The sequence below is a fragment of the Petromyzon marinus genome, unplaced genomic scaffold, assembly GCF_048934315.1.
Source record: "Petromyzon marinus isolate PM22_M1 ecotype Great Lakes invasive population unplaced genomic scaffold, UKy_Petmar_22M1.pri1.0 PM_Scaffold_443, whole genome shotgun sequence".
NCBI classification, from domain to species: domain Eukaryota; kingdom Metazoa; phylum Chordata; class Hyperoartia; order Petromyzontiformes; family Petromyzontidae; genus Petromyzon; species Petromyzon marinus.
The window spans coordinates 17,168-79,442 of NW_027423439.1; the positions used below are offsets into that span (position 1 = coordinate 17,168).

Below are 62,275 nucleotides of genomic sequence, written 5' to 3' on the forward strand. Positions count from 1 at the left end.
GGAAATTGCTCTGCCGGCTTCGGAAGTTGTCTACCGTCCTATGCTGTGTACAGGGGAATAAAACGCGGTGCCCCAGCCACGAGACGAGAGAGCGGAAGGGAGAGGGGGGGGAGAGACAGGAGAGAGATAAGGGAGAGACAAGGGAGAGATAAGGGAGAGAGACAGGAGCCATTACTCGGGTAAGACACTCAGACACACACAGACACTCAGACACACACAGACACTCAGACACACACAGACACTCAGACATACACACAGACACTCAGACACACACTCAGACACACACTCAGACACACACAGAGACACACAGACACACACATAAGACACACACAGACACATAAGACACACACAGACACAGACACACACACAGACACACACACAGACACACACACAGACACACACAGACAGACACACAGACATATACAGACACACACAGACACACACACACACAGCCACACATAGACACTCACACACACACACAGACACACATAGACACTCACAGACACACACACAGACACACAGACACGCAGACACACACACAGACACACACACAGACACACACAGACACACACACACAGACACACACACACAGACACACACAGTGACACACTTAGACACACACACATAGACACTCACACACACAGAGACACACACACACACACAGACACACACAAAGACACACACACACAGACACACACACACAGACACACACACACAGACAGACACACACACACAGAAACACACACACAGACACACACACACAGACACACACACTCACACAGACACACACACAGACACACACACAGACACACACAGACACACACACAGACACATACACACACACACAGACACACACACAGACACACACACACAGACACACACACACAGACAGACACACAGACACACACACACAGACACACACACACAGACACACACACTCACACAGACACACACACAGACACACACACAGACACACACACACACACAGACACACACACAGACACACACACACACAGACACACACACAGACACACACACACAGACACACACACACAGACACACACACACACAGACACACACACACACACAGACACACACACAGACACACACAGACCCACACAGACACACACACAGACACACACACAGACACACACACACACAGACACACACACACACACAGACACACACACACAGACACACACACACAGACACACACACACAGACACACACACACAGACACACACACAGACACACACAGACACACACACACAGACACACACACACACAGACACACACACACAGACACACACACACACACAGACACACACACACAGACACACACACACACAGACACACACACACAGACACACACAGACACAGACACACACACACAGACACACACACACACACACAGACACACACACACAGACACACACACACAGACACACACACACACAGACACACACACACACAGACACAGACACACACACACACACAGACACACACACACACACAGACACAGACACACACACACACAGACACACACACAGACACACACAGACACAGACACACACACACACACAGACACACACACACAGACACAGACACACACACACACAGACACACACACACACACACAGACACACACACAGACACACACAGACACACACACACAGACACACACACACAGACACACACACAGACACACACACAGACACACACACACAGACACACACACAGACACACACACAGACACACACACAGACACACACTCACAGTGTTTGTGTAGTGTACAGTGCGGTGTACCGCTCCACCATATGCCACGTACTCCACTGTACTCTACTGTACTCCACTGCCCAGACCAGCGCGGTACAGTGCGACATACAGTGTGTGTACTGTACGAGTCTATCACTGAGAGTCGACCGGTCCTGGGCCTCCCCTAGGTTGACTCAGCCTCAAATGAGTACCAGGTGTAGCGATGATGATGGGGCAGTAAACACCGCCACTGGGGAGACAAAGGCGGCCGGGCGTGGTGGTGCTGGCCACCCACCCCCTCTGTGTGTAGCCACAGTGCCGGTAGCCTTCATAGGTGCTCGCTCACAGCACTTGCCCCTACAGCACGCTAGAGGCTACCTGGGGGAGCTTTGTCTGTGTAACAGCACTTGCCCCTACAGCCCTGCTAGAGGCTACCTGAGGGAGCTTTGTCTGTGTGTGGTGTGTGTAGTACATAGACACAGCTGCTGCTACTCGCTAGCTAACAGCACTTGCCCCTGCAGCCCTGCTAGAGGCTACCTGGGGGAGTTTTGTCTGTGTAACAGCACTTGCCCCTACAGCCTGCTAGAGGCTACCTGGGGGAGCTTTGTCTGTGTAACAGCACTTGTCCCTACAGCCCTGCTAGAGGCTACCTGGGGGAGCTTTGTCTGTGTAACAGCACTTGTCCCTACAGCCCTGCTAGAGGCTACCTGGGGGAGCTTTGTCTGTGTAACAGCACTTGCCCCTACAGCCTGTTAGAGGCTACCTGGGGGAGCTTTGTCTGTGTAACAGCACTTGCCCCTACAGCATGCTAGAGGCTACCTGGGGGAGCTTTGTGTAACAGCACTTGCCCCTACAGCCTGCTAGAGGCTACCTGGGGGAGCTTTGTGTAACAGCACTTGCCCCTACAGCCTGCTAGAGGCTACCTGAGGGAGCTTTGTCTGTGTGTGGTGTGTGTAGTACATAGACACAGCTGCTGCTACTCGCTAGCTAACAGCACTTGCCCCTACAGCCTGCTAGAGGCTACCTGAGGGAGCTTTGTCTGTATAACAGCACTTGCCCCTACAGCCTGCTAGAGGCTACCTGGGGAAGCTTTGTCTGTGTAACAGCACTTGTCCCAACAGCCCTGCTAGAGGCTACCTGGGGGAACTTTGTCTGTGTCACGGCACTTGCCCCTACAGCCTGCTAGAGGCTACCTGGGGGAGCTTTGTCTGTGTAACAGCACTTGCCCCTACAGCCTGCTAGAGGCTACCTGGGGGAGCTTTGTGTAACAGCACTTGCCCTTACAGCCTGCTAGAGGCTACCTGGGGGAGCTTTGTCTGTGTAACAGCACTTGTCCCTACAGCCCTGCTAGAGGCTACCTGGGGGAACTTTGTCTGTGTCACGGCACTTGCCCCTACAGCCTGCTAGAGGCTACCTGGGGGAGCTTTGTCTGTGTGTGGGAGGGAGGGGGTGGAGCTGCTGAGTTGGCACTTCCTGTTTGTCAGCGCTGTTTGGTGTGCGGGTGAGTGGGTGGGTGAGTGGATGGGTGAGTGGGTGAGTGAGTGGGTGGGTGAGTGGGTGGGTGGGTGAGTGGGTGGGTGAGTGAGTGGGTGAGTGAGTGGGTGAGTGGGTGGGTGGGTGAGTGAGTGGGTGAGTGGGTGGGTGAGTGAGTGGGTGGGTGGGTGAGTGAGTGGGTGGGTGAGTGGGTGGGTGGGTGAGTGAGTGAGTAGGTGAGTGAGTGGGTGAGTGGGTGGGCGAATGGGTGAGTGAGTGGGTGAGTGGGTGGGTGAGTGGGTGAGTGGGTAGGTGGGTGAGTGAGTGGGTGGGTGAATGCGTGGGTTTATGTGTGTGAGTTTGTGAGTGTGTATGTGTGTATGTATGAGTGTGTATGTGAGTGGCCTCAAGGTGCACATGGCCTGGCACAAGCGTCGTGGTGACGTCACCGCCACTTAGTGGCAAATGGCGGTCGTTGTTGTTGTATGTGAGTGTGGTAGTGTGTATGTCTGTGTGTACGTGTGTACCATCGGACACTCCACCCCCACAACTCCCTATTGGTGACGGGGCAGTTGTGGAGAGAGTGGAGAGTTTCCCATACCTGGGCAGTGTGCTTATGACCGGCTCCGGTTTAACAGCAGAGGTCTCACTCCGAATCAGTCGAGCGGCAATATCTTTTCATCGGTTGTGTGGAAGCTACCTGGTCTGTCGCCCCGCACTAAGCTTCAGGTCTTCTCGGCCACGGTCATTCCCTCCCTTCTCTACGCTTGCGAAACGTGGACCCCCCTAATGGAACATCTTCGCCGGTTAGAAACATTTAGGCTGGCCTGCCTACGATCCATCCTAGGTTTAACCAGACTGGATTGTGTGAGGAGCTCACAAATCCTTGAAAGATCTGGGCAAGGTCCCATGGGTGAGCTCCTCCGGTGGGCAAGGCTGCGATGGCTGGGTCATGTAGCCCGCATGCCCAGCCACCGCATGCCGAAACAGCTTTTGTTCGGCCGGATCGATGGGGCTAAGCGGGCGCGGCACGGGCTAGAGAAGAGATGGAGTGATGTGGTACAGGAGGACGTGGAGCTGAGTGGACTTGCCGATGACCGGTACCAGCAGTGTCAAGATCGGCCTCTGTGGAGGAGGCTCGTGAAGGACGCCGCTACTGGGCAGTTGGAGGCAGTCGCCCTCCAACAACAACGGAGGGCGTCACCGCCACTTAGTGGCGAATGGCGGTGGTTGTTGTTGTTGTTGTGTAGTGGGGAGTGGTGGTGCAGCGGTTAGCGCTACGCTGCGCTACAAACCCAGCGACCCGGGTTCGATTCCCGCTCACGGCCAACACCGCCAGTGACGATTATCTGAACCGGTCCTGTGCCTCCCCTAGGTCGACTCGGCCTCAAATGAGTACCTGGTGCAGCTGTGTGCACCCACCCCCTCGTGTGCCGTGCCAGCCTTCAGAGGTGCTGCTCACTAACAGCACTTGCCCCTACAGTCTGTTACGGGCTACACGGGGGATCTTTGTCTTTGTGTGCGAGTTCAAACTCACAGTGGCCTGGTCTCAGCCAGCTGATGAAAGTTGCAAGCGAGGATTTCATCATCGCTTGCGGCTGGGGTTGGCATCGTCCCCCACTCCTGATGTCGAGGGTAAATGGGCGAGGTTTAGGACTGTGACTCATGCAGCTGCAATGGCTGCTTTGGGTACGCGGTCCAGACCTCCCCAGACACCCTGGATGACAGAGGAGTTGTTCAGGATGGTTGAGAAAAAGCGACAGGCCCACTGTCATCGGCTACAGAATCCCACGTCGGAGAATGAGGAGGCTTACCGCAGCCTTCGCTCGGAGGTTCGGAGAGCCGTGAGGCGCTGCAAGGATGGGTGGTGGTCGCGGGTTGCTGAGGAGATGGAGTCTGCCTCAGTGGCCCGCGATCACAAATCTCTATTTAACTCCATCAAAAAGTAACCTGCAGCGCCACACCTATTACCATCATTAGGTGAAAAAACGGTGATCCAATCTCTGACCCCCAGGAACAGGTTTGCAGATTGGCTGAGCATTTCTGTGAGGTCCTGGGGGAGGGAAAATCCCTCAGCCTGGAAAACATCGTGGCACAAAGTGAGGATGACCCTGCTGAGGCTGCGGTGCCTCAAATATTGGAAGAAGAAGTCACCCCCTGTGAGTGGCTGGCTGAGGTGCCATCTGTTGAAGAAGTACTGAAGGCGATTCAGAGCCTGAGACCAGGAAAGGTACCGGGCAGTGATGATCTCCCAAGCGAAATGCTGAGGGAGGGTGGCATTTGTGCAGACTGCCCTATATGACATCATAACAACAGTCTGGACCACTGGACGGGTTCCGCAGAATTGGAAGGATGCCCTGGTGGTCCCCCTCTTTAAGTAGGGTGACTGCACAGACTGTAACAACTACAGGGGCATCTCACTCCTCAGTGTGCCGGGAAAGGTCCTGGCAAGGATTATTCAACATCGCCTTGACAGGCATGCTGAGGAGAGGCTTGCGGAGCCCCAATGCGGTTTCAGGAAAGGGCGGTCCTGCACAGATGCCATATTTTCTGTCCGTCTGCTACAGCAGAGGTGTAGGGAATTCCAATAAGACCTACATCTCTGCTTTATTGACCTGGTCAAGGCCTATGATACCATCAGTAGGCCCTGGCTCTGGGTGGTTCTTCGTGCTTTTGGAGTACCTGACCCTCTGCTCACGATCATTAAGGACCTTCATGATGGTGAGCGGGCCCGGGTAAAACTACGTGGCCGGGAGTCAGAGCCATTCCCTGTTCACCTTGGGGTGCGACAGGGATGTCCTCTGGCTCCCACATTATTTAACATTTTTTGACCACGTAGTTCGTGTGCATTTGATGGCTGTATCGGAGGAATTCCCATCAAAACTAAGCACCTGCCTGGGTATTTTGCACCATCGGACACTCCACTTCCACAACTCCCGATTGGTGATGGGGCAGTTGTGGAGAGTGGAGCGTTTCCCATACCTGGGCAGTGTGCTTATGACTGGCTCCGGTTGACAGCAGAGGTCTCACTCCGAATCAGTCGAGCGGCAATATCTTTTCATCGGTTGCGTAACGCTGTGTGGAAGCTACCTGGTCTGTCGCTCCGCACTAAGCTTCAGGTCTTCTCGGCCACGGCCATTCCCTCCCTTCTCTACGCTTGCAAAACGTGGACCCCCCTAATAGAACATCTTCGCCGGTTGCAAACATTTAGGCTGGCCTGCCTACTATCCATCCTGGGTTTAACCAGACTGGATTGTGTGAGGAGCTCACAAATCCTTGAAAGATCTGGGCAAGGTCCCATCGGTGAGCTCCTCCGGCGGGCAAGGCTGCGATGGCTGGGTCATGTAGCCCGCATGCCCATCCACCGCATGCCGAAACAGCTTTTGTTCGGCCGGATTGAGGGGGCTAAGCGGGCGCGGCACGGGCTAGAGAAGAGATGGAGTGACGTGGTACAGGAGGACGTGGAGCTGAGTGGACTTGCCGATGACTGGTACCAGCGGTGTCAAGATTGGCCTCTGTGGAGGAGGCTTGTGAAGGACGCTACTGGGCAATTGGAGGCAGTCGCCCTCCAACAACAACGGAGGGCGGAGGAGCGATGCTCACAACAATGAGCGGAGTGCCGGGTGGCTAAAGCACAGCAGGTTGGCACAGTAGGGGGCACAGGTGGTGCACCAGCCAGTCATCCCAGTCAGTCGACCCGTGGCACCTGGGTCTGCCCCGTGACCTCCTGCCAGCGGGCGTTCGACACTTCACGTGGCCTCAGGGTGCACCTAGCCTGGCACAAGCGTCGTGGTGACGTCACCGCCACTTAGTGGTGAATGGCGGTTGTTGTTGTGTGTATGTGTGTGTGTCTCTGTGTGTGTGAGTGTGTGTGTCTGTGTGTGTGTGTTTGTCTCTGTGTGTGTCTGTGTGTGTATCTGTGTGTGTGTCTCTGTGTGTGTGTCTGTGTGTGTGTGTCTCTGTGTGTGTCTCTGTCTGTGTGTGTGTCTCTGTGTGTGTGTCTGTGTGTGTGTGTCTCTGTGTGTGTGTCTGTGTGTGTGTGTCTCTGTGTGTCTGTGTGTCTCTGTGTGTGTCTGTGTGTGTGTGTCTGTGTGTGTGTCTCTGTCTGTGTGTGTGTGTCTCTGTGTGTGTCTGTGAGTGTGTGTGTCTGTGTCTGTGTGTCTGTGTGTGTGTGTCTGTGTGTGTGTGTGTCTGTGTGTGTGTCTGTGTGTGAGTGTGTGTGTGTATCTGTGTGTGTGTCTGTGTGTGTGTCTGTGTGTCTCTGTGTGTGTGTGTCTGTGTGTGTGTGTGTCTGTGTGTGTGTCTGTGTCTGTGTGGGTGTCTGTGTGTCTGTGTCTGTGTGTGTGTCTGTGTGTTTGTGTGTGTATCTGTGTGTCTGTGTCTCTGTGTGTGTGTGTGTCTGTGTGTGTGTGTCTGTGTGTGAGTGTGTGTGTGTCTGTGTGTGTGTGTCTGTGTGTGTGTCTGTGTGTGTGTCTGTGTGTGTGTCTGTGTGTCTGTGTGTGTGTGTGTATCTGTGTGTCTGTGTCTGTGTGTGTCTGTGTGTCTGTGTGTGTGTCTGTGTGTGTGTGTCTGTGTGTGTGTCTGTGTGTGTGTATCTGTGTGTCTGTGTCTGTGTGTGTCTGTGTGTCTGTGTGTGTGTCTGTGTGTGTCTGTGTGTCTCTCACCCTCTCCATCTCGCCCTCCCCCTCCCCCCACAGCGGCTGTCTTTCTGCTCACGCCGCTAAGCGCCTCACCTGCTGCACCGCACAGCGACCCTCCTGACGACCACCCCCCCCCGGGACGAGGGGAGCAGCAGGAGCAGCAGCAGGAGCAGCAGCAGGAGCAGCAGCAGCAGGAGCAGCAGCAGCAGGAGCAGCAGCAGCAGCAGCAGGAGGGTGTCAGCATGGGAGCGGCGAGGCTGACGCTGTGGGGAGTGGCGCTCTTCCTCGTCTGGAACTTTCTCCTGCTGCTCTTCCTGCTCGGGAAGAGTTCCCCACCAGCACAGCTCACGGCACAGGTGGGGGAGGGGAGGCTACCCGGGGGACCTTTGCCTGTGTCTGTGTCTGTGCACCACCGCCACTACAAGCCACTCACTGCACTTGCCCCTGCTTCTCGTTAAGGCTACCCGGGGGACCTTTGCCTGTGTCTGTGTCTGTGCACCGCCGCCGCTACAAGCCACTCACTGCACTTGCCCCTGCTTCCCCTTAAGGCTACCCGGGGGACCTTTGCCTGTGTCTGTGTGGGCACCTCCGCCGCTACAAGCCACTCACTGCACTTGCCCCTGCTTCCCCTTAAGGCTACCCGGGGGACCTTTGCCTGTGTCTGTGTGGGCACCACCGCCGCTACAAGCCACTCGCTGCACTTGCCCCTGCTTATCGTTAAGGCTACCCGGGGGACCTTTGCCTGTGTCTGTGTGTGCACCTCCGCCGCTACAAGCCACTCGCTGCACTTGCCCCTGCTTATCGTTAAGGCTACCCGGGGGACCTTTGCCTGTGTCTGTGTGTGCACCACCGCCGCTACAAGCCACTCACTGCACTTGCCCCTGCTTCTCGTTAAGGCTACCCGGGGGACCTTTGCCTGTGTCTGTGTGGGCACCTCCGCCGCTACAAGCCACTCACTGCACTTGCCCCTGCTTATCGTTAAGGCTACCCGGGGGACCTTTGCCTGTGTCTGTGTGTGCACCACCGCCGCTACAAGCCACTCGCTGCACTTGCCCCTGCTTCTCGTTAAGGCTACACGGGGGACCTTTGCCTGTGTCTGTGTCTGTGCACCGCCGCCGCTACAAGCCACTCGCTGCACTTGCCCCTGCTTATCGTTAAGGCTACCCGGGGGACCTTTGCCTGTGTCTGTGTCTGCACCTCCGCCGCTACGAGCCACTCACTGCACTTGCCCCTGCTTCCCCTTAAGGCTACCCGGGGGACCTTTGCCTGTGTCTGTGTGTCCGCCGCTACAAGCCACTCGCTGCACTTGCCCCTGCTTCCCCTTAAGGCTACCCGGGGGACCTTTGCCTGTGTCTGTGTGGGCACCTCTGCCGCTACAAGCCACTCACTGCACTTGCCCCTGCTTCCCCTTAAGGCTACCCGGGGGACCTTTGCCTGTGTCTGTGTGTGCACCTCCGCCGCTACAAGCCACTCACTGCACTTGCCCCTGCTTCTCGTTAAGGCTACCCGGGGGACCTTTGCCTGTGTCTGTGTGTCCGCCGCTACAAGCCACTCACTGCACTTGCCCCTGCTTCTCGTTAAGGCTACCCGGGGGACCTTTGCCTGTGTCTGTGTGGGCACCTCCGCCGCTACGCGCCACTCAGTGCACTTGCCCCTGCTTCCCCTTAAGGCTACCCGGGGGACCTTTGCCTGTGGCTGTGCAGGTGAGTGGCCTCGTGCGGGACGTGGAGGTGCAGCTGGAGGAACAGAAGTCTCTGCTCCAGGAGATCCAGAGGCTCCGGAGGGCTCCGCTAGGCCCCGGCCTGGCTCAGCACGAAGCTCGGACCAACGACTCCGTTATACCCATCCTGGTCATCGCCTGTGACAGGTGAGGCGCGGAGAGACACCCAGGGATTGAACCCAGACCCTCAGTGTCTCTGTGGGCCTCCTGAGAGAGACCTTGACCCAGGGATTGAACCCAGACCCTCAGTGTCTCTGTGGTCCTCCTGAGAGAGACCTTGACCCAGGGATTGAACCCAGACCCTCAGTGTCTCTGTGGTCCTCCTGAGAGACCTTGACCCAGGGATTGAACCCAGACTCTCAGTGTCTCTGTGGTCCTCCTGAGAGAACTTGACCCAGGGATTGAACCCAGACCCTCAGTGTCTCTGTGGTCCTCCTGAGAGAGACCTTGACCCAGGGATTGAACCCAGACCCTCAGTGTCTCTGTGATCCTCCTGAGAGACCTTGACCCAGGGATTGAACCCAGACCCTCAGTGTCTCTGTGGTCCTCCTGAGAGAGACCTTGACCCAGGGATTGAACCCAGACCCTCAGTGTCTTTGTGGTCCTCCTGAGAGAGACCTTGACCCAGGGATTGAACCCAGACCCTCAGTGTCTCTGTGATCCTCCTGAGAGAGACTCTGACCCAGGGATTGAACCCAGACTCAGTGTCTCTGTGGCCCTCCTGAGAGACCTTGACCCAGGGATTGAACCCAGACTCTCCGTGTCTATGGCCTCCTGAGAGACCTTGACCCAGGGATTGAACCCAGACTCAGTGTCTCTGTGGCCCTCCTGAGAGACCTTGACCCAGGGATTGAACCCAGACCCTCAGTGTCTCTGTGGTTCTCCTGAGAGACTCTGACCCAGGGATTGAACCCAGACTCAGTGTCTCTGTGGCCCTCCTGAGAGACCTTGACCCAGGGATTGAACCCAGACCCTCAGTGTCTCTGTGGTTCTCCTGAGAGACTCTGACCCAGGGATTGAACCCAGACTCTCAGTGTCTCTGTGATCCTCCTGAGAGAGACCTTGACCCAGGGATTGAACCCAGACTCTCCGTGTCTATGGCCTCCTGAGAGACCTTGACCCAGGGATTGAACCCAGACCCTCAGTGTCTCTGTGGTCCTCCTGAGAGACTCTGACCCAGGGATTGAACCCAGACCCTCAGTGTCTCTGTGATCCTCCTGAGAGACTCTGACCCAGGGATTGAACCCAGACTCTCAGTGTCTCTGTGGTCCTCCTGAGAGACTCTGACCCAGGGATTGAACCCAGACCCTCAGTGTCTCTGTGGTCCTCCTGAGAGACCTTGACCCAGGGATTGAACCCAGACCCTCAGTGTCTCTGTGGCCCTCCTGAGAGAGAGACCTTGACCCAGGGATTGAACCCAGACCCTCAGTGTCTCTGTGGTCCTCCTGAGAGACCTTGACCCAGGGATTGAACCCAGACTCTCAGTGTCTCTGTGGTCCTCCTGAGAGACCTTGACCCAGGGATTGAACCCAGACCCTCAGTGTCTCTGGTCCTCCTGAGAGACTCTGACCCAGGGATTGAACCCAGACCCTCAGTGTCTCTGTGGTTCTCCTGAGAGACTCTGACCCAGGGATTGAACCCAGACCCTCTGTTTCTCTGTGGTCCTCCTGAGAGACCTTGACCCAGGGATTGAACCCAGACTCTCAGTGTCTCTGTGGTCCTCCTGAGAGACCTTGACCCAGGGATTGAACCCAGACCCTCAGTGTCTCTGTGGTCCTCCTGAGAGACCTTGACCCAGGGATTGAACCCAGACCCTCAGTGTCTCTGTGATCTTCCTGAGAGACCTTGACCCAGGGATTGAACCCAGGCCCTCAGTGTCTCTGTGGTCCTCCTGAGAGACTCTGACCCAGGGATTGAACCCAGACCCTCAGTGTCTCTGTGGTTCTCCTGAGAGACTCTGACCCAGGGATTGAACCCAGACCCTCAGTGTCTCTGTGGCCCTCCTGAGAGACCTTGACCCAGGGATTGAACCCAGACCCTCAGTGTCTCTGTGGTTCTCCTGAGAGAGAGACCTTGACCCAGGGATTGAACCCAGACCCTCAGTGTCTCTGTGGTCCTCCTGAGAGACCTTGACCCAGGGATTGAACCCAGACTCTCAGTGTCTCTGTGGTCCTCCTGAGAGACTCTGACCCAGGGATTGAACCCAGACCCTCCGTGTCTCTGTGGGCATCCTGAGAGACTCTGACCCAGGGATTGAACCCAGACCCTCAGTGTCTCTGTGGTCCTCCTGAGAGACCTTGACCCAGGGATTGAACCCAGACCCTCAGTGTCTCTGTGGCCCTCCTGAGAGAGACCTTGACCCAGGGATTGAACCCAGACCCTCTGTCTCTGTGGTCCTCCTGAGAGACCTTGACCCAGGGATTGAACCCAGACTCTCAGTGTCTCTGTGGTCCTCCTGAGAGACCTTGACCCAGGGATTGAACCCAGACCCTCAGTGTCTCTGTGGGCCTCCTGAGAGAGACCTTGACCCAGGGATTGAACCCAGACCCTCAGTGTCTCTGTGGTCCTCCCTGAGAGACCTTGACCCACGGATTGAACCCAGACCCTCAGTGTCTCTGTGGTCCTCCTGAGAGACCTTGACCCAGGGATTGAACCCAGACCCTCAGTGTCTCTGTGGTCCACCTGAGAGATTCTGACCCAGGGATTGAACCCAGACCCTCAGTGTCTCTGTGATCCTCCTGAGAGAGACCTTGACCCAGGGATTGAACCCAGACCCTCAGTGTCTCTGTGGTCCTCCTGAGAGACCTTGATCCAGGGATTGAACCCAGACCCTCAGTGTCTCTGTGGTGTCCTTGAGAGACTCTGACCCAGGGATTGAACCCAGACCCTCAGTGTCTCTGTGGTCCTCCTGAGAGACCTTGACCCAGGGATTGAACCCAGACCCTCAGTGTCTCTGTGGTCCTCCCTGAGAGACCTTGACCCAGGGATTGAACCCAGACCCTCAGTGTCTCTGTGGTCCTCCCTGAGAGACCTTGACCCACGGATTGAACCCAGACCCTCAGTGTCTCTGTGGTCCTCCTGAGAGAACTTGACCCAGGGATTGAACCCAGACCCTCTGTCTCTGTGGTCCTCCTGAGAGCCTCTGACCCAGGGATTGAACCCAGACCCTCAGTGTCTCTGTGGTCCTCCTGAGAGAGACGCTGACCCAGGGATTGAACCCAGACCCTCAGTGTCTCTGGTCCTCCTGAGAGACGCTGACCCAGGGATTGAACCCAGACCCTCAGTGTCTCTGTGGCCCTCCTGAGAGAGACGCTGACCCAGGGATTGAACCCAGACTCTCAGTGTCTCTGTGGTCCTCCCTGAGAGAGACCTTCACCCAGGGATTGAACCCAGACCCTCAGTGTCTCTGTGGTCCTCCTGAGAGAGACCTTGACCCAGGGATTGAACCCAGACCCTCAGTGTCTCTGTGGTCCTCCTGAGAGACCTTGACCCAGGGATTGAACCCAGACCCTCAGTGTCTCTGTGGTCCTCCTGAGAGACCTTGACCCAGGGATTGAACCCAGACCCTCAGTGTCTCTGTGGTCCTCCTGAGAGAGACCTTGACCCAGGGATTGAACCCAGACCCTCAGTGTCTCTGTGGTCCTCCTGAGAGAGACCTTGACCCAGGGATTGAACCCAGACTCTCAGTGTCTCTGTGGTCCTCCTGAGAGACCTTGACCCAGGGATTGAACCCAGACCCTCAGTGTCTCTGTGGTCCTCCTGAGAGAGAGACCTTGACCCAGGGATTGAACCCAGACCCTCAGTGTCTCTGTGGTCCTCCTGAGAGACCTTGACCCAGGGATTGAACCCAGACTCTCCGTGTCTATGGCCTCCTGAGAGACCTTGACCCAGGGATTGAACCCAGACTCTCAGTGTCTCTGTGGCCCTGCTGAGAGACTCTGACCCAGGGATTGAACCCAGACTCTCTGTGTCTCTGTGGTCCTCCTGAGAGACTCTGACCCAGGGATTGAACCCAGACCCTCAGTGTCTCTGTGGTTCTCCTGAGAGACCTTGACCCAGGGATTGAACCCAGACTCTCAGTGTCTCTGTGGTCCTCCTGAGAGACCTTGACCCAGGGATTGAACCCAGACACTCAGTGTCTCTGTGGCCCTGCTGAGAGACTCTGACCCAGGGATTGAACCCAGACTCTCTGTGTCTCTGTGGTCCTCCTGAGAGACTCTGACCCAGGGATTGAACCCAGACCCTCTGTCTCTGTGGTCCTCCTGAGAGACCTTGACCCAGGGATTGAACCCAGACCCTCAGTGTCTCTGTGGTTCTCCTGAGACACCCTGACCCAGGGATTGAACCCAGACCCTCCGTGTCTATGGCCTCCTGTCTCCGCAGGCCCACGGTGAGCCGTTGTCTGGACCGGCTGCTCCGGTTTCGGCCCTCGGCCTCCCAATTCCCCATCGTGGTGAGCCAGGATTGTGGGCACGCAGAGACAGCACGGATCATTCAGAGCTACGGAAAACAGGTGGGAGTCACTCACTCAGTCACTCAGTCAGTCAGTCACTCAGTCAGTCACTCAGTCAGTCAGTCAGTCAGTCACTCACTAAGTCACTCAGTCACTCACTCACTCAGTCAGTCACTCACTCACTCAGTCACTCACTCAGTCAGTCACTCACTCACTCAGTCACTCACTCAGTCACTCAGTCACTCACTCACTCAGTCAGTCAGTCACTCAGTCAGTCACTCAGTCAGTCACTCACTCAGTCAGTCACTCACTCAGTCACTCAGTCAGTCAGTCACTCAGTCACTCAGTCAGTCACTCAGTCAGTCACTCAGTCAGTCAGTCAGTCACTCAGTCAGTCAGTCACTCACTCAGTCAGTCACTCAGTCAGTCACTCAGTCACTCAGTCACTCAGTCAGTCACTCAGTCACTCAGTCAGTCACTCACTCAGTCACTCAGTCACTCACTCAGTCAGTCACTCAGTCAGTCACTCAGTCAGTCACTCACTCAGTCACTCACTTAGTCACGCACTCACACACTCACTCAGTCACTCAGTCAGTCAGTCACTCACTCACTCAGTCACTCAGTCAGTCACTCAGTCAGTCAGTCACTCAGTCAGTCACTCAGTCAGTCACTCAGTCACTCAGTCAGTCACTCAGTCACTCACTCACTCAATCACTCAGTCACTCACTCAGTCACTCAGTCACTCACTCAGTCACTCTCACTCACTCAGTCACTCACTCAGTCACTCACTCACTCAGTCAGTCACTCACTCACGCACCCACTCACCCTCCACTCACCCTCCACTCACCCCCTACCCACCCACTCACCCTCCACTCACCCTCCACTCACCCCCTACCCACCCCCCACCCCCCCCCCACCCACCCCCCCCCCCGCCCCCCCAGGTGACCCACCTCCGCCAGCCCGATCTGAGCGACGTCCCCAGCCCCCCGGGCCACCGTCGCTTCCAGGGCTACTACCGCATAGCGCGTCACTACGCCTGGGCCCTGGGCCAGCTGTTCGACGTGCTGGGCCACGCGGCGGCCGTGGTGGTGGAGGACGACCTGGACGTGGCCTCCGACTTCTTCTCCTACTTCTCGGCGGCGCTGCCGCTGCTGCGCTCCGACCCCTCGCTGTGGTGCGCCTCGGCCTGGAACGACAACGGGAAGCCGGGCCTGGTGGACGCCCGGAGGCCCCAGCTGCTGCACCGCACCGACTTCTTCCCGGGCCTCGGCTGGCTCCTGCTGGCCGAGCTGTGGCGGGAGCTGGCGCCGCCCCGGTGGCCCGCGGCCTTCTGGGACGACTGGATGAGGGACGGGGAGCGCCGTCGCGGCCGCCAGTGCGTGCGGCCGGAGGTGCCGCGCGCGGTGACCTTCGGCCGCGGCGGCGTCAGCCAGGGCCAGTTCTACGAGCGCCACCTGCGGCACATGCGGCTCAACGCCGAGGCGGCGGCCGTGGACTTCGCCGCGCCCGGCGGGGCCGGCGCCGAGGCCCTGCGGGCGCTGGCGCCGGCCGAGGACTACGCCCGCCGGTTCCTGCGCCGGGTCTACAACGGCTCGGACGAGGAGACGCTGGCGCGGGTGCTGGAGGCCGGGCGGCTGTCCGGGGCCGGCGGGGCCGAAGGAGGGGGAGGCCGTCCGAGGCCGGCCAGGGTGACGTACCGCAGCGCCGACGAGTTCAAGGCGGCCGCCAGGTCGCTGGGGCTCATGGACGACCTGAAGGCCGGAGTGCCGAGGGGCGCCTACCGGGGAGTGGTGTCTGTCATGCACGCCGGCAGACGGGTGCACCTGGCACCGCCGCCCGGCTGGACGGGGTACGACCCCAGTTGGACGTGAGGGGAGTGGCGGGGGTGGGCGGGTCGGTGGGTGAAAGGGTGAGCGAGTGAGCGAGTTAGTGAACGAGTTAGTCAGTCAGTGAGTGAGTGAGCGAGTGAGTTAGTGAGCGAGTTAGTGAGTTAGTGAGTGAGCGAGTGAGCGAGTGAGTGAGTCAGTGAGTGAGCGAGTGAGCGAGTTAGTGAACGAGTGAGTCAGTCAGTGAGTGAGCGAGCGAGTCAGTGAGCGAGTTAGTGAGTTAGTGAATCAGTGAGCGAGTTAGTGAACGAGTGAGTCAGTCAGTGAGTCAGTGAGTGAGTGAGCGAGTCAGTGAGTGAGTTAGTGAGTTAGTGAGTCAGTGAGCGAGTTAGTGAACGAGTTAGTGAACGAGTTAGTGAGTGAGTCAGTCAGTGAGTGAGCGAGTGAGTGAGTCAGTGAGTGAGCGAGTGAGTGAGTCAGTCAGCGAGTGAGTGAGCGAGTGAGTCAGTGAGCGAGTGAGTGAGTCAGTGAGTCAGTGAGTGAGCGAGTGAGTGAGTCAGTGAGTCAGTGAGTGAGTCAGTGAGTCAGTGAGTGAGCGAGTGAGTGAGTCAGTGAGTCAGTGAGTGAGCAAGTTAGTGAGTTAGTGAGCGAGTCTGAGTGAGTTAGTGAGCGAGTGAGTTAGTGAGTGAGTCAGTGAGTGAGTGAGTGAGTTAGTGAGTGAGTTAATGAGGGAGTCAGTGAGTGAGCGAGGGAGTCAGTGAGTGAGCGAGTGAGTCAGTGAGCGAGTTAGTGAGTCAGTGAGCGAGTGAGTGAGTCAGTGAGCGAGTTAGTGAGCGAGTGAGTGAGCGAGCGAGTGAGTGAGTGAACGAGTTAGTGAGCGAGTGAGTCAGTGAGTGAGTGCGTTAGTGAGGGAGTGAGCGAGTGAGTGAGTTAGTGAGCAAGTGACCCAGTGAGTTAATGAGCGAGTCAGTGAGTGAGTTAATGAGCGAGCGAGTAAGTTAGTGAGCGAGTGAGGGAGTGAGTGAGTTAGTGAGGGAGTCAGTGAGTTAGTGAGGGAGTCAGTGAGTGAGATAATGAGCGAGTGAGTGAGTGAGTGAGCGAGTGACCGAGTGAGTTAGTGAGGGAGTCAGTGAGTGAGATAATGAGTGAGTGAGTGAGTGAGATCATTAGTGAGTGAGTGAGTGAGGGAGTCAGTGAGTGAGTGAGTTAACGAGTCAGTTAGCGAGCGATCCAGCTAGTGAGTCAGTTAGCGAGCCAGTTAGCGAGCGAGTCAGTTAGCTAGCTAGTTAGTGAGTCAGTTCACGAGTCAGTTAGGTAGCGAGTCAGTGAGTCAGTTAGCGAGCGAGTCGGTTAGCGAGTCGGTTAGCGAGTCAGTTGGCGAGTCAGTTAGATAGCTAGTTAGCGAGTCAGTTAGCTAGTTAGCTAGTCAGTTAGCAAGTCGGTTAGCGAGTCAGTTAGATAGCTAGTTAGCGAGTCAGTTAGCTAGCGAGTCAGTTAGCTAGCGAGTCAGCTAGCTAGCTAGTTAGCGAGCCAGCTAGCGAGTCAGCTAGCTAGCTAGTTAGCGAGTCAGCTAGCTAGTTAGTTAGCGAGTCAGTTGGTGAGTCAGCTAGCTAGCTAGTTAGCGAGTCAGCTAGCTAGTTAGTTAGCGAGTCAGTTGGCGAGTCAGCTAGCTAGCTAACTAGCGAGTCAGTTGGCGAGTCAGCTAGCTAGCTAACTAGCGGGTCAGTTGGCGAGTCAGTTAGCTAGCTAGTTAGTGAGTCAGTTAGCTAGCGAGTCAGTTGGCGAGTCAGCTAGCTAGTTAGTGAGTCAGTTAGCTAGCGAGTCAGTTGGCGAGTCAGCTAGTTAGCTAGTTAGTGAGTCAGTTAGCTAGCTAGTTAGCGAGTCAGTTAGCTAGCTAGTTAGCGAGTCAGTTAGCTAGCTAGCTAGCGAGTCAGTTAGCGAGTCAGTTAGCTAGCTAGCGAGTCAGTTGGCGAGTCAGCTAGCGAGTCAGTTAGCTAGCTAGTTAGCGAGCCAGCTAGCGAGTTAGTTAGCTAGCTAGCTAGCGAGTCAGTTAGCTGGCTAGCTAGCGAGTCAGTTAGCTAGCTAGCTAGTTAGCGAGTCAGTTAGCTAGCTAGTTAGCGAGCCAGCTAGCGAGTCAGTTAGCTAGCTAGCGAGTCAGTTAGCTAACTAGCTAGCGAGTCAGTTGTCTAACTAGCTAGCGAGTCAGTTGGCGAGTCAGCTAGCTGCTAACTAGCGGGTCAGTTGGCGAGGCAGTTAGCGAGTCAGTTATCTAGCTAGCTAGCGAGTGAGTGACTGAGTGAGTGAGTGGCTGAGTGGCTGAGTGAGTGACTGAGTGGCTGAGTGACTGAATGAGTGACTGAGTGACTGAGTGAGTTAGTGGCTGAGTGACTGAGTGACTGAGTGAGTGGCTGAGTGACTGAGTGACTGAGTGAGTGGCTGACTGAGTGACTGAGTGAGTGAGTGGCTGAGTGACTGAGTGACTGAGTGAGTGAGTGGCTGAGTGACTGAGTGACTGACTGAGTGGCTGAGTGAGTGACTGAGTGAGTGACTGAGTGAGTGGCTGAGTGACTGAGTGAGTGGCTGAGTGACTGACTGAGTGGCTGAGTGAGTGAGTGACTGAGTGAGTGGCTGAGTGACTGAGTGAGTGCTATCTGTGCCTGTGTCACGACTGCCAATGCAGCAGCAGAGAGAGAGAGTCCCACATTCCGAGATTCCACTTTGTACAGAAAAATTCTTCTCTCATCTCCCCTACTACGAACTGCCAGCTGCCACTGGGGGTGCCCCTAGGCCAGACCACAGCAGCCACAACCATCGCTACCCCTCCTACTACTGACAACACTCACACAGAGACAGCTGCCACTGGGGGTGCCCCTAGGCCAGACCACAGCAGCCACAACCATCGCTACCCCTCCTACTACTGACAACACTCACTCACACACAGAGACAGCTGCCACTGGGGGTGCCCCTAGGCCAGACCACGCAGCAGCAACAACAACAATAACTCACCCCTCCTACTACTGGCAGATGAACGTTCATCAGGGTTTGGGTGCGGATTTGGTGATGGGTATGGTGATGGGTATGGTGACATTATGGTGATGGTTTTGGTGATGTTTGGTGCTGCACGGGCGGTGACCAATTAAACTTGTAAAGAATTCGCATTCACGGTGTCCGCTGTCGCGCCTTTGACGATGCAATCGGAATCACCAAATGGCATTTCTCCTGAATCACAGCGACACTGCCCCTACCAACATGGTGTGCACAGTGACATCACATACCCCTACCAACATGGTGTGCGCAGTGACATCACATACCCTTACCAACATGGTGTGCGCAGTGACATCACATACCCCTACCAACATGGTGTGCACAGTGACATCACATACCCCTACCAACATGGTGTGCGCAGTGACATCACATACCCTTACCAACATGGTGTGCACAGTGATATCACATACCCCTACCAACATGGTGTGCACAGTGACATCACATACCCCTACCAACATGGTGTGCACAGTGACATCACATACCCTTACCAACATGGTGTGCGCAGTGACATCACATACCCCTACCAACATGGTGTGCACAGTGACATCACAAACCCTTACCAACATGGCGTTCGCACTTACATTACCTACCCTTACCAACATGGTGTGCACAGTGCCATCACATACCCTTACCAAGATGGCGTTCGCAGTGCCATCACATACCCTTACCAACATGGTGTGCGCAGTGCCATCACATACCCTTACCAACATGGTGTGCACAGTGCCATCACAAACCCTTACCAAGATGGCATTCGCACTTACACTACCTACCCTTGCCAACATGGTGTGCGCAGTGCCATCACATACCCTTACCAACATGGTGTGCGCAGTGCCATCACAAACCCTTACCAACATGGTGTGCGCAGTGCCATCACATACCCTTACCAACATGGCGTTCGCAGTGCCATCACATACCCTTACCAAGATGGCGTTCGCAGTGCCATCACATACCCTTACCAACATGGTGTGCACAGTGTCATCACATACCCTTTACAAGATGGCATTCGCACTTTACCTACCCTTACCAACATGGTGTGCAGTGCCATCATATACCCTTACAAAAATGGCGTCAACACCTGCATTACCCACCCTTACAAAGATGGGGTCCACGTTTACATTACCTATCCTTACCAAGATGGCGTCCACATTTTGCATTGCATACCCTTGCCAAAATGGCGTCCACAGTTACATTGCCTCCCCTTACCATATATGGCGTCCACAGTTACATTCCCCACTCTAACCAGGATGGCGCCTACAATTACACTGCCTACCCTTACGAAGATGGCGTCCAGTTACATTGCCTGCCCTTGCAAAGATGGCGTCCAGTTACATTACTTTTACGAAGATGGCGTTCACCTTGCATCAGTGACACTGCCCTCGCCAAGATGGCGTCCACAGTGACACTGCCTGCCCTCGCAAGATGGCGTCCACAGTGACACTGCCTGCCCTCGCCAAGATGGCGTCCACAGTGACACTGCCTGCCCTCACAAGATGGCGTCCACAGTGACACTGCATGTCCTTACCAAAATGGCGTCCACAGTGACACTGCCTGCCCTCACAAGATGGCGTCCACAGTGACACTGCATGTCCTTACCAAAATGGCGTCCACAGTGACACAGCCTGCCCTCGCCAAGATGGCGTCCACAGTGACACTGCCTGCCCTCACAAGATGGCGTCCACAGTGACACTGCCTGCCCTCGCCAAGATGGCGTCCACAGTGCACTGCCTGCCCTCACAAGATGGCGTCCACAGTGACACTGCCTGCCCTCGCAAGATGGCGTCCACAGTGACACTGCCTGCCCTCGCCAAGATGGCGTCCACACTGACACTGCCTGCCCTCACAAGATGGCGTCCACAGTGACACTGCCTGCCCTCGCCAAGATGGCGTCCACAGTGACACTGCCTGCCCTCACAAGATGGCGTCCACAGTGACACTGCATGTCCTTACCAAAATGGCGTCCACAGTGACACTGCCTGCCCTCACAAGATGGCGTCCACAGTGACACTGCATGTCCTTACCAAAATGGCGTCCACAGTGACACAGCCTGCCCTCGCCAAGATGGCGTCCACAGTGACACTGCCTGCCCTCACAAGATGGCGTCCACAGTGACACTGCATGTCCTTACCAAAATGGCGTCCACAGTGACACTGCCTGCCCTCACAAGATGGCGTCCACAGTGACACTGCATGTCCTTACCAAAATGGCGTCCACAGTGACACAGCCTGCCCTCGCCAAGATGGCGTCCACAGTGACACTGCCTGCCCTCGCCAATATGGCGTCCACAGTGACACTGCCTGCCCTCACAAGATGGCGTCCACAGTGACACTGCCTGCCCTCACAAGATGGCGTCCACAGTGACACTGCATGTCCTTACCAAAATGGCGTCCACAGTGACACAGCCTGCCCTCGCCAAGATGGCGTCCACAGTGACACTGCCTGCCCTCGCCAATATGGCGTCCACAGTGACACTGCCTGCCTTCACAAGATGGCGTCCACAGTGACACTGCATGTCCTTACCAAAATGGCGTCCACAGTGACACTGCCTGCCCTCACAAGATGGCGTCCACAGTGACACTGCATGTCCTTACCAAAATGGCGTCCAGTGACACAGCCTGCCCTCGCCAAGATGGCGTCCACAGTGACACTGCCTGCCCTCACAAGATGGCGTCCACAGTGCGCTGCCTGCCCTCACAAGATGGCGTCCACAGTGACACTGCCTGACCTCGCAAGATGGCGTCCACAGTGACACAGCCTGCCCTCGCCAAGATGGCGTCCACAGTGACACTGCCTGCCCTCACAAGATGGCGTCCACAGTGCGCTGCCTGCCCTCACAAGATGGCGTCCACAGTGACACTGCCTGACCTCGCAAGATGGCGTCCACAGTGACACTGCCTGCCCTCGCCAAGATGGCGTCCACAGTGACACTGCCTGCCCTTGCCAAGATGGCGTCCACAGTGACACTGCCTGCCCTCGCCAAGATGGCGTCCACAGTGACACTGCCTGCCCTCGCCAAGATGGCGTCCAGTGACACTGCCTGCCCTCGCCAAGATGGCGTCCACAGTGACACTGCCTGCCCTCGCCAAGATGGCGTCCATAGTGACACTGCCTGCCCTCACAAGATGGCGTCCACAGTGCGCTGCCTGCCCTCGCAAGATGGCGTCCACAGTGACACTGCATGTCCTTACCAACATGGCGTTCACAGTGACACTGCCTACTCCCTTCCCAGTGACGTCACTTCCGCATCCACCACGTGCTTCTCCGTCTCAAGGGCGCCATCTGCACACACAGACAGCTGGAGACTGACAAAGAGACAGACACGAGAGAGAGACAGACAGACAGAGACACTCACGAGAGAGACAGACAGAGACACTCACGAGAGAGACAGACAGAGACAGACAGACACGAGAGAGAGACAGACAGACAGAGACACACACGAGAGAGAGACAGACAGAGACAGACAGACACGAGAGAGACAGACAGAGACACACGAGAGAGACAGAGACACACACGAGAGACGCGAGACAGAGAGACACACGAGACAGAGAGACAGACAGACAGAGAGACACTCGCGCGATGTCTCTGAGCAAGGAGTCGAGGCGGAGGCTGTCTCGCGTGTTCCGCGTGACGCAGCTCGCGATCCGATGGGGATTCATCCCCACGGTCCTCTACCTGGGTCAGTACCTCCACACGCACCCCTAGCTACACACACCCCTAGCTACAAACACCCCTAGCTACAAGCACCCCTAGCTACACGCACCCCTAGCTACACACACCTACACCTACACACACCCCTAGCTAGCTACCACTACACACCCCTAGCTAGCTACCTGTACACACCCCTAGCTAGCTACCACTACACACCCCTAGCTAGCTACCTGTACACACCCCTAGCTAGCTACCACTACACACCCCTAGCTAGCTACCTGTACACACCCCTAGCTAGCTACCTGTACACACCCCTAGCTAGCTACCTGTACACACCCCTAGCTAGCTACCTGTACACACCCCTAGCTAGCTACCTGTACACACCCCTAGCTAGCTACCTGTACACACCCCTAGCTAGCTACCTGTACACACCCCTAGCTAGCTACCTGTACACACCCCTAGCTAGCTACCACTACACACCCCTAGCTACCTGTACACACCCCTAGCTAGCTACCTGTACACACCCCTAGCTAGCTACCTGTACACGCCCCTAGCTAGCTACCTGTACACACCCCTAGCTAGCTACCTGTACACACCCCTAGCTAGCTACCTGTACACACCCCTAGCTAGATACCACTACACACCCCTAGCTAGCTACCTGTACACACCCCTAGCTAGCTACCTGTAAACACCCCTAGCTAGCTACCACTACACACCCCTAGCTACCTGTACACACCCCTAGCTAGCTACCTGTACACACCCCTAGCTAGCTACCTGTACACACCCCTAGCTAGCTACCTGTACACACGCCTAGCTAGCTACCTGTACACACCCCTAGCTAGCTACCTGTACACACCCCTAGCTAGCTACCTGTACACACCCCTAGCTAGCTACCTGTACACACCCCTAGCTAGCTACCTGTACACACCCCTAGCTAGCTACCACTACACACCCCTAGCTACCTGTACACACCCCTAGCTAGCTACCTGTACACACCCCTAGCTAGCTACCTGTACACGCCCCTAGCTAGCTACCTGTACACACCCCTAGCTAGCTACCTGTACACACCCCTAGCTAGCTACCTGTACACATCCCCAAGCTAGATACCACTACACACCCCTAGCTAGCTACCTGTACACACCCCTAGCTAGCTACCTGTACACACCCCTAGCTAGCTACCACTACACACCCCTAGCTACCTGTACACACCCCTAGCTAGCTACCTGTACACACCCCTAGCTAGCTACCTGTACACACCCCTAGCTAGCTACCTGTACACACGCCTAGCTAGCTACCTGTACACACCCCTAGCTAGCTACCTGTACACACCCCTAGCTAGCTACCTGTACACACCCCTAGTTAGCTACCTGTACACACCCCTAGCTAGCTACCTGTACACACCCCTAGCTAGCTACCTGTATACACCCCTAGCTAGCTACCACTACACACCCCTAGCTAGCTACCTGTACACACCCCTAGCTAGCTACCTGTACACACCCCTAGCTAGCTACCACTACACACCCCTAGCTAGCTACCTGTACACACCCCTAGCTAGCTACCTGTACACACCCTTAGCTAGCTACCTGTACACACCCCGAGCTAGCTACCTGTACACACCCCTAGCTAGCTACCTGTACACACCCCTAGCTAGCTACCTGTACACACCCCTAGCTAGCTACCACTACACACCCCTAGCTAGCTACCTGTACACACCCCTAGCTAGCTACCTGTACACACCCCTAGCTAGCTACCTGTACACACCCCTAGGTAGCTACCTGTACACACCCCTAGCTAGCTACCACTACACACCCCTAGCTACCTGTACACACCCCTAGCTAGCTACCTGTACACACCCCTAGCTAGCTACCTGTACACACCCCTAGCTAGATACCACTACACACCCCTAGCTAGCTACCTGTACACACCCCTAGCTAGCTACCTGTACACACCCCTAGCTAGCTACCACTACACACCCCTAGCTACCTGTACACACCCCTAGCTAGCTACCTGTACACACCCCTAGCTAGCTACCTGTACACACCCCTAGCTAGCTACCTGTACACACGCCTAGCTAGCTACCTGTACACACCCCTAGCTAGCTACCTGTACACACCCCTAGCTAGCTACCTGTACACACCCCTAGCTAGCTACCACTACACACCCCTAGCTAGCTACCTGTACACACCCCTAGCTAGCTACCTGTACACACCCTTAGCTAGCTACCTGTACACACCCCGAGCTAGCTACCTGTACACACCCCTAGCTAGCTACCTGTACACACCCCTAGCTAGCTACCTGTACACACCCCTAGCTAGCTACCACTACACACCCCTAGCTAGCTACCTGTACACACCCCTAGCTAGCTACCTGTACACACCCCTAGCTAGCTACCTGTACACACCCCTAGGTAGCTACCTGTACACACCCCTAGCTAGCTACCACTACACACCCCTAGCTACCTGTACACACCCCTAGCTAGCTACCTGTACACACCCCTAGCTAGCTACCTGTACACGCCCCTAGCTAGCTACCTGTACACACCCCTAGCTAGCTACCTGTACACACCCCTAGCTAGCTACCTGTACACACCCCTAGCTAGCTACCTGTACACACGCCTAGCTAGCTACCTGTACACACCCCTAGCTAGCTACCTGTACACACCCCTAGCTAGCTACCTGTATACACCCCTAGCTAGCTACCACTACACACCCCTAGCTAGCTACCTGTACACACCCCTAGCTAGCTACCTGTACACACCCCTAGCTAGCTACCACTACACACCCCTAGCTACCTGTACACACCCCTAGCTAGCTACCTGTACACACCCCTAGCTAGCTACCTGTACACGCCCCTAGCTAGCTACCTGTACACACCCCTAGCTAGCTACCTGTACACACCCCTAGCTAGCTACCTGTACACACCCCTAGCTAGATACCACTACACACCCCTAGCTAGCTACCTGTACACACCCCTAGCTAGCTACCTGTACACACCCCTAGCTAGCTACCACTACACACCCCTAGCTACCTGTACACACCCCTAGCTAGCTACCTGTACACACCCCTAGCTAGCTACCTGTACACACCCCTAGCTAGCTACCTGTACACACGCCTAGCAGCTACCTGTACACACCCCTAGCTAGCTACCTGTACACACCCCTAGCTAGCTACCTGTACACACCCCTAGTTAGCTACCTGTACACACCCCTAGCTAGCTACCTGTACACACCCCTAGCTAGCTACCTGTATACACCCCTAGCTAGCTACCACTACACACCCCTAGCTAGCTACCTGTACACACCCCTAGCTAGCTACCTGTACACACCCCTAGCTAGCTACCACTACACACCCCTAGCTAGCTACCTGTACACACCCCTAGCTAGCTACCTGTACACACCCTTAGCTAGCTACCTGTACACACCCCGAGCTAGCTACCTGTACACACCCCTAGCTAGCTACCTGTACACACCCCTAGCTAGCTACCTGTACACACCCCTAGCTAGCTACCTGTACACACCCCTAGCTAGCTACCTGTACACACCCCTAGCTAGCTACCTGTACACACCCCTAGCTAGCTACCTGTACACACCCCTAGCTAGCTACCACTACACACCCCTAGCTAGCTACCTGTACACACCCCTAGCTAGCTACCTGTACACACCCCTAGCTAGCTACCACTACACACCCCTAGCTAGCTACCTGTACACACCCCTAGCTAGCTACCTGTACACACCCCTAGCTAGCTACCTGTACACACCCCGAGCTAGCTACCTGTACACACCCCTAGCTAGCTACCTGTACACACCCCTAGCTAGCTACCTGTACACACCCCTAGCTAGCTACCTGTACACACCCCTAGCTAGCTACCACTACACACCCCTAGCTACCTGTACACACCCCTAGCTAGCTACCTATACACACCCCTAGCTAGCTACCTGTACACACCCCTAGCTAGCTACCTGTACACACCCCTAGCTAGCTACCTGTACACACCCCTAACTAGCTACCTGTACACACCCCTAGCTAGCTACCACTACACACCCCTAGCTAGCTACCTGTACACACCCCTAGCTAGCTACCACTACACACCCCTAGCTAGCTACCTGTACACACCCCTAGCTAGCTACCTGTACACACCCCTAGCTAGCTACCTGTACACACCCCTAGCTAGCTACCTGTACACACCCCTAGCTAGCTACCTGTACACACCCCTAGCTAGCTACCTGTACACACACCTAGCTAGCTACACACACACCTAGCTACACACACCCCTAGCTAGCTACCTGTACACACCCCTAGCTAGCTACCACTACACACCCCTAGCTAGCTACCACTACACACCCCTAGCTAGCTACCTGTACACAACCCTAGCTAGCTACCTGTACAAACCCCTAGCTAGCTACCTGTACACACCCCTAGCTAGCTACCACTACACACCCCTAGCTAGCTACCACTACACACCCCTAGCTAGCTACCACTACACACCCCTAGCTAGCTACCACTACACACCCCTAGCTAGCTACCTATACACACCCCTAGCTAGCTACCTGTACACACCCCTAGCTAGCTACCTGTACACACCCCTAGCTAGCTACCTGTACACACCCCTAGCTAGCTACCTGTACACACCCCTAGCTAGCTACCTGTACACACCCCTAGCTAGCTACCTGTACACACCCCTAGCTAGCTACCTGTACACACCCCTAGCTAGCTACCTGTACACACCCCTAGCTAGCTACCTGTACACACCCCTAGCTAGCTACCTGTACACACCCCTAGCTAGCTACCTGTACACACACCCTAGCTAGCTACCTGTACACACACCCTAGCTAGCTACCTGTACACACCCCTAGCTAGCTACCTGTACACACCCCTAGCTAGCTACCTGTACACACCCCTAGCTAGCTACCTGTACACACCCCTAGCTAGCTACCTGTACACACCCCTAGCTACCTGTACACACCCCTAGCTAGCTACCTGTACACCCCCCTAGCTAGCTACCTGTACACACCCCTAGCTAGCTACCTGTACACACCCCTAGCTAGCTACCTGTACACACCCCTAGCTAGCTACCTGTACACACCCCTAGCTAGCTACCTGTACACACCCCTAGCTACCTGTACACACCCCTAGCAAGCTACCTGTACACACCCCTAGCTAGCTACCTGTACACACCCCTAGCTAGCTACCTGTACACACCCCTAGCTAGCTACCTGTACACACCCCTAGCTAGCTACCTGTACACACCCCTAGCCAGCTATCTGTACACACCCCTAGCTAGCTACCTGTACACACCCCTAGCCAGCTATCTGTACACACCCCTAGCTAGCTACCTGTACACACCCCTAGCTAGCTACCTGTACACACCCCTAGCTAGCTACCTGTACACACCCCTAGCTAGCTACCTGTACACACCCCTGTGTCTGTGTCTCCCCGTGTCTGTGTCTCACTGTGTCTGTGTCTCACTGTGTCTGTGTCTCACTGTGTCTGTGTCTCACTGTGTCTGTGTCTCACTGTGTCTGTGTCTCACTGTGTCTATGTCTCACTGTGGCTGTGTCTCACTGTGTCTGTGTCTCACTGTGTCTCACTGTGTCTGTGTCTCACTGTGTCTGTGTCTCACTGTGTCTGTGTCTCACTGTGTCTCACAGTCTGTGTCTCACTGTGTCTGTCTCACTGTGTCTGTGTCTCACTGTGTCTGTGTCTCACTGTGTCTGTGTCTCACTGTGTCTGTGTCTCCCCGTGTCTGTGTCTCACTGTGTCTCACTGTGTCTGTGTCTCACTGTGTCTGTGTATCTCTGTCTGTGTCTCACTGTGTCTGTGTCTCACTGTGTCTGTGTCTCACTGTGTCTGTGTCTCACTGTGTCTGTGTCTCACTGTGTCTCACTGTGTCTGTGTCTCACTGTGTCTGTGTCTCACTGTGTCTGTGTCTCACTGTCTGTGTCTCACTGTGTCTGTGTCTCACTGTGTCTGTGTCTCCCCGTGTCTGTGTCTCACTGTGTCTGTGTCTCCCCGTGTCTGTGTCTCACTGTGTCTGTGTCTCCCCGTGTCTGTGTCTCTCTGTCTCCCCGTGTCTGTGTCTCACTGTGTCTGTGTCTCACTGTGTCTGTCTCACTGTGTCTGTGTCTCACTGTGTCTGTGTCTCACTCTGTCTGTGTCTCACTGTGTCTGTGTCTCACTGTGTCTGTGTCTCCCCGTGTCTGTGTCTCCCCGTGTCTGTGTCTCACTGTGTCTGTGTCTCACTGTGTCTGTGTCTCACTGTGTCTGTGTCTCACTGTGTCTGTGTCTCACTGTGTCTGTGTCTCACTGTGTCTGTGTCTCACTGTGTCTGTGTCTCCCCGTGTCTGTGTCTCACTGTCTGTGTCTCCCCGTGTCTGTGTCTCACTGTGTCTGTGTCTCACTGTGTCTCACTGTGTCTGTGTCTCACTGTGTCTCACTGTGTCTGTGTCTCACTGTGTCTGTGTCTCACTGTGTCTGTGTCTCACTGTCTGTGTCTCACTGTGTCTCACTGTGTCTGTGTCTCACTGTGTCTCACTGTGTCTGTGTCTCACCGTGTGGTTTCCAGGCTTCAAGAAGGGAGCTGACCCAGGAATGCCGGAACCAACCCTCATGAGGTGAGATGGTTACCAGTTTTCGGTTACTGAAATCGTTCAGGCGTAGATTGAACAAATTACTCAACATTCTGTGCCTAGGAGATGTTAACTACCTCGCCTGGTCTACAGGAGGTCGTGGGTTCCATCCCGGACCCTGACACCACAGTGGCTAGGAGATGTTGACTACCTCGCCTGGTATACAGGAGGTCGTGGGTTAGATCCTGACCCTGACACCACAGTGGCTAGGAGATGTTGACTACCTCGCATGGTCTACAGGAGGTCGTGGGTTAGATCCTGACACCACAGTGGCTAGGAGATGTTGACTACCTCGCCTGGTCTACAGGAGGTCGTGGGTTAGATCCTGACACCACAGTGGCTAGGAGATGTTGACTACCTCGCCTGGTATACAGGAGGTCGTGGGTTAGATCCTGACACCACTGTGGCTAGGAGATGTTGACTGCCTCGCCTGGTATACAGGAGGTCGTGGGTTAGATCCTGACACCACAGTGGCTAGGAGATGTTGACTACCTCACCTGGTATACAGGAGGTCGTGGGTTAGCTCCTGACCCTGACAACACAGTGGCTAGGAGATGTTGACTACCTCGCCTGGTATACAGGAGGTCGTGGGTTAGACCCTGACACCCACAGTGGCTAGGAAATGTTGACTACCTCGCCTGGTCTACAGGAGGTCGTGGGTTAGATCCTGACCCTGACACCACAGTGGCTTGGAGATGTTGACTACCTCGCCTGGTCTACAGGAGGTCGTGGGTTAGATCCTGACTCTGACACCACAGTGGCTAGGAGATGTTGACTACCTCGCCTGGTCTACAGGAGGTCGTGGGTTAGATCCTGACCCTGACACCACAGTGGCTTGGAGATGTTGACTACCTCGCCTGGTCTACAGGAGGTCGTGAGTTAGATCCTGACACCACAGTGGCTAGGAGATGTTGACTACCTCGCCTGATCTACAAGAGGTCGTGGGTTAGATCCTGACCCTGACACCACAGTGGCTAGGAGATGTTGACTACCTCGCCTGGTCTACAGGAGGTCGTGGGTTAGATCCTGACACCACAGTGGCTAGGAGATGTTGACTACCTCGCCTGGTCTACAGGAGGTCGTGGGTTAGCTCCTGACCCTGATACCACAGTGGCTAGGAGATGCCGACTACCTCGCCTGGTCTACAGGAGGTCGTGGGTTAGACCCTGACACCCACAGTGGCTAGGAGATGTTGACTACCTCGCCTGGTCTACAGGAGGTCGTGGGTTAGATCCTGACCCTGACACCACAGTGGCTTGGAGATGTTGACTACCTCGCCTGGTCTACAGGAGGTCGTGGGTTAGATCCTGACTCTGACACCACAGTGGCTAGGAGATGTTGACTACCTCGCCTGATCTACAAGAGGTCGTGGGTTAGATCCTGACCCTGACACCACAGTGGCTAGGAGATGTTGACTACCTCGCCTGGTCTACAGGAGGTCGTGGGTTAGGTCCTGACACCACAGTGGCTAGGAGATGTTGACTACCTCGCCTGGTATACAGGAGGTCGTGAGTTAGATCCTGACACCACAGTGGCTAGGAGATGTTGACTACCTCGCCTGGTCTACAGGAGGTCGTGGGTTAGACCCTGACACCACAGTGGCTAGGAGATGTTGACTAACTCGCCTGGCCTACAGGAGGTCGTGGGTTAGATCCTGACACCACAGTGGCTAGGAGATGTTGACTACCTCGCCTGGTCTACAGGAGGTCGTGGGTTAGATCCTGACACCACAGTGGCTAGGAGATGTTGACTACCTCGCCTGGTCTACAGGAGGTCGTAGGTTAGATCCTGACCCTGACGCCCACAGTGGCTAGGAGATGTTGACTACCTCGCCTGGTATACAGGAGGTCGTGGGTTAGATCCTGACACCACAGTGGCTAGGAGATGTTGACTACCTCGCCTGGTCTACAGGAGGTCGTGGGTTCCATCCCGGACCCTGACAACGCCTGCTGCTGCTGTATATTTGGAGTCCGCGTGGCTCCGTCTCTCTCCGTGTTTCTGTCACTGTGTCACTGTGTGTGTCGCTGTGTTTATGGATCACCACAGTGGCCAGGAGATGTTACCACCTCGACTGGTCTACAGGAGGTCGCGCGTTTGATCTGGGGCCCTGTAGACCAGGCGAGGTAGTCAACATCTCCTAGCCACTGTGGGTGTCAGGGTCAGGATCTAACCCACGACCTCCTGTAGACCAGGCGAGGTAGTCAACATCTCCTAGCCACTGTGGTGTCAGTCAGGATCTAACCCACGACCTCCTGTAGACCAGGTGAGGTAGTCAACATCTCCTAGCCACTGTGGTGTCAGGATCTAACCCACGACCTCCTGTATACCAGGCGAGGTAGTCAACATCTCCTAGCCACTGTGGTGTCAGTCAGGATCTAACCCACGACCTCCTGTAGACCAGGCGAGGTAGTCAACATCTCCTAGCCACTGTGGTGTCAGGATCTAGCCCATGACCTCCTGTAGACCAGGCGAGGTAGTCAACATCTCCTAGCCACTGGGTGTGAGTCAGGATCTAACCCACGACCTCCTGTATACCAGGCGAGGTAGTCAACATCTAGCCACTGGGTGTGAGTCAGGATCTAACCCACGACCTCCTGTATACCAGGCGAGGTAGTCAACATCTCCTAGCCACTGGGTGTGAGTCAGGATCTAACCCACGACCTCCTGTAGACCAGGCAAGGTAGTCAACATCTCCTAGCCACTGTGGTGTCAGGGTCAGGATCTAACCCACGACCTCCTGTATACCAGGCGAGGTAGTCAACATCTCCTAGCCACTGTGGTGTCAGGGTCAGGATCTAACCCACGACCTCCTGTAGACCAGGCGAGGTAGTCAACATCTCCTAGCCACTGTGGTGTCAGGATCTAACCCACGACCTCCTGTAGACCAGGCGAGGTAGTCAACATCTCCTAGCCACTGTGGTGTCAGGATCTAACCCACGACCTCCTGTAGACCAGGCGAGGTAGTCAACATCTCCTAGCCACTGTGGTGTCAGGATCTAACCCACGACCTCCTGTAGACCAGGCGAGGTAGTCAACATCTCCTAGCCACTGTGGTGTCAGGGTCAGGATCTAACCCACAACCTCCTGTATACCAGGCGAGGTAGTCAACATCTCCTAGCCACTGTGGTGTCAGGGTCAGGATCTAACCCACGACCTCCTGTAGACCAGGCGAGGTAGTCAACATCTCCTAGCCACTGTGGTGTCAGGATCTAGCCCATGACCTCCTGTACACCAGGCGAGGTAGTCAACATCTCCTAGCCACTGTGGTGTCAGGATCTAACCCACGACCTCCTGTATACCAGGCAAGGTAGTCAACATCTCCTAGCCACTGTGGTGTCAGGATCTAGCCCATGACCTCCTGTACACCAGGCGAGGTAGTCAACATCTCCTAGCCATTGTGGTGTCAGAATCTAACCCATGACCTCCTGTAGACCAGGCGAGGTAGTCAACATCTCCTAGCCATTGTGGTGTCAGAATCTAACCCATGACCTCCTGTAGACCAGGCGAGGTAGTCAACATCTCCTAGCCATTGTGGTGTCAGAATCTAACCCATGACCTCCTGTAGACCAGGCGAGGTAGTCAACATCTCCTAGCCACTGTGGTGTCAGGATCTAACCCACGACCTCCTGTAGACCAGGCGAGGTAGTCAACATCTCCACTGCGGTTCTAATCACTGCCTCTGTGTTGCAGCTTGCTCTGGGCTTGACCACAGCCAATCGCAAGCCAGGACGCAGGCATCGGGCTACCGGACCAATCAGGAGCCCCCGAAGAAGACGCCCACAGCCAAGCAGCCAATTAGAATCCAGCCATTCCGCTTTTAGGGCCAACCGGATTGACCAATGGGAAGAGAGATGAGCCAGCCAATCGCAGGTCGGGGCAAAGAACGAGGCCTCCGAAACAGCCAATCGGATCGCAGATATTTATTCGGCCAATGAGAAGCCCAGCTTCCCTGTGCGCCGGCCAATCGGAGCCAAGGGCGCCCCTACGTTCCACCAATGGGACGTGTTTGGCGAGTGGACGGACATCCAATCGGAGCGAAGACAAACTCGCCAGCCATTCAGAGAGCGGATACATTAAGCGTTCCCATCTCTCTGTGATCCACCAACCCCCGCCCCCCATTCTCTATCCGCTGCGTGGCTCAATAAAAGTGGCGAATCGAGGTTCAGCGTCGGTCCGTCACTCAGCCTTGCCCTCACCACCGGCGCCATCGCACTGTGTCAGTGTGCCTGTGTACGTGTGTACCCGTGTGTCAGTGTGTGTACCTGTGTACATGTACCTGTGTGTCCGTATACCTGTATATGTGAACCTGGCAAGGTCCCATCGGTGAGCTCCTCCGGCGGGCAAGGCTGCGTTGGCTGGGTCATGTAGCCCGCATGCCCAGCCACCGCATGCCGAAACAGCTTTTGTTTGGCCGGATTGAGGGGGCTAAACGGGCGTGGCACGGGCTAGAGAAGAGATGGAGTGATGTGGTACAGGAGGACGTGGAGCTGAGTGGACTTGCCGATGACCGGTACCAGCGGTGTCAAGATCGGCCTCTGTGGAGGAGGCTCGTGAAGGATGCTACTGGGCAGTTGGAGGCAGTCGCCCTCCAACAACAACGGAGGGCGGAGGAGCGACGCTCACAACAACGAGCGGAGCGCCGGGTGGTTAAAGCACAGCAGGTTGGCACAGTAGGGGGCACAGGTGGTGCATCAGCCAGTCATCTCAGTCAGTCGACCCGTGGCACCTGCTGGGTCTGCCCCGTGACCTGCCAGCAGGCGTTCGACACTTCACGTGGCCTCAAGGTGCACATAGCCTGGCACAAGCGTCGTGGTGACGTCACCGCCACTTAGTGGTGAATGGGCGCTTGTGTGTGTCAGTGTGTGTGTCTTTGTGTCTGTGCCGTTTTGGCATTCATAGGGTGCTGGCTAACTGCACTTGCCCCTACAGCCTGCTAGAGGCTACCTGGGGGAGCTTTGTGGGTTCGTAATGGATGGTGTGGTGGTGGTGGTGGTGGTGGTTGTGGTGGTGGTGGTGGTGAGGTGAGGCAGACCTCCCATGACCAAACTCTTAAAACTTTAATGCAGAGTAACAACAACAACAACAGTCTACACAACCACCTACACCACCACCACCTACACCACCGCCATCTACACCATCTACACCAGCACCACCACCTACACCACCACCACCTACACCATCTACACCACCACCATTATCAGCGTAACGCGGCAGTTTAAAATTTTAACAAACATGAACAGCTTCACCATCACAATCCTTACAAACATCGCCATCACCAAAACATCACCATCACCCAAACATCATCGCCATCACCCAAACATCACCATCACCCAGACATCATCACCATCACCCAAACAACATCACCATCACCCAAACATCACCATCACCCAAACAACACCATCACCCAAACATCACCATCACCCAAACAACATCACCATCACCCAAACATCATCGCCATCACCCAAACATCACCATCACCCAGACATCACCATCACCCAAACATCGCCATCACCCAAACATCGCCATCACCCAAACATCATCGCCATCACCCAAACATCATCGCCATCACCCACACAACATCGCCATCACCCAAACATCATCGCCATTACCCAAACATCATCGCCATCACCCAAACATCACCATCACCCAAACATCATCGCCATCACCCAAACATCACTATAACCCAAATATCACCACCATCACCCAAACATCACTATCTCACTATGAGTGAGGGTCTCTATGAGTGAGTGAGGGTCTCTATGAGTGAGGGTCTCTATGAGTGAGTGAGGGTCTCTATGAGTGAGTGAGGGTCTCTATGAGTGAGTGTCTCTATGAGTGAGTGAGGGTCTCTGAGTGAGTGAGGGTCTCTATGAGTGAGTGAGTGTCTCTATGAGTGAGTGAGGGTCTCTATGAGTGAGTGTCTCTATGAGTGAGTGAGTGTCTCTATGAGTGAGTGAGTGTCTCTATGAGTGAGTGAGGGTCTCTATGAGTGAGTGAGTGTCTCTATGAGTGAGTGAGGGTCTCTATGAGTGAGTGAGTGTCTCTATGAGTGAGTGTCTCTATGAGTGAGTGAGGGTCTATATGAGTGAGTGTCTCTATGAGTGAGTGAGGGTCTCTATGAGTGAGTGAGTGTCTCTATGAGTGAGTGAAGGTCTCTATGAGTGAGTGAGGGTCTCTATGAGTGAGTGTCTCTATGAGTGAGTGAGGGTCTCTATGAGTGAGTGAGGGTCTCTATGAGTGAGGGTCTCTATGAGTGAGTGAGTGAGTGTCTCTATGAGTGAGTGAGTGTCTCTATGAGTGAGTGAGGGTCTCTGTGAGTGAGGGTCTCTATGAGTGAAGGTCTCTATGAGTGAGGGTCTCTATGAGTGAGTGAGTGAGGGTCTCTATGAGTGAGTGAGGGTCTCTATGAGTGAGTGAGGGTCTCTATGAGTGAGTGAGGGTCTCTATGAGTGAGGGTCTCTATGAGTGAGTGTCTCTATGAGTGAGTGAGGGTCTCTATGAGTGAGTGAGGGTCTCTATGAGTGAGTGAGGGTCTCTATGAGTGAGTGAGGGTCTCTATGAGTGAGTGAGGGTCTCTATGAGTGAGTGAGTGTCTCTATGAGTGAGTGAGGGTTTCTATGAGTGAGTGAGTGTCTCTATGAGTGAGTGAGGGTCTCTATGAGTGAGTGAGGGTTTCTATGAGTGAGTGAGGGTCTCTATGAGTGAGTGAGGGTCTCTATGAGTGAGTGAGTGAGTGTCTCTATGAGTGAGTGAGTGTCTCTATGAGTGAGTGAGTGAGTGTCTCTGTGAGTGAGGGTCTCTATGAGTGAAGGTCTCTATGAGTGAGGGTCTCTATGAGTGAGTGAGTGAGGGTCTCTATGAGTGAGTGAGGGTCTCTATGAGTGAGTGAGGGTCTCTATGAGTGAGTGAGGGTCTCTATGAGTGAGGGTCTCTATGAGTGAGTGAGGGTCTCTATGAGTGAGTGTCTCTATGAGTGAGTGAGGGTCTCTATGAGTGAGTGAGGGTCTCTATGAGTGAGTGAGGGTCTCTATGAGTGAGGGTCTCTATGAGTGAGTGAGTGTCTCTATGAGTGAGTGTCTCTATGAGTGAGTGAGTGTCTCTATGAGTGAGTGAGTGTCTCTATGAGTGAGTGAGTGAGGGTCTCTAGGAGTGAGTGAGGGTTTCTATGAGTGAGTGAGTGTCTCTATGAGTGAGTGAGGGTCTCTATGAGTGAGTGTCTCTATGAGTGAGTGAGTGTCTCTATGAGTGAGTGAGTGTCTCTATGAGTGAGTGAGGGTCTCTATGAGTGAGTGAGTGTCTCTATGAGTGAGTGAGGGTCTCTATGAGTGAGTGAGTGTCTCTATGAGTGAGTGTCTCTATGAGTGAGTGAGGGTCTATATGAGTGAGTGTCTCTATGAGTGAGTGAGGGTCTCTATGAGTGAGTGAGTGTCTCTATGAGTGAGTGAGTGTCTCTATGAGTGAGTGAGGGTCTCTATGAGTGAGTGAGGGTCTCTATGAGTGAGGGTCTCTATGAGTGAGTGAGTGAGTGTCTCTATGAGTGAGTGAGTGTCTCTATGAGTGAGTGAGGGTCTCTGTGAGTGAGGGTCTCTATGAGTGAAGGTCTCTATGAGTGAGGGTCTCTATGAGTGAGTGAGTGAGGGTCTCTATGAGTGAGTGAGGGTCTCTATGAGTGAGTGAGGGTCTCTATGAGTGAGGGTCTCTATGAGTGAGGGTCTCTATGAGTGAGTGAGGGTCTCTATGAGTGAGTGAGGGTCTCTATGAGTGAGTGAGGGTCTCTATGAGTGAGTGAGGGTCTCTATGAGTGAGTGAGGGTCTCTATGAGTGAGTGAGTGTCTCTATGAGTGAGTGAGGGTTTCTATGAGTGAGTGAGTGTCTCTATGAGTGAGTGAGGGTCTCTATGAGTGAGTGAGGGTTTCTATGAGTGAGTGAGGGTCTCTATGAGTGAGTGAGTGAGTGTCTCTATGAGTGAGTGAGTGTCTCTATGAGTGAGTGAGTGAGTGTCTCTGTGAGTGAGGGTCTCTATGAGTGAAGGTCTCTATGAGTGAGGGTCTCTATGAGTGAGTGAGTGAGGGTCTCTATGAGTGAGTGAGGGTCTCTATGAGTGAGTGAGGGTCTCTATGAGTGAGTGAGGGTCTCTATGAGTGAGGGTCTCTATGAGTGAGTGAGGGTCTCTATGAGTGAGTGTCTCTATGAGTGAGTGAGGGTCTCTATGAGTGAGTGAGGGTCTCTATGAGTGAGTGAGGGTCTCTATGAGTGAGGGTCTCTATGAGTGAGTGAGTGTCTCTATGAGTGAGTGTCTCTATGAGTGAGTGAGTGTCTCTATGAGTGAGTGAGTGTCTCTATGAGTGAGTGAGTGAGGGTCTCTAGGAGTGAGTGAGGGTCTCTATGAGTGAGTGAGGGTCTCTATGAGTGAGTGAGGGTCTCTATGAGTGAGGGTCTCTATGAGTGAGTGTCTCTATGAGTGAGTGAGTGTCTCTATGAGTGAGTGAGGGTCTCTATGAGTGAGTGAGGGTCTCTATGAGTGAGTGAGGGTCTCTATGAGTGAGTGAGTGTCTCTATGAGTGAGTGAGTGTCTCTGAGTGAGTGAGTGTCTCTATGAGTGAGTGAGGGTCTCTATGAGTGAGTGAGTGAGTGTCTCTATGAGTGAGTGTCTCTATGAGTGAGTGAGGGTCTCTATGAGTGAGTGAGTGTCTCTATGAGTGAGTGAGGGTCTCTATGAGTGAGTGAGGGTCTCTATGAGTGAGTGAGGGTCTCTATGAGTGAGTGTCTCTATGAGTGAGTGAGGGTCTCTATGAGTGAGTGAGGGTCTCTATGAGTGAGGGTCTCTATGAGTGAGTGAGTGTCTCTATGAGTGAGTGTCTCTATGAGTGAGTGAGTGTCTCTATGAGTGAGTGAGTGAGGGTCTCTAGGAGTGAGTGAGGGTCTCTATGAGTGAGTGAGGGTCTCTATGAGTGAGTGAGGGTCTCTATGAGTGAGTGAGGGTCTCTATGAGTGAGGGTCTCTATGAGTGAGTGTCTCTATGAGTGAGTGAGTGTCTCTATGAGTGAGTGAGGGTCTCTATGAGTGAGTGAGGGTCTCTATGAGTGAGTGAGGGTCTCTATGAGTGAGTGAGGGTCTCTATGAGTGAGTGAGGGTCTCTATGAGTGAGTGAGTGTCTCTATGAGTGAGTGAGTGTCTCTGAGTGAGTGAGTGTCTCTATGAGTGAGTGTCTCTATGAGTGAGTGAGTGTCTCTATGAGTGAGTGTCTCTATGAGTGAGTGAGGGTCTCTATGAGTGAGTGAGTGTCTCTATGAGTGAGTGAGTGTCTCTATGAGTGAGTGAGGGTCTCTATGAGTGAGTGAGGGTCTCTATGAGTGAGTGAGGGTCTCTATGAGTGAGGGTCTCTATGAGTGAGTGTCTCTATGAGTGAGTGAGTGTCTCTATGAGTGAGTGAGGGTCTCTATGAGTGAGTGAGGGTCTCTATGAGTGAGGGTCTCTATGAGTGAGTGAGGGTCTCTATGAGTGAGTGAGTGTCTCTATGAGTGAGTGAGTGTCTCTGAGTGAGTGAGTGTCTCTATGAGTGAGTGAGGGTCTCTATGAGTGAGTGAGTGAGTGTCTCTATGAGTGAGTGTCTCTATGAGTGAGTGAGGGTCTCTATGAGTGAGTGAGTGTCTCTATGAGTGAGTGAGGGTCTCTATGAGTGAGTGAGGGTCTCTATGAGTGAGTGAGGGTCTCTATGAGTGAGTGTCTCTATGAGTGAGTGAGTGTCTCTATGAGTGAGTGACTCTATGAGTGAGGGTCTCTATGAGTGAGTGAGTGAGTGTCTCTATGAGTGAGTGAGTGTCTCTATGAGTGAGGGTCTCTATGAGTGTCTCTATGAGTGAGTGAGGGTCTCTATGAGTGAGGGTCTCTATGAGTGAGTGAGGGTCTCTATGAGTGAGGGTCTCTATGAGTGAGTGAGGGTCTCTATGAGTGAGTGAGTGTCTCTATGAGTGAGTGAGGGTCTCTATGAGTGAGGGTCTCTATGAGTGAGGGTCTCTATGAGTGAGTGTCTCTATGAGTGAGTGAGAGTCTCTATGAGTGAGTGAGTGTCTCTATGAGTGAGTGAGTGTCTCTATGAGTGAGGGTCTCCATGAGTGACTGAGGGTCGCTATGAGTGAGTGAGGGTCTCTATGATTGAGTGAGGGTCTCTATGAGTGAGTGAGGGTCTCTATGAGTGAGTGACTCTATGAGTGAGTGAGTGTCTCTATGAGTGAGTGAGGGTCTCTATGAGTGAGTGAGGGTCTCTATGAGTGAGTGAGGGTCTCTATGAGTGAGTGAATGTCTCTATGAGTGAGTGAATGTCTCTATGAGTGAGGGTCTCTATGAGTGAGTGAGTGTCTCTATGAGTGAGTGAGTGTCTCTATGAGTGAGTGAGGGTCTCTATGAGTGAGTGAGGGTCTCTATGAGTGAGTGAGGGTCTCTATGAGTGAGGGTCTCTATGAGTGAGTGAGGGTCTCTATGAGTGAGTGAGTGTCTCTATGAGTGAGTGAGGGTCTCTATGAGTGAGTGAGGGTCTCTATGAGTGAGGGTCTCTATGAGTGAGTGAGTGTCTCTATGAGTGAGTGAGAGTCTCTATGAGTGAGTGAGTGTCTCCATGAGTGAGTGAGGGTCTCTATGAGTGAGTGAGGGTCTCTATGATTGAGTGAGGGTCTCTATGAGTGAGTGAGGGTCTCTATGAGTGAGTGAGTGTCTCTATGAGTGAGTGAGTGTCTCTATGAGTGAGTGAGGGTCTCTATGAGTGAGTGAGGGTCTCTATGAGTGAGTGAGGGTCTCTATGAGTGAGTGAGTGTCTCTATGAGTGAGTGAGGGTCTCTATGAGTGAGGGTCTCTATGAGTGAGTGAGTGTCTCTATGAGTGAGTGAGTGTCTCTATGAGTGAGTGAGTGTCTCTATGAGTGAGTGAGGGTCTCTATGAGTGAGTGAGGGTCTCTATGAGTGAGTGAGGGTCTCTATGAGTGAGTGAGGGTCTCTATGAGTGAGTGAGTGTCTCTATGAGTGAGTGAGGGTCTCTATGAGTGAGTGAGTGTCTCTATGAGTGAGTGGGGGTCTCTATGAGTGAGGGTCTCTATGAGTGAGGGTCTCTATGAGTGAGTGAGGGTCTCTATGAGTGAGTGAGGGTCTCTATGAGTGAGTGAGGGTCTCTATGAGTGAGTGAGTGTCTCTATGAGTGAGTGAGTGTCTCTATGAGTGAGTGAGGGTCTCTATGAGTGAGTGAGGGTCTCTATGAGTGAGTGAGTGTCTCTATGAGTGAGTGAGGGTCTCTATGAGTGAGTGAGGGTCTCTATGAGTGAGTGAGGGTCTCTATGAGTGAGTGAGTGTCTCTATGAGTGAGTGAGGGTCTCTATGAGTGAGTATCTCTATGAGTGAGTGGGGGTCTCTATGAGTGAGTGAGGGTCTCTATGAGTGAGTGAGGGTCTCTATGAGTGAGTGAGGGTCTCTATGAGTGAGTGAGGGTCTCTATGAATGAGTGAGGGTCTCTATGAGTGAGTGAGGGTCTCTGTGAGTGAGTGAGGGTCTCTGTGAGTGAGTGAGGGTCTCTATGAGTGAGTGAGGGTCTCTATGAGTGAGTGAGGGTCTCTATGAGTGAGTGAGGGTCTCTGTGAGTGAGTGAGGGTCTCTATGAGTGAGTGAGGGTCTCTATGAGTGAGTGAGGGTCTCTATGAGTGAGTGAGGGTCTCTATGAGTGAGGGTCTCTATGAGTGAGTGAGTGTCTCTATGAGTGAGTGAGTGTCTCTATGAGTGAGTGAGGGTCTCTATGAGTGAGTGAGTGAGGGTCTCTATGAGTGAGTGAGGGTCTCTATGAGTGAGTGAGGGTCTCTATGAGTGAGTGAGTGTCTCTATGAGTGAGTGAGGGTCTCTATGAGTGAGTGAGTGTCTCTATGAGTGAGTGGGGGTCTCTATGAGTGAGGGTCTCTATGAGTGAGTGAGTGTCTCTATGAGTGAGTGAGGGTCTCTATGAGTGAGTGAGGGTCTCTATGAGTGAGTGAGGGTCTCTATGAGTGAGTGAGGGTCTCTATGAGTGAGTGAGGGTCTCTATGAGTGAGTGAGGGTCTCTATGAGTGAGTGAGGGTCTCTATGAGTGAGTGAGTGTCTCTATGAGTGAGTGAGTGTCTCTATGAGTGAGTGAGGGTCTCTATGAGTGAGTGAGGGTCTCTATGAGTGAGTGAGGGTCTCTATGAGTGAGTGAGTGTCTCTATGAGTGAGTGAGGGTCTCTATGAGTGAGTATCTCTATGAGTGAGTGGGGGTCTCTATGAGTGAGTGAGGGTCTCTATGAGTGAGTGAGGGTCTCTATGAGTGAGTGAGGGTCTCTATGAGTGAGGGTCTCTATGAGTGAGTGAGGGTCTCTATGAGTGAGTGAGGGTCTCTATGAGTGAGTGAGGGTCTCTGTGAGTGAGTGAGGGTCTCTGTGAGTGAGTGAGGGTCTCTATGAGTGAGTGAGGGTCTCTATGAGTGAGTGAGGGTCTCTATGAGTGAGTGAGGGTCTCTGTGAGTGAGTGAGGGTCTCTATGAGTGAGTGAGGGTCTCTATGAGTGAGTGAGGGTCTCTATGAGTGAGTGAGGGTCTCTATGAGTGAGGGTCTCTATGAGTGAGTGAGTGTCTCTATGAGTGAGTGAGTGTCTCTATGAGTGAGTGAGGGTCTCTATGAGTGAGTGAGTGAGGGTCTCTATGAGTGAGTGAGGGTCTCTATGAGTGAGTGAGGGTCTCTATGAGTGAGTGAGTGTCTCTATGAGTGAGTGAGGGTCTCTATGAGTGAGTGAGTGTCTCTATGAGTGAGTGGGGGTCTCTATGAGTGAGGGTCTCTATGAGTGAGTGAGTGTCTCTATGAGTGAGTGAGGGTCTCTATGAGTGAGGGTCTCTATGAGTGAGTGAGGGTCTCTATGAGTGAGTGAGGGTCTCTATGAGTGAGTGAGGGTCTCTATGAGTGAGTGAGGGTCTCTATGAGTGAGTGAGGGTCTCTATGAGTGAGTGAGGGTCTCTATGAGTGAGTGAGGGTCTCTATGAGTGAGTGAGTGTCTCTATGAGTGAGTGAGTGTCTCTATGAGTGAGTGAGGGTCTCTATGAGTGAGTGAGGGTCTCTATGAGTGAGTGAGGGTCTCTATGAGTGAGTGAGGGTCTCTATGAGTGAGTGAGGGTCTCTATGAGTGAGGGTCTCTATGAGTGAGGGTCTCTATGAGTGAGTGAGGGTCTCTATGAGTGAGTGAGTGTCTCTATGAGTGAGTGAGGGTCTCTATGAGTGAGTGAGGGTCTCTATGAGTGAGTGAGGGTCTCTATGAGTGAGTGAGGGTCTCTATGAGTGAGTGAGTGTCTCTATGAGTGAGTGACTCTATGAGTGAGTGAGGGTCTCTATGAGTGAGTGAGGGTCTCTATGAGTGAATGAGGGTCTCTATGAGTGAGTGTCTCTATGAGTGAGTGTCTCTATGAGTGAGTGTCTCTATGAGTGAGTGTCTCTATGAGTGAGTGAGGGTCTCTATGAGTGAGTGAGGGTCTCTATGAGTGAGTGTCTCTATGAGTGAGTGTCTCTATGAGTGAGGGTCTCTATGAGTGAGTGAGGGTCTCTATGAGTGAATGAGTGTCTCTATGAGTGAGTGAGTGTCTCTATGAGTGAGTGAGTGTCTCTATGAGTGAGTGAGGGTCTCTATGAGTGAGTGAGGGTCTCTATGAGTGAGTGAGGGTCTCTATGAGTGAGTGAGGGTCTCTATGAGTGAGTGTCTCTATGAGTGAGTGAGGGTCTCTATGAGTGAATGAGGGTCTCTATGAGTGAGGGTCTCTATGAGTGAATGAGCCAGTCGATGGGAGGCAGACGCTGAGCCTGCAGGATGCTGTTTGTCCGTGAGAAGTGACCACAGCCCAGGAATCCACGGTGGGCAGACAGAGGGGATGGGTGTGGCGCTGTGAGCACGTGGTGGAGACTCTGCAGACACACACAGACAAAGACACACAGAGACACACAGAGACACACAGACATGAGACACAGAGACAGAGACACACAGCGACACAGACACAAACAGACACACAGAGACACACAGAGACAGACACAGAGACAGACACACAGAGACACAGAGACAGACACACAAACAGACACACACACAGAGACACAGAGACAGACACAGAGACAGATACACACAGACACAGAGATACACAGAGACACACACAGACACACACAGACACACACAGATACACAGAGACACACACAGACACACACAGACACACACAGAGACAGACACACAGAGACACACAGAGACAGACACAGAGAGACAGAAACAGAGACACACAGAGACAGACACAGAGACAGACACAGACAGACACAAACACAGACAGACACAGAGACACACACAGAGACACACACAGAGACACACAGAGACACACACAGAGACACAGAGAGACATACAGAGACACACACAGAGACAGACACACAGAGACAGACACACAGAGATACACAGAGACACCCACAGACACACACAGAGACACAGAGAGACACACAGAAACACAGAGACACACAGAGACAGACACAGAGAGACACACAGAGATACACACACAGAGACACACAGAGACACACAGAGACACATGGACATGAGACACAGAGACAGAGACACAGAGACACACACACAGAGACAGACACACAGAGACAAACAGACACACACAGATACACAGAGACACACAGAGCCAGACACAGAGACACACACACGGAAATACACAGAGACACACAGAGACACACAGAGACACACACACAGAGACACACAGACACACACAGATACACAGAGACACACAGCCAGACACAGAGACACACACACGGAAATACACAGAGACACACAGAGACACACAGAGACAGACAGAGACACACAGAGACACACACACAGAGACACACAGAGACACACACAGAGACACACAGAGACACACAGAGACACATGGACATGAGACACAGAGACAGAGACACAGAGACAGACACACAGAGACACACAGAGACACACACAGAGACACACAGCGACACACAGAGACAGACACAGAGAGACACAGAGACACACACACAGAGACACACAGAAATACACAGACACACACAGACACACACAGACACACAGAGACACACAGAGACAGGCACACAGAGACAGACAAAGAGACACACAGAGACAGACAAAGAGACACGTAGAGACACAGAAGGGATGGGTGTGGTGCTGTGAGCACGTGGTGGAGACTCTGCAGTAAGTTTAGTGGTGAGTGTAGTGGTGAGTGTAGCGGTGAGTGTAGTGGTGAGTGTAGCGGTGAGTGTAGTGGTATAGTAGTGAGTGTAGTGGTGAGTGTAGCGGTGAGTGTAGTGGTATAGTAGTAACTTTAGTGATGAGTGTAGTGGTGAGTGTAGTGGTGAGTGTAGTGGTGAGTGTAGCGGTGAGTGTAGTAGTATAGTAGTGAGTGTAGTGGTGAGTGTAGTGGTGAGTGTAGTGGTATAGTAGTGAGTCTAGTGGTGAGTGTAGCGGTGAGTGCAGTGGTATAGTAGTGAGTGTAGTGGTGAGTGTAGTGGTGAGTGTAGTGGTGAGTGTAGTAGTGAGTGTAGTGGTGAGTGTAGTGGTGAGTGTAGCGGTGATTGTAGTGGTATAGTAGTGAGTGTAGTGGTGAGTGTAGTGGTGAGTGTAGTAGTGAGTGTAGTGGTGAGTGTAGTGGTGAGTGTAGTGGTGAGTGTAGTAGTGAGTGTAGTGGTGAGTGTAGTGGTGAGTGTAGTGGTATAGTAGTGAGTGTAGTGGTGAGTGTAGTAGTGAGTGTAGTGGTGAGTGTAGTGGTGAGTGTAGTGGTGAGTGTAGCGGTGAGTGTAGTGGTATAGTGGTGAGTGTAGCGGTGAGTATAGTGGTATAGTGGTGAGTGTAGTGGTGAGTGTAGTGGTGAGTGTAGTGGTGAGTGTAGTAGTGGGTGTAGTGGTGAGTGTAGTGGTGAGTGTAGTAGTGAGTGTAGTGGTGAGTGTAGTGGTGAATGTAGTAGTGAGTGTAGTGGTGAGTGTAGTGGTGAGTGTAGTGGTGAGTGTAGTGGTGAGTGTAGTAGTGAGTGTAGTAGTGAGCGTAGTGGTGAGTGTAGTGGTGAGTGTAGTGGTGAGTGTACTAGTGAGTGTAGTGGTGAGTGTAGTGGTGAGTGTAGTGGTGAGTGTAGTATAGTAGTGAGTGTAGTGGTGAGTGTAGTGGTGAGTGTAGCGATGAGTGTAGTAGTGTAGTGGTGAGTGTAGTGGTGAGTGTAGTGGTGATTGTAGTAGTATAGTAGTGAGTGTAGCAGTGAGTGTAGCGGTGAGTGTAGTAGTGTAGTGGTGAGTGTAGCGGTGAGTGTAGTGGTGAGTGTAGTAGTGTAGTGGTGAGTGTAGTGGTGAGTGTAGTGGTGAGTGTAGTAGTATAGTAGTGAGTGTAGCAGTGAGTGTAGTAGTGTAGTGGTGAGTGTAGCGGTGAGTGTAGTGGTGAGTGTAGTAGTGTAGCGGTGAGTGTAGTGGTGAGTGTAGTGGTGAGTGTAGTAGTGTAGTGGTGAGTGTAGCGGTGAGTGTAGTGGTGAGTGTAGTAGTGTAGCGGTGAGTGTAGTGGTGAGTGTAGTGGTGAGTGTAGTAGTGTAGTGGTGAGTGTAGTGGTGAGTGTAGTGGTGAGTGTAGTAGTGTAGTGGTGAGTGTAGCGGTGAGTGTAGTGGTGAGTGTAGTAGTGTAGCGGTGAGTGTAGTGGTGAGTGTAGTGGTGAGTGGTGAGTGTAGCGGTGAGTGTAGTAGTGTAGTGGTGAGTGTAGTGGTGAGTGTAGTAGTGTAGTGGTGAGTGTAGCAGTGAGTGTAGCGGTGAGTGTAGTAGTATAGTGGTGAGTGTAGTGGTGAGTGTAGTGGTGAGTGTAGTAGTGCAGTGGTGAGTGTAGTGGTGAGTGTAGTGGTGAGTGTAGTGGTGAGTGTAGTGGTGAGTGTAGTGGTATAGTGGTGAGTGTAGTGGTGAGTGTAGTGGTGAGTGTAGTGGTGAGTGTAGTGGTGAGTGTAGCGGTATAGTAGTGAGTGTAGTGGTGAGTGTAGCGGTGAGTGTAGTGGTATAGTAGTAACTTTAGTGATGAGTGTAGTGGTGAGTGTAGTGGTGAGTGTAGTGGTGAGTGTAGCGGTGAGTGTAGTAGTATAGTAGTGAGTGTAGTGGTGAGTGTAGTGGTGAGTGTAGTGGTGAGTGTAGTGGTATAGTAGTGAGTCTAGTGGTGAGTGTAGCGGTGAGTGCAGTGGTATAGTAGTGAGTGTAGTGGTGAGTGTAGTGGTGAGTGTAGTGGTGAGTGTAGTAGTGAGTATAGTGGTGAGTGTAGTGGTGAGTGTAGCGGTGATTGTAGTGGTATAGTAGTGAGTGTAGTGGTGAGTGTAGTGGTGAGTGTAGTGGTGAGTGTAGTAGTGAGTGTAGTGGTGAGTGTAGTGGCGAGTGTAGTGCTGAGTGTAGTAGTGTAGTAGTGAGTGTAGTAGTGAGTGTAGTGGTGAGTGTAGTAGTGAGTGTAGTGGTGAGTGTAGTGGTGAGTGTAGTGGTGAGTAGTGGTGAGTGTAGTGGTGAGTGTAGTGGTGAGTGTAGCGGTGAGTGTAGTGGTACAGTGGTGAGTGTAGCGGTGAGTATAGTGGTATAGTGGTGAGTGTAGTGGTGAGTGTAGTGGTGAGTGTAGTGGTGAGTGTAGTAGTGAGTGTAGTAGTGAGTGTAGTGGTGAATGTAGTAGTGAGTGTAGTGGTGAGTGTAGTGGTGAGTGTAGTGGTGAGTGTACTAGTGAGTGTAGTGGTGAGTGTAGTAGTATAGTAGTGAATGTAGCAGTGAGTGTAGCGGTGAGTGTAGTAGTATAGTGGTGAGTGTAGTGGTGAGTGTAGTGGTGAGTGTAGTGGTGAGTGTAGTGGTGAGTGTAGTAGTGAGTGTAGTAGTGAGCGTAGTGGTGAGTGTAGTGGTGAGTGTAGTGGTGAGTGTACTAGTGAGTGTAGTGGTGAGTGTAGTGGTGAGTGTAGTGGTGAGTGTAGTAGTATAGTAGTGAGTGTAGTGGTGAGTGTAGCGGTGAGTGTAGTGGTATAGTAGTAACTTTAGTGATGAGTGTAGTGGTGAGTGTAGTGGTGAGTGTAGTGGTGAGTGTAGCGGTGAGTGTAGTAGTATAGTAGTGAGTGTAGTGGTGAGTGTAGTGGTGAGTGTAGTGGTATAGTAGTGAGTCTAGTGGTGAGTGTAGCGGTGAGTGCAGTGGTATAGTAGTGAGTGTAGTGGTGAGTGTAGTGGTGAGTGTAGTGGTGAGTGTAGTAGTGAGTATAGTGGTGAGTGTAGTGGAGAGTGTAGCGGTGATTGTAGTGGTATAGTAGTGAGTGTAGTGGTGAGTGTAGTGGTGAGTGTAGTGGTGAGTGTAGTAGTGAGTGTAGTGGTGAGTGTAGTGGTGAGTGTAGTGGTGAGTGTAGTAGTGTAGTAGTAAGTGTAGTAGTGAGTGTAGTGGTGAGTGTAGTAGTGAGTGTAGTGGTGAGTGTAGTGGTGAGTGTAGTGGTGAGTAGTGGTGAGTGTAGTGGTGAGTGTAGTGGTGAGTGTAGCGGTGAGTGTAGTGGTACAGTGGTGAGTGTAGCGGTGAGTATAGTGGTATAGTGGTGAGTGTAGTGGTGAGTGTAGTAGTGAGTGTAGTAGTGAGTGTAGTGGTGAATGTAGTAGTGAGCGTAGTGGTGAGTGTAGTGGTGAGTGTAGTGGTGAGTGTACTAGTGAGTGTAGTGGTGAGTGTAGTAGTATAGTAGTGAATGTAGCAGTGAGTGTAGCGGTGAGTGTAGTAGTATAGTGGTGAGTGTAGTGGTGAGTGTAGTGGTGAGTGTAGTGGTGAGTGTAGTGGTGAGTGTAGTAGTGAGTGTAGTAGTGAGCGTAGTGGTGAGTGTAGTGGTGAGTGTAGTGGTGAGTGTAGTGGTGAGTGTAGTAGTATAGTAGTGAGTGTAGTGGTGAGTGTAGTGGTGAGTGTAGTGGTGATTGTAGTAGTATAGTAGTGAGTGTAGCAGTGAGTGTAGCGGTGAGTGTAGTAGTGTAGTGGTGAGTGTAGCGGTGAGTGTAGTGGTGAGTGTAGTAGTGTAGTGGTGAGTGTAGTGGTGAGTGTAGTGGTGAGTGTAGTAGTATAGTAGTGAGTGTAGGAGTGAGTGTAGCGGTGAGTGTAGTGGTGAGTGTAGTGGTGAGTGTAGCGGTGAGTGTAGTGGTGAGTGTAGTAGTGTAGCGGTGAGTGTAGTGGTGAGTGTAGTAGTGTAGTGGTGAGTGTAGTGGTGAGTGTAGTAGTATAGTAGTGAGTGTAGCAGTGAGTGTAGTAGTGTAGTGGTGAGTGTAGCGGTGAGTGTAGTGGTGAGTGTAGTAGTGTAGCGGTGAGTGTAGTGGTGAGTGTAGTGGTGAGTGTAGTAGTGTAGTGGTGAGTGTAGTGGTGAGTGTAGCGGTGAGTGTAGTAGTGTAGTGGTGAGTGTAGTGGTGAGTGTAGTAGTGTAGTGGTGAGTGTAGTGGTGAGTGTAGTAGTGTAGTGGTGAGTGCAGTGGTGAGTGTAGTGGTGAGTGTAGCGGTGAGTGTAGTAGTGTAGTGGTGAGTGTAGTGGTGAGTGTAGCAGTGAGTGTAGTGGTGAGTGTAGTAGTATAGTGGTGAGTGTAGTGGTGAGTGTAGCGGTGAGTGTAGTAGTGTAGTGGTGAGTGTAGTGGTGAGTGTAGCGGTGAGTGTAGTAGTGTAGTGGTGAGTGTAGTGGTGAGTGTAGCGGTGAGTGTAGTAGTGTAGTGGTGAGTGTAGCAGTGAGTGTAGGGGTGAGTGTAGTAGTATAGTGGTGAGTGTAGCGGTGAGTGTAGTGGTGAGTGTAGTGGTGAGTGTAGTGGTGTAGTGGTGAGTGTAGTGGTGAGTGTAGTAGTGTAGTGGTGAGTGTAGTGGTGAGTGTAGTGTAGTGGTGAGTGTAGTGGTGAGTGTAGTGGTGAGTGTAGTGGTGAGTGTGGTGGTGAGTGTAGTGGTGAGTGTAGTGGTGAGTGTAGTGGTGTAGTGGTGAGTGTAGTGGTGAGTGTAGTGGTGTAGTGGTGAGTGTATCGGTGAGTGTAGTAGTGTAGTGGTGAGTGTAGTGGTGAGTGTAGTGGTGAGTGTAGTAGTGTAGTGGTGAGTGTAGTGGTGAGTGTAGTGGTGAGTGTAGTGGTGTAGTGGTGAGTGTAGTGGTGAGTGTAGTGGTGAGTGTAGTAGTGTAGTGGTGAGTGTAGTGGTGAGTGTAGTGGTGAGTGTAGTGGTGAGTGTAGTAGTGTAGTGGTGAGTGTAGTGGTGAGTGTAGTGGTGAGTGTAGTGGTGAGTGTAGTGGTGTAGTGGTGAGTGTAGTAGGTAGTGAGTGTAGTGGTGAGTGTAGTAGTGTAGTGGTGAGTGTAGTGGTGAGTGTAGTGGTGAGTGTAGTGGTGTAGTGGTGAGTGTAGTGGTGAGTGTAGTGGTGAGTGTAGTGGTGAGTGTAGCGGTGAGTGTAGTAGTGTAGTGGTGAGTGTAGTGGTGAGTGTAGTGGTGAGTGTGGTGGTGAGTGTAGTGGTGAGTGTAGTGGTGAGTGTAGCGGTGAGTGTAGTAGTGTAGTGGTGAGTGTAGTGGTGAGTGTAGTGGTGAGTGTAGCGGTGAGTGTAGTAGTGTAGTGGTGAGTGTAGTGGTGAGTGTGGTGGTGAGTGTAGTGGTGAGTGTAGTGGTGAGTGTAGTGGTGTAGTGGTGAGTGTAGTGGTGAGTGTAGTGGTGAGTGTAGTAGTGTAGTGGTGAGTGTAGTGGTGAGTGTAGTAGTATAGTAGTGAGTGTAGTGGTGAGTGTAGTGGTGAGTGTAGTGGTGTAGTGGTGAGTGTAGTGGTGTAGTGGTGAGTGTAGTGGTGAGTGTAGTGGTGAGTGTAGTAGTGTAGTGGTGAGTGTAGTGGTGAGTGTAGTGGTGAGTGTAGTGGTGAGTGTAGTGGTGAGTGTGGTGGTGAGTGTAGCGGTGAGTGTAGTGGTGAGTGTAGTAGTGTAGTGGTGAGTGTAGTAGTGTAGTGGTGAGTGTAGTGGTGAGTGTAGTAGTGTAGCGGTGAGTGTAGTAGTGTAGCGGTGAGTGTAGTGGTGAGTATAGCGGTGAGTGTAGTGGTGAGTGTAGTGGTGAGTGTAGTGGTGAGTGTAGTGGTGAGTGTAGTAGTATAGTGGTGAGTGTAGTAGTGTAGTGGTGAGTGTAGCGGTGAGTGTAGTAGTGTAGTGGTGAGTGTAGCGGTGAGTGTAGTAGTGTAGTGGTGAGTGTAGTGGTGAGTGTAGTGGTGAGTGTAGTAGTGTAGTGGTGAGTGTAGTGGTGAGTGTAGTAGTATAGTAGTAGTGTAGTGGTGAGTGTAGTGGTGAGTGTAGTGGTGAGTGTAGTGGTGAGTGTAGTAGTGAGTGTAGTAGTGGTATAGTGGTGAGTGTAGTGGTGAGTGTAGTGGTGAGTGTAGTGGTATAGTGGTGAGTGTAGTGGTGAGTGTAGTGGTGAGTGTAGTGGTGAGTGTCGCTCCTCACCCGGTTGATGGAGGCACCACATCGCTGTGCGTCAGCTCCCCACAGCAAGAAGACCAATCCGGTGCGGTTCCGGTTGAGCCAAGAGATCACCGCCCCGGTGAGCAGCTCCCAGCCACGGCCGCGGTGAGAGTTGGCCTGGCCGGCACGCACCGTGAGAACGGCGTTGAGTAGCAGCACCCCTACACACACACAGACACACATAGACACACACACACACACATAGACACACACACACAGATAAGACACACACACACAGACACACAACAACAACAACCGCCATTCGCCACCAAGTGGCGGTGACGTCACCACGACGCTTGTGCCAGGCTATGTGCACCCTGAGGCCACGTGAAGTGTCGAACGCCCGCTGGCAGGAGGTCACGGGGCAAACACAGCAGGTGCCACGGGTCGACTGACTGAGATGACTGGCTGATGCACCACCTGTGCCCCCTACTGTGCCAACCTGCTGTGCTTTAGCCACCCGGCGCTCCGCTCGCTGTTGTGAGCGTCGCTCCTCCGCCCTCCGTTGTTGTTGGAGGGCGACTGCCTCCAACTGCCCAGTAGCATCCTTCACGAGCCTCCTCCACAGAGGCCGATCTTGACACCGCTGGTACCGGTCATCGGCAAGTCCACTCAGTTCCACGTCCTCCTGTACCACGCCACTCCATCTCTTCTCTAGCCCGTGCCGCGCCCGCTTAGCCCCCTCGATCCGGTCGAACAAAAGCTGTTTCGGCATGCGGTGGCTGGGCATGCGGGCTACATGACCCAGCCATCGCAGCCTTGCCTGCCGGAGGAGCTCACCGATGGGACCTTGCCCAGATCTTTCAAGGATTTGTGAGCTCCTCACACAATCCAGTCTGGTTAAACCCAGGATGGATCGTAGGCAGGCCAACCTAAATGTTTCTAACCGGCGAAGATGCTCCATTAGGGGGGTCCACGTTTCGCAAGCGTAGAGAAGGGAGGGAAAGACCGTGGCCGAGAAGACCTGAAGCTTAGTGCGGAGCGACAGACCAGGTAGCTTCCACACAGCGTTACGCAACCGATAAAGAGATATTGCCACTCGACTGATTCGGAGTGAGACCTCTGCTCTTAAACTGGAGCCGGTCATAAGCACACTGCCCAGGTATGGGAAACTCTGTACTCTCTCCACAACTGCCCCATCACCGATCCGGAGTTGTGGGGGTGGAGTGTCCGATGGTACAAAATACCCAGGCAGGTGCTTAGTTTTGGTGGGGCTGATGGTAAGGCCCCACCTCTTAGTGGCACGCTCCAGTCTCAGCAGCAGCGTCTCCAACTCCTCCTCTGACTGAGCAGCTATTACCAAATCATCAGCATACACACACAGACACACATACACACACACACAGATACACACACACATACACACACACACAGACACACACACAGACACACACATACATACATACACACACTCACACACACAGACACTCACACACACATACACACACACTCACACACACACACAGACACACACACAGACACACACACACATAGACACACATACACTCACACACACATACACACACACATAGACACACACAGATACACACACACACAGACACACACACACACACACATACACACACACATACACACAGACACACACACACAGACACACACACAGACACACACACACAGACATACATACACACAGACACACACACACAGACACACACACAGACACTCACACAGACACTCACACACACTCACACACACATACACACACACAGACACACACACATACACACACACACAGACAGACACACACACACATACATACACACACACACTCACACACACACAGACACTCACACACATACACACACTCACACATACACACAGACACTCACACACACAGACACACTCACACACACAGACACACACACACTCACACACACACAGACACTCACACACACACACAGACATACACACACACAGACACTCACACACACAGACATACACACACACACACACAGACATACACACACACATACACACACATACACACAGACATACACACACATACACACAGACATACACACACATACACACAGACATACACTCACACACACAGACACTCACACACACAGACACTCACACACACACTCACACACACAGACACACACACACTCACACACTCATACACACACACAGACACTCACACACACACACACAGACACACACACAGACACACACACTCACACATACACACACACTCACACACACACACAGACACTCACACACACATACACACACACACACATACACACACAGACACACACAGATACACTCACATACACACACACTCACATACACACACACACACTCACACACAAACACACACAGACACTCACACACACACACAGACACTCACACACACACACAGACACTCACACACACTCACACACACTCACGCAGACACTCACACACACTCACACACACAGACACACACATACACTCACACACACAGACACACACACAGACACACACACAGACACACACATACACTCACACACACAGACACACACACAGACATACACACATACACACACACAGACACACACACACAGACAGACAAACACACACAGACACTCACACACACACACAGACACTCACACACACACACAGACACTCACACACACTCACACACACTCACACAGACACTCACACACACTCACACACACAGACACACACATACACTCACACACACAGACACACACACAGACACACACACAGACACACACATACACTCACACACACAGACACACACACAGACATACACACATACACACACACAGACACACACACACAGACAGACACACACACACAGACACACATACATACATACACACACACACTCACACACTCACACAGACACTCACACACACATACACACACTCACACACACACAGACACTCACACATACACACAGACACTCACACATACACACAGACACTCACACACACAGACACACACACACTCACACACAGACATACACACACACACAGACACTCACACACATACACACACACATACACACACACACAGACACTCACACACATACACACACACATACACACAGACATACACTCACACACACAGACACTCACACACACACTCACACACACAGACACACACACAGACACACACACAGACACACACACATACATACACACACAGACACACACACACATACACACAAATACACACACAGACACACACTCACACACATACACACACTCACACACACACAGACACTCAGACACACACACACACAGATACACACACATACACACACACACACATACACACAAATACACACACAGACACACACTCACACACATACACACACTCACACACACACAGACACTCAGACACACACACACACACACAGATACACACACATACACACACACATACACACACACAGACACACACACAGATACACACACATACACACACACATACACACACACAGACACACACAGACATACACTCACACACACAGACACTCACACACACACTCACACACACAGACACACACACAGACACACACACATACATACACACACAGACACACACACACACAAATACACACACAGACACACACTCACACACATACACACACTCACACACACACATACACACACACACACATACACACAAATACACACACAGACACACACTCACACACATACACACACTCACACACACACATACACACAAATACACACACAGACACACACTCACACACATACACACACTCACACACACACAGACACTCAGACACACACACACTCACACCCACATACTCACACACATACACTCACACACACACACTCACACACACACTCACACACACATACACACACATACACACAGACATACACTCACACACACACACTCACACACACTCACACACACACAGACACACACACATACACACACAGACACACACACATACACTCACACACACAGACACACACACAGACACACACACATACATACACACACAGACACACACACACATACACACAAATACACACACAGACACACACTCACACACATACACACACTCACACACACACATACACACACACACACATACACACAAATACACACACAGACACACACTCACACACATACACACACTCACACACACACATACACACAAATACACACACAGACACACACTCACACACATACACACACTCACACACACACAGACACTCAGACACACACACACTCACACCCACATACTCACACACATACACTCACACACACACACTCACACACACACTCACACACACATACACACACATACACACAGACATACACTCACACACACACACTCACACACACTCACACACACACAGACACACACACATACACACACAGACACACACACATACACTCACACATACACACACACACATACACACACATACACACACTCACACACACAGACACACACACACACATACTCACACACATACACAGACACACACACACACACAGATACACACACACACATACGCAGACACACACACACTCACACCCACACACTCACACACACACACCCACACACACACAGACACACACACACATACATACACTCACACACACTCACACACACACACTCACACACACACACAGACACATACACACACACATACACACACACATACACACACTCACACACACACACTCACACACACATACACTCACACACACATACACACACATACACTCACACACTCATACACACTCACACACATACACACACACAGACACACACACTCACATACACACACTCACACACACACACAGACACACACACACATACACACTCACACACACTCACACACACTCATACACACACACACACACACTCACACACACATACACACACATACACACACACAGACACACACACAGACACACACACATACACACACTCACACACACACATACACACACACAGACACACACACTCACATACACACATACACACACATACACACACACAGACACACACACAGACACACACACATACACACACTCACACACACACACATACACACACACAGACACACACACTCACATACACACACTCACTGCGTGCTCTCTCCGCTGCTGCTGCTGCTGCCCTGCCACTCACCCTGCTGTGCCCAGGCCGTGAGGTCTCCGTGGGGGGGCCGTGAAGGGGGCGTGGCCTCGCCCCCCCGCCGCCCCGGCCGCCACCTCGCGGAAGACGTTGAGGAGACTCGGGGGGGGCGGCACCCCCCGGGGGACGCTGAAGCTGAGGCCGTGGGCCTGGCCCGGGCCGTGGTACGGGTCCTGGCCCAGGATCACCACCCTCACCTGGAGAGCAGGGGTCAGGGGTCAGGGGCCACGGGTCAGGGGCCACGGGTCAGGGGTGAGGGGCGGGGGTGAGGGGCGGGCGGCACGCTCACCCACTCACCCTCCCACTCACCCTCCCACTCACCCTCCCACTCACCCTCCCACTCACCCTCCCACTCACCCACCCACTCACGCACCCACTCACCCTCCCACTCACCCACCCACTCACCCTCCCACTCACCCTCCCACTCACCCACTCACGCTCCCACTCACCCTCCCACTCACCCACCCACTCACCCTCCCACTCACCCTCCCACTCACGCTCCCACTCACCCTCCCACTCACCCTCCCACTCACCCTCCCACTCACCCTCCCACTCACCCACCCACTCACCCTCCCACTCACCCTCCCACTCACCCACTCACGCTCCCACTCACCCTCCCACTCACCCACCCACTCACCCTCCCACTCACCCTCCCACTCACGCTCCCACTCACCCTCCCACTCACCCTCCCACTCACCCTCCCACTCACCCTCCCACTCACCCACCCACTCACCCTCCCACTCACCCCTCCCACTCACGCTCCCACTCACCCTCCCACTCACCCTCCCACTCACCCTCCCACTCACCCTCCCACTCACCCTCCCACTCACCCTCCCACTCACGCTCCCACTCACCCTCCCACTCACCCTCCCACTCACGCTCCCACTCACCCTCCCACTCACCCTCCCACTCACCCACCCACTCACCCTCCCACTCACCCTCCCACTCACCCACTCACGCTCCCACTCACCCTCCCACTCACCCTCCCACTCACCCTCCCACTCACCCTCCCACTCACCCTCCCACTCACCCTCCCACTCACCCTCTCACTCACCCTCCCACCCACTCACCCTCCCACCCACCCACTCACCCTCCCACCCACTCACCCACTCACTCACCTACTCACCCACCCTCCCACTCACTCACCCTCCCACTCACTCACCCTCCCACTCACCCATTCACCCCCCACTCACTCACCCACTCACCCTCCCACTCACTCACCCTCCCACTCACCCTCCCACTCACCCACCCTCCCACCCACTCACCCTCCCACCCACCCACTCACCCTCCCACCCACTCACACACTCACTCACCTACTCACCCACCCTCCCTCCCACTCACCCTCCCACTCACCCTCCCATTCACCCTCCCATTCACCCTCCCACCCTCCCACTCACCCTCCCACTCACCCACCCTCCCACCCACTCACCCTCCCACCCACCCACTCACCCTCCCACCCACTCACCTACTCACCCACCCTCCCTCCCACTCACCCTCCCACTCACCCTCCCACTCACCCTCCCACTCACCCACCCTCCCACCCACTCACCCTCCCACCCACCCACTCACCCTCCCACCCACTCACCCACTCACTCACCTACTCACCCACCCTCCCTCCCACTCACCCTCCCACTCACCCTCCCACTCACCCTCCCACTCACCCTCTCACTCACCCTCCCACTCACTCACCCTCCCACTCACCCATTCACCCCCCCACTCACTCACCCACTCACCCTCCCACTCAACTCACCCTCCCACTCACTCACCCTCCCACTCACCCTCCCACTCACCCACCCTCCCACCCACTCACCCTCCCACCCACCCACCCTCCCACCCACCCACTCACCCTCCCACCCACTCACTCACCTACTCACCCACCCTCCCTCCCACTCACCCTCCCACTCACCCTCCCATTCACCCTCCCACCCTCCCACTCACCCTCCCACTCACCCTCCCTCCCACCCTCCCACTCACCCTCCCTCCCACCCTCCCACTCATTCTCCCACTCACCCTCCCACTCACCCTCTCACTCACCCTCCCACTCACTCACCCTCCCACTCACCCATTCACCCCCCCACTCACTCACCCACTCACCCTCCCACTCAACTCACCCTCCCACTCACTCACCCTCCCACTCACCCTCCCACTCACCCTCCCACTCACCCACCCTCCCACCCACTCACCCTCCCACCCACCCACCCTCCCACCCACCCACTCACCCTCCCACTCACCCTCCCATTCACCCTCCCACCCTCCCACTCACCCTCCCACTCACCCTCCCTCCCACCCTCCCACTCACCCTCCCTCCCACCCTCCCACTCACCCTCCCTCCCACCCTCCCACTCACCCTCCCACTCACCCTCCCACTCACCCTCCCACTCACCCTCCCACTCACCCTCTCACTCACCCTCCCACTCACTCACCCTCCCACTCACCCATTCACCCCCCCACTCACTCACCCACTCACCCTCCCACTCAACTCACCCTCCCACTCACTCACCCTCCCACTCACCCTCCCACTCACCCTCCCACTCACCCACCCTCCCACCCACCCACCCTCCCACCCACCCACTCACCCTCCCACCCACTCACCCACTCACTCACCTACTCACCCACCCTCCCTCCCACTCACCCTCCCACTCACCCTCCCATTCACCCTCCCACCCTCCCACTCACCCTCCCACTCACCCTCCCTCCCACCCTCCCACTCACCCTCCCTCCCACCCTCCCACTCACTCTCCCACTCACCCTCCCACTCACCCTCCCACTCACCCTCCCACTCACCCTCCCACTCACCCTCTCACTCACCCTCCCACTCACTCACCCTCCCACTCACCCATTCACCCCCCCACTCACTCACCCACTCACCCTCCCACTCAACTCACCCTCCCACTCACTCACCCTCCCACTCACCCTCCCACTCACCCACCCTCCCACCCACTCACCCTCCCACCCACCCACCCTCCCACCCACCCACTCACCCTCCCACCCACTCACCCACTCACTCACCTACTCACCCACCCTCCCTCCCACTCACCCTCCCACTCACCCTCCCATTCACCCTCCCACCCTCCCACTCACCCTCCCACTCACCCTCCCTCCCACCCTCCCACTCACCCTCCCTCCCACCCTCCCACTCACTCTCCCACTCACCCTCCCACTCACCCTCCCACTCACCCTCCCACTCACCCTCCCACTCACCCTCCCACTCACCCTCCCACTCACCCTCTCACTCACCCTCCCACTCACTCACCCTCCCACTCACCCATTCACCCCCCCACTCACTCACCCACTCACCCTCCCACTACTCAACCTCCCCTCCCACTCACTCACCCTCCCACTCACCCTCCCACTCACCCACCCTCCCACCCACTCACCCTCCCCACCCACCCACCCTCCCACCCACCCACTCACCCTCCCACCCACTCACCCACTCACTCACCTACTCACCCACCCTCCCTCCCACTCACCCTCCCACTCACCCTCCCATTCACCCTCCCACCCTCCCACTCACCCTCCCACTCACCCTCCCTCCCACCCTCCCACTCACCCTCCCTCCCACCCTCCCACTCACTCTCCCACTCACCCTCCCACTCACCCTCCCACTCACCCTCCCACTCACCCTCCCACTCACCCTCTCACTCACCCTCCCACTCACTCACCCTCCCACTCACCCATTCACCCCCCCACTCACTCACCCACTCACCCTCCCACTCAACTCACCCTCCCACTCACTCACCCTCCCACTCACTCACCCTCCCACTCACCCTCCCACTCACCCACCCTCCCACCCACTCACCCTCCCACCCACTCACCCTCCCACCCACTCACCCTCCCACCCACTCACCCTCCCACCCACCCACCCTCCCACCCACCCACCCACTCACTCACCCACTCACCCTCCCACCCACTCACCCACTCACTCACCTACTCACTCACCCTCCCTCCCACTCACCCTCCCACTCACCCTCCCATTCACCCTCCCACCCTCCCACTCACCCTCCCACTCACCCTCCCTCCCCACCCTCCCACTCACTCTCCCACTCACCCTCCCACTCACCCTCCCACTCACCCTCCCACTCACCCTCCCACCCACCCTCCCACCCACCCACCCTCCCACCCACCCACCCTCCCACCCACCCACTCACCCTCCCACCCACTCACTCACCTACTCACTCACCCTCCCTCCCACTCACCCTCCCACTCACCCTCCCACTCACCCTCCCACTCACCCTCCCACTCACCCTCCCACTCACCCTCCCTCCCACCCTCCCACTCACCCTCCCACTCACCCTCCCTCCCACCCTCCCTCCCACCCTCCCACTCACCCTCCCTCCCACCCTCCCACTCACCCTCCCTCCCACCCTCCCACTCACCCTCCCTCCCACCCTCCCACTCACTCTCCCACTTCACCCTCCCACTCACCCTCCCACTCACCCTCCCACTCACCCTCCCACTCACCCTCCCACTCACCCTCCCACTCACCCTCCCTCCCACCCTCCCACTCACCCTCCCTCCCACCCTCCCACTCACCCTCCCACTCACCCTCCCTCCCACCCTCCCACTCACCCTCCCACTCACCCTCCCACTCACTCACCCTCCCACTCACCCACCCACCCTCCCACTCACTCACTCACTCACCCACCCACCCACTCACTCACTCACTCACCCACCCACCCACTCACTCACTCACCCACCCACCCACTCACCCACCCACCCACCCACTCACCCACCCACCCTGGCCTCACCCACCCACCTGTGAAGGCCTACAGAGATGTGTCCAGGTGAACACGTTGGCAGGCTCTGGGTACACCCACGTGTCTCCTCCTCTCCTCCGCCACAAACTCCTTCAGCTGCCCATCACAGACAAAGGTCCCCCGTGTAGCCCACGCAGTAATCTAGGTGCAAGTGCCGCTGTTGTGTGTGTTCTTTCACACCGTACATAGTCAACCGTGATAATCTGTGTGTCTCTGTGTGTCCCTGTGTGTCTCTGTGGGTCTCTGTGGGTCTCTGTGGGTCTCTGTGGGTCTCTGTGGGTCTCTGTGGGTCTCTGTGTCTCTCTGTGGGTGTCTGTAGGTCTCTGTGGGTCTCTGTGGGTCTCTGTGTGTATCTGTGGGTCTCTGTGTGTCTCTGTGGGTCTCTGTGGGTCTCTGTGGGTCTCTGTGGGTCTCTGTGGGTCTCTGTGTGTCCCTGTGGGTCTCCCTGTGTCTCTCTGTGTGTCTCTGTGGGTCTCTGTGGGTCTCTGTGGGGGTCTCTGTGGGGGTCTCTGTGTCTCCCTGTTGGTGTCTGTGTCTCCCTGTGTGTCTCTGTGTGTCTCTGTGTCTCTGTGTGTCTCTGTGTGTCTCTGTGGGTCTCTGTGGGTCTCTGTGTGTCTCTGTGGGTCTCTGTGGGTCTCTGTGGGTCTCTGTGTCTCCCTGTGGGTCTCTGTGTCTCCCTGTGTGTCTCTGTGTGTCTCTGCGTGTCTCTGTGTCTCTGTGTGTCTCTGTGTGTCTCTGTGGGTCTCTGTGGGTCTCTGTGGGTCTCTGTGGGTCTCTGTGGGTCTGTGTGGGTCCCTGTGGGTCCCTGTGGGTCTCTGTGTCTCCCTGTGTTTCCCTGTGTCTCCGTGGGTCTGTGTCTCCCTGTGTCTCCCTGTGTCTCCCTGTGTGTCTCTGTGGGTCTCTGTGTGTCTCTGTGGGTCTCTGTGAGTCACTGTGTCTCTGTGGGTCTCTGTGTGTCTCTGTGTGTCTCTGTGAGTCTCTGTGAGTCTCTGTGAGTCTCTGTGGGTCTCTGTGTCTCCCTGTGTGTCTCTGTGGGTCCCTGTGTGTCTCTGTGTGTCTCTGTGTCTCCCTGTGTCTCTCTGTGTCTCTCTGTGTGTCTCTGTGGGTCTCTGTGAGTCTCTGTGTGTCTCTGTGTCTCCCTGTGTCTCTCTCACGCCCACCACCACGGCCAGCACCTTGTGGAAGTATCCGCGTTTCATCTCTGTGTGTCTCTGTGTGTCTGTGTCTCCCTGTGTCTCCCTGTGTCTCTCTGTCTCCATGTGTGTCTCCCTGTGTCTCTCTGTGTGTCTGTGTCTCCCTGTATGTCTCTCTCACGCCCACCACCACCACGGCCAGCACCTTGTGGAAGTATCCGCGTTTCATCTCTGTGTGTCTCTGTGTCTCTGTCTCCCTGTGTCTCCCTGTGGGTCTCCCTGTGGGTCTCTCTGTGTCTCTGTCTCCCTGTGGGTCTCCCTGTGTGTCTCTCTGTCTCCCTGTGTGTCTCTGTGTCTCCCTGTGTCTCTGTGTGTCTCTGTGTGTCTCTGTGTCTCCCTGTGTCTCCCTGTGTCTCTCTCACGCCCACCACCACCACGGCCAGCACCTTGTGGAAGTATCCGCGTTTCATCTCTGTGTCTCTTTGTGTCTCTGTGTCTCTGTGTCTCCCTGTGTCTCCCTGTCTCCCTGTGTCTCCCTGTGTGTCTCCCTGTGTGTCTCTGTGTCTC

General features: G+C 54.1%; 3 protein-coding genes across 3 annotated transcripts in view; 2 read left to right on the top strand and 1 right to left on the bottom strand.

The window, feature by feature from the left end:
- The window catches only part of LOC142923359 (alpha-1,3-mannosyl-glycoprotein 2-beta-N-acetylglucosaminyltransferase-like), a 19,032-nt gene extending 7 nt beyond the window's left edge, over positions 1 to 19,025 (top strand). The window contains exons 1-5 of the mRNA XM_076064434.1: positions 1 to 179; positions 7,926 to 8,224; positions 9,572 to 9,735; positions 13,972 to 14,101; positions 14,983 to 19,025. The exon at positions 1 to 179 is cut by the window's left edge and continues 7 nt beyond it. Coding sequence (XP_075920549.1) covers positions 8,111 to 8,224; positions 9,572 to 9,735; positions 13,972 to 14,101; positions 14,983 to 15,912 — 1,338 coding nt within the window. The 5' untranslated portion in view covers positions 1 to 179; positions 7,926 to 8,110 and the 3' untranslated portion in view covers positions 15,913 to 19,025. The remainder of the gene's footprint in view (positions 180 to 7,925; positions 8,225 to 9,571; positions 9,736 to 13,971; positions 14,102 to 14,982) is intronic.
- A 3,117-nt stretch (positions 19,026 to 22,142) lies between these two features.
- TOMM7 (translocase of outer mitochondrial membrane 7) lies at positions 22,143 to 33,341 on the top strand. The gene is made up of 3 exons (XM_032980601.2): positions 22,143 to 22,585; positions 29,119 to 29,167; positions 32,873 to 33,341. Exons 1-3 carry the CDS (start codon positions 22,486 to 22,488, stop codon positions 32,886 to 32,888), a joined length of 165 nt encoding a protein of 54 aa, XP_032836492.1. The 5' UTR covers positions 22,143 to 22,485; the 3' UTR covers positions 32,889 to 33,341.
- Positions 33,342 to 34,220: 879 nt separating this feature from the next.
- On the bottom strand, positions 34,221 to 60,665 carry LOC142923358 (uracil-DNA glycosylase-like; the record flags this gene model as incomplete). Its single annotated transcript, XM_076064433.1, is given in 5 exon segments — positions 34,221 to 43,115; positions 50,634 to 50,812; positions 55,813 to 55,844; positions 55,846 to 56,015; positions 60,575 to 60,665. Coding segments are annotated over 5 exon segments (616 nt in total), but the record flags the coding sequence as incomplete, so codon positions are not given.
- Positions 60,666 to 62,275: the final 1,610 nt, after the last annotated feature.

What these genes read in the sequence shown, in the direction of transcription:
- TOMM7 (XM_032980601.2), top strand. Translation starts at nt 22,486, where the DNA reads ATGTCTCTGAGCAAGGAGTCGAGGCGGAGGCTGTCTCGCGTGTTCCGC. An exon ending in CCCCACGGTCCTCTACCTGG is followed by an intron (nt 22,586 to 29,118) that starts GTCAGTACCTCC and finishes TGTGGTTTCCAG; the next exon opens with GCTTCAAGAAGGGAGCTGAC.